This window comes from Ascidia mentula, chromosome 3, assembly GCF_947561715.1.
Source record: "Ascidia mentula chromosome 3, kaAscMent1.1, whole genome shotgun sequence".
Classification (NCBI taxonomy): Eukaryota; Metazoa; Chordata; class Ascidiacea; order Phlebobranchia; family Ascidiidae; genus Ascidia; species Ascidia mentula.
Window position 1 is genome coordinate 9,241,255 of NC_138568.1, and position 64,701 is coordinate 9,305,955.

The following is a 64,701-nucleotide window of genomic DNA, read 5'->3' on the forward strand; positions in this document are numbered from 1 at the left end:
TTGGCTATTTTTTTGACCAAAGTCATTGGTGTACAGAAAAAAACAACGGTCGTCTTAGCATGGTCATATGCAACTGTTAAAGCAGAGTCTGAATGAATTCCCATGCGTATGTGTCGCAACTTCACATCAGCAAACACGTTTACTTCAGGAAACTCCAATGTACTTTGGTTCATTGTAAACAAGTTTCACAATTTTTTTTTAAGGGTTGCTTGAAATAAACCAGTAATAACATTTCATCATGCAATGACGAAACAGACTAGCTCCGTTACTTTGTGAAACGTTGAGTAAACGTGGAGTTACTGCCGTATGTCAACAGAAAATAGAAGCGTCTGTTTGGGCAAGAACTGATTCACTGCATGGCATAAGATTACATCCGGTAAAAGTCTAATGAAAGCATCCTTTAGTTTAAGAGAAAACAAAGACCAGTGAAGACCTTTAGTATGTATTGTTTTAATCAAATAAACGTAACAACTAATCTTATTCCGCGTTGCCACTAGAATTAGCGCATAGCACGTTATGTTTGTGAGCATATTTAGAAAGTTGTACTGCGTTTCGAGGTTTACCATGATGAGTAGTTTAAACACAACTTCCAATAATATTTAAATTTTAATATTTTTACTTGATGATTGATTTGCAAGAAACTTGCTGATGTGAAATATGAACATTTGTACAAAAATAAACGAAGGCAATAAACGACGTCCTTCGTTAGATTCCGTGACATACAACGTTTGTATACAGGTAACGTTCTCTAAATAAAGTGTAAGGAAGAGAAACCCTTGCATTTCGTAATCGTTTACAATTATTTCATGCCTGTCAGCCGATGTCCATCTTTGGTTAAGCTTTCTGAAATACACGCTCCAATTTGCATCTAATATAGAATTATTTATTTGCATAACTACCGCTTTCGTTTAGACCAGCGACGCGTCTGCAGAAGCAGGTACCCAGTCCACCGTCGCGATTGAACTGATCGGCGAGGACGGTTCGTCAACCGATTGGCACAACCTTGACAATTGTTGTACACAAAACTTCGAGCGCGGTCAGGAAGACAACTTCAAAATCACCTCTTCCGACATCGGCCTTCCCATAATAGTTCGACTCAGTAAGGAAGGGTTGGAAAAAATAACTGTGATTTGTTTTGATACCCGCAAAAAGTTATACATATACAAATACCATTTGTGTGACAGAGCTCGACCACAGGAGGGGTTTAGACCAATGGTTGTGCGACCGAATCGTTGTTGAGACTAAAAGTAGTCGCGTCGAGTTTCCCGTTTACGATTGGATCGAGGATTTAGTGGAAGTAACGAGGGGCGAAGGTTAGTTGTGATAAGCAATTATTTTTCCTATTCAAGTCGTGTGTCAGTATTGGTTTGGTTTTTGCCCAACCAGTATTTTGCACCAATTTCGTATAAACTACAGGTTTAATGTTTGTCTCGAAACCATACTGAACTATTTTTTTTGTTATGAAGTAGGGTTTGAGTTTCAAAAGTAAATTCTATTTCGCTTTTTTCACACATACTGTGAGGTTTCGTATACTGAAAAGGTATAAAACATTTGCGCAAAAGTGTTCCATACTGTAGTGTCACAAAGACAAAGTCACCTATACTGCTTACCGTCTTAACGGTTTTCAACAGCTCAACTACCCCAGAAGGTAACAAACGCCTACGTTAAGTCCCTTCGGCGAAACGAAGTTAACCAAAATAAGGCGACCTTTGCGTGGTCACTGCGACCCACAAAGAATAACCTCGCTTGGGGGATGAATAGAGTGCTTGAGGCGACTACATATGACGATCTTCCAAAGTTATTCAAGAGGGAAGAGATACGGGAGAGCGGGTTGAAGAAAATACGCGTGAATGCACTTATTCATACGCACACAGAATTTCTTGTGAGTAACCCTTGCAGTAACCTTTAGTCCACTTTATTTGTTTTTTTTTTCAATAATAATGTATTAAAATCCAAACACAGCGATCTTCAAACAGCTCAGATCGATTTATTTAGAGAAAAATATATTTCGCCTAAAACGGCATCATCAGTTTCTCCATTTACCAAAACTGCCAAAAAGGAAAAACAGAAAGAAAAAAGTCAAGAATCTAACGCAAAAAGGTTACGCAAGCTAAAAATAAATAAAAATTAATAAAAACTATAAAAATATTCAGGTTTCAAGCATTAACTAAAAAATAATAAAAGTATGAATTAACTGCATGTGGTCAGACCTGTCTGTACTACTTTGCTTTCAAAAAACCACTGGCGCTGACACCGAGTGAGCACACAAACATACAGAAGCAACTGAATGTAAAAACAGAACAAAAGTGGAAGGGACGTCACGAACTGCAGACAGGTAGGCCTGTGGGCGAACAGGTGTGACCGATAAGACTCGGTGAATGATAAGACGATAAAAACAGGTTAACAACACAGGAAAAGTCATCAACCCGTTACAGCGAAAACAAGCGCAAACAAAAACATAGTCCTACGGGCGGGGAATAGCAAAACAAACTATTTGCATGATGGTGTTACCATGGTTTGCACATTTATTTGTGCCCGTATTCTGTGCAACCATAAGTCCTCATATAGATCCAAACTCCCTGCAGGTGGTTTTTGCACGAACGTCACGTCATAGCAACTTGGCAATATGGGTCTTTGCTGGAATGTCTCGCTATGCTTCTTCAGGTAGTGGTTACCCAGCGCCGTAGCATCGCTATCTAGCGAGCACTCGAAGTGGTACCAAGTAGACCTGTGAGCATTCCAGCGAGTGGAGAACTTGTTTTTCGTCTGCCCAACATACTGGGCTCCGCAGGTTTTGCACGAGGCCACATATATCCCATAGTCGCGACATGTTAGTCGCTGACGCAACATTATTCTGCCTTTGGGGGTACACAGGAAGGTAGTTGTGGGCACCATGGGCTCGTGGTTACCATGGTGCCCGCACAGCGCACAGTGGCCGCAAGGGGCCGATTGGCCAGTGTCCCGAGGCTCGGTGTGATGGGCAAGCTGCTTGTAGTGGCATAGTTTGTTAAACATCGTTGGTCCTCTCCGATAAACGATGGAAGCATTTGCCTGGAGGCTCAATTCCTTGGGCGAAAGACGCAGTATATGAGGGAATGCTGTTGCCCAGATAAGTTTGTGCAGGCTTGGAAGCGAGTCTACCGACTTGTTGTGGAAGAATCTAGACTTCCAAGCGCTGGCTGTTGCTAACACATCGCATGTCATCCTCACCGGGAAATTGGATTTCACAGCTTTATCTTTGAGCCACAATAGGGCCTTTTTGTAGTCGCTTTCATTCTCGTTTAAGCGCCGCATCCGTATGGCTTCGGAAAACACAATTGATTTAAACACATGGATTGGGTGGTGGGAACGCCCATTAAGAAAACAACGGTCAAGTGCTGTGGGCTTAGTGTGATTGGTGGTTTTGAAGCCCGCCAGTGACATGGGGTCGATAATGTGGCACACATCAAGAAATTCAACTCCAGTGCATGGCTTTGCCGTTGTGGCTTGGCGGAAAGTTAGTTCCAAGCCTGCGTTACGAAAGCATTCCACCAACTTCTGTTGTATGACATTGGTTGTTTTAACCCCAAGCGACACCCATATAATGTCATCAATGAACCTCTTAAATATGTACGCCTTGTTTATTGCTGTGGCAGCTTTGCAAACAATGAAGTGAACAGCAATGTTAGCCACCGATACTGAGTTATTGTCACCTGTGACAATGCCTTCTTTTTGGCAATAAAAAGAATCTGCATTCCTCAATATGGCGTTGTCAATGCAAAACATTGTCAATTCGATGATGGTGTTTCTTGCCTGCGCGGTGAATGTTGAGTGACCATTCAAAGCCGCCTTCAAAGCCTGGCGTATAATGGATCTGGGAAGGTTGGGATATAATGATTTTACATCCCCTGCCACAATGCATAGTTCCTGGCGCCGCATTTTCTTGGAGAGGTGTTGCGCATTTTCCATTTTCCACTTGTGGAGTTCTTCTAAATAATCTTTACTGTCCCGGCAATATTCATTTACGTTTGCCTTGCAATAGAGTACACTGATCGGCTGCAAAATGCTTTCCAGGAAAATCGTAGTTCGGGACGTCGTGGTGTTTCCAGATGCTTGCACCAGTCTCACTGGCATCTCTCCAATACTGCAATGCAGCAGCTCTTCAGGTGCGAGCTTGTGGGTTTTGAACAACGGATACGCATATCCGGGTTCGTTGCACGCAAAGAATTTTGCTGTAGGACCAGAGATATGTCGATAGGTGCAACCATGGAGTTTGATGCCAGCCGTGTTATATAGGATGGTATCGCTTACGACTCCAAACTTGTGCAGCTTAATGAGCTTATCATCACAGGTGTCTTTAATCTTTTGCATCTCCGAACCTACTGTGGAACGCGTCAAGGGTAATTGGTGATACGCGGAGAATTGTTTTAACATTGTGGTGTTGTAGTCTTGTAAGTTCAGAATGATGATTTTCCCATCCATGTCCGCCCTGCATATTACTATTTGTTTCTCCCTGGTCAATTTCGTTAATCTGTGCAAACTCTCTCTGAGATTTGAAGTCAGATTATTCCGATTAACGAATAGGCGTCTGGCGGATGTCTCCATATTCCTGACTTTGGCAAAAACCATTTCTGTGTAGGCTAGAACTTCTGCGCTTAGTTCACTTTTGTTAGGCCTGTTAAGCTTCGGTATTTTAAGCTTTTCAGGGATCGGCTCTTTGATCTCGTCTTCTTCACCATAGAGACTCTGCCATTCTACACGGCGAACATGTCTAATGGCGTTAACCCATTCTGAATGTTGTGTTGTTTCATTCCACTGCGGCGTTGGCACAAAATTCAGGCCATACATTAAGAGAATTTTATCGTCTGAATTGAGAACGTAGTCTGATTTATTTAATATCATGTGTTCCGCTCGATCCAAAAGTTGTTCGTCCAAACGTTTTTGTGTTCGCAAATTGTACCGCATTTTGCTTTTCCTGTTCCTCGATGTCGAAGGCTTCAAAGTACTTCTGGGTGCGGTGCTATACCTCGTTACTTGTTTTGCCGCAAGCCAATTGTATCGTTCAATGAATTTGGACGTAACCATTCGTTTGTATTTAAGTAGATAACATCGAGAGGCTTCAGGTAATGCCAACCAATTGTGAAGTAGATTGTTACACCGTTTATTATGCAGACATAACTGTTTGTTAATCTTGCGTGATTGTTGGATCAAAAGTAGGTCCAAATCAATGCCTTTGCGGTAGTTAGAGGGAAGCAGCAGATGGCATCGCAAGCTTCGCCTTAAAAACTTAACCTTGGCTTCCATGTACACATCTTTTTGGTAGTTTTCAATTGCCGGGTCCATGGTGATCCAGGCCGTATCTTTCCAATGTGATTAGTAAATCAAATCTGGATCCAAAAAAACCAAAGGCCCCTGGCAGGCTGTCGATCGCACACCGTATCAATAATAATGTATTAAAATCCAAACACAGCGATCTTCAAACAGCTCAGATCGATTTATTTAGAGAAAAATATATTTCGCCTAAAACGGCATCATCAGTTTCTCCATTTACCAAAACTGCCAAAAAGGAAAAACAGAAAGAAAAAAGTCAAGAATCTAACGCAAAAAGGTTACGCAAGCTAAAAATAAATAAAAATTAATAAAAACTATAAAAATATTCAGGTTTCAAGCATTAACTAAAAAATAATAAAAGTATGAATTAACTGCATGTGGTCAGACCTGTCTGTACTACTTTGCTTTCAAAAAACCACTGGCGCTGACACCGAGTGAGCACACAAACATACAGAAGCAACTGAATGTAAAAACAGAACAAAAGTGGAAGGGGAATGGACGTCACGAACTGCAGACAGGTAGGCCTGTGGGCGAACAGGTGTGACCGATAAGACTCGGTGAATGATAAGACGATAAAAACAGGTTAACAACACAGGAAAAGTCATCAACCCGTTACAGCGAAAACAAGCGCAAACAAAAACATAGTCCTACGGGCGGGGAATAGCAAAACAAACTATTTGCATGATGGTGTTACCATGGTTTGCACATTTATTTGTGCCCGTATTCTGTGCAACCATAAGTCCTCATATAGATCCAAACTCCCTGCAGGTGGTTTTTGCACGAACGTCACGTCATAGCAACTTGGCAATATGGGTCTTTGCTGGAATGTCTCGCTATGCTTCTTCAGGTAGTGGTTACCCAGCGCCGTAGCATCGCTATCTAGCGAGCACTCGAAGTGGTACCAAGTAGACCTGTGAGCATTCCAGCGAGTGGAGAACTTGTTTTTCGTCTGCCCAACATACTGGGCTCCGCAGGTTTTGCACGAGGCCACATATATCCCATAGTCGCGACATGTTAGTCGCTGACGCAACATTATTCTGCCTTTGGGGGTACACAGGAAGGTAGTTGTGGGCACCATGGGCTCGTGGTTACCATGGTGCCCGCACAGCGCACAGTGGCCGCAAGGGGCCGATTGGCCAGTGTCCCGAGGCTCGGTGTGATGGGCAAGCTGCTTGTAGTGGCATAGTTTGTTAAACATCGTTGGTCCTCTCCGATAAACGATGGAAGCATTTGCCTGGAGGCTCAATTCCTTGGGCGAAAGACGCAGTATATGAGGCAATGCTGTTGCCCAGATAAGTTTGTGCAGGCTTGGAAGCGAGTCTACCGACTTGTTGTGGAAGAATCTAGACTTCCAAGCGCTGGCTGTTGCTAACACATCGCATGTCATCCTCACCGGGAAATTGGATTTCACAGCTTTATCTTTGAGCCACAATAGGGCCTTTTTGTAGTCGCTTTCATTCTCGTTTAAGCGCCGCATCCGTATGGCTTCGGAAAACACAATTGATTTAAACACATGGATTGGGTGGTGGGAACGCCCATTAAGAAAACAACGGTCAAGTGCTGTGGGCTTAGTGTGATTGGTGGTTTTGAAGCCCGCCAGTGACATGGGGTCGATAATGTGGCACACATCAAGAAATTCAACTCCAGTGCATGGCTTTGCCGTTGTGGCTTGGCGGAAAGTTAGTTCCAAGCCTGCGTTACGAAAGCATTCCACCAACTTCTGTTGTATGACATTGGTTGTTTTAACCCCAAGCGACACCCATATAATGTCATCAATGAACCTCTTAAATATGTACGCCTTGTTTATTGCTGTGGCAGCTTTGCAAACAATGAAGTGAACAGCAATGTTAGCCACCGATACTGAGTTATTGTCACCTGTGACAATGCCTTCTTTTTGGCAATAAAAAGAATCTGCATTCCTCAATATGGCGTTGTCAATGCAAAACATTGTCAATTCGATGATGGTGTTTCTTGCCTGCGCGGTGAATGTTGAGTGACCATTCAAAGCCGCCTTCAAAGCCTGGCGTATAATGGATCTGGGAAGGTTGGGATATAATGATTTTACATCCCCTGCCACAATGCATAGTTCCTGGCGCCGCATTTTCTTGGAGAGGTGTTGCGCATTTTCCATTTTCCACTTGTGGAGTTCTTCTAAATAATCTTTACTGTCCCGGCAATATTCATTTACGTTTGCCTTGCAATAGAGTACACTGATCGGCTGCAAAATGCTTTCCAGGAAAATCGTAGTTCGGGACGTCGTGGTGTTTCCAGATGCTTGCACCAGTCTCACTGGCATCTCTCCAATACTGCAATGCAGCAGCTCTTCAGGTGCGAGCTTGTGGGTTTTGAACAACGGATACGCATATCCGGGTTCGTTGCACGCAAAGAATTTTGCTGTAGGACCAGAGATATGTCGATAGGTGCAACCATGGAGTTTGATGCCAGCCGTGTTATATAGGATGGTATCGCTTACGACTCCAAACTTGTGCAGCTTAATGAGCTTATCATCACAGGTGTCTTTAATCTTTTGCATCTCCGAACCTACTGTGGAACGCGTCAAGGGTAATTGGTGATACGCGGAGAATTGTTTTAACATTGTGGTGTTGTAGTCTTGTAAGTTCAGAATGATGATTTTCCCATCCTTGTCCGCCCTGCATATTACTATTTGTTTCTCCCTGGTCAATTTCGTTAATCTGTGCAAACTCTCTCTGAGATTTGAAGTCAGATTATTCCGATTAACGAATAGGCGTCTGGCGGATGTCTCCATATTCCTGACTTTGGCAAAAACCATTTCTGTGTAGGCTAGAACTTCTGCGCTTAGTTCACTTTTGTTAGGCCTGTTAAGCTTCGGTATTTTAAGCTTTTCAGGGATCGGCTCTTTGATCTCGTCTTCTTCACCATAGAGACTCTGCCATTCTACACGGCGAACATGTCTAATGGCGTTAACCCATTCTGAATGTTGTGTTGTTTCATTCCACTGCGGCGTTGGCACAAAATTCAGGCCATACATTAAGAGAATTTTATCGTCTGAATTGAGAACGTAGTCTGATTTATTTAATATCATGTGTTCCGCTCGATCCAAAAGTTGTTCGTCCAAACGTTTTTGTGTTCGCAAATTGTACCGCATTTTGCTTTTCCTGTTCCTCGATGTCGAAGGCTTCAAAGTACTTCTGGGTGCGGTGCTATACCTCGTTACTTGTTTTGCCGCAAGCCAATTGTATCGTTCAATGAATTTGGACGTAACCATTCGTTTGTATTTAAGTAGATAACATCGAGAGGCTTCAGGTAATGCCAACCAATTGTGAAGTAGATTGTTACACCGTTTATTATGCAGACATAACTGTTTGTTAATCTTGCGTGATTGTTGGATCAAAAGTAGGTCCAAATCAATGCCTTTGCGGTAGTTAGAGGGAAGCAGCAGATGGCATCGCAAGCTTCGCCTTAAAAACTTAACCTTGGCTTCCATGTACACATCTTTTTGGTAGTTTTCAATTGCCGGGTCCATGGTGATCCAGGCCGTATCTTTCCAATGTGATTAGTAAATCAAATCTGGATCCAAAAAAACCAAAGGCCCCTGGCAGGCTGTCGATCGCACACCGTATCAATAATAATGTATTAAAATCCAAACACAGCGATCTTCAAACAGCTCAGATCGATTTATTTAGAGAAAAATATATTTCGCCTAAAACGGCATCATCAGTTTCTCCATTTACCAAAACTGCCAAAAAGGAAAAACAGAAAGAAAAAAGTCAAGAATCTAACGCAAAAAGGTTACGCAAGCTAAAAATAAATAAAAATTAATAAAAACTATAAAAATATTCAGGTTTCAAGCATTAACTAAAAAATAATAAAAGTATGAATTAACTGCATGTGGTCAGACCTGTCTGTACTACTTTGCTTTCAAAAAACCACTGGCGCTGACACCGAGTGAGCACACAAACATACAGAAGCAACTGAATGTAAAAACAGAACAAAAGTGGAAGGGGAATGGACGTCACGAACTGCAGACAGGTAGGCCTGTGGGCGAACAGGTGTGACCGATAAAACTCGGTGAATGATAAGACGATAAAAACAGGTTAACAACACAGGAAAAGTCATCAACCCGTTACAGCGAAAACAAGCGCAAACAAAAACATAGTCCTACGGGCGGGGAATAGCAAAACAAACTATTTGCATGATGGTGTTACCATGGTTTGCACATTTATTTGTGCCCGTATTCTGTGCAACCATAAGTCCTCATATAGATCCAAACTCCCTGCAGGTGGTTTTTGCACGAACGTCACGTCATAGCAACTTGGCAATATGGGTCTTTGCTGGAATGTCTCGCTATGCTTCTTCAGGTAGTGGTTACCCAGCGCCGTAGCATCGCTATCTAGCGAGCACTCGAAGTGGTACCAAGTAGACCTGTGAGCATTCCAGCGAGTGGAGAACTTGTTTTTCGTCTGCCCAACATACTGGGCTCCGCAGGTTTTGCACGAGGCCACATATATCCCATAGTCGCGACATGTTAGTCGCTGACGCAACATTATTCTGCCTTTGGGGGTACACAGGAAGGTAGTTGTGGGCACCATGGGCTCGTGGTTACCATGGTGCCCGCACAGCGCACAGTGGCCGCAAGGGGCCGATTGGCCAGTGTCCCGAGGCTCGGTGTGATGGGCAAGCTGCTTGTAGTGGCATAGTTTGTTAAACATCGTTGGTCCTCTCCGATAAACGATGGAAGCATTTGCCTGGAGGCTCAATTCCTTGGGCGAAAGACGCAGTATATGAGGGAATGCTGTTGCCCAGATAAGTTTGTGCAGGCTTGGAAGCGAGTCTACCGACTTGTTGTGGAAGAATCTAGACTTCCAAGCGCTGGCTGTTGCTAACACATCGCATGTCATCCTCACCGGGAAATTGGATTTCACAGCTTTATCTTTGAGCCACAATAGGGCCTTTTTGTAGTCGCTTTCATTCTCGTTTAAGCGCCGCATCCGTATGGCTTCGGAAAACACAATTGATTTAAACACATGGATTGGGTGGTGGGAACGCCCATTAAGAAAACAACGGTCAAGTGCTGTGGGCTTTGTGTGATTGGTGGTTTTGAAGCCCGCCAGTGACATGGGGTCGATAATGTGGCACACATCAAGAAATTCAACTCCAGTGCATGGCTTTGCCGTTGTGGCTTGGCGGAAAGTTAGTTCCAAGCCTGCGTTACGAAAGCATTCCACCAACTTCTGTTGTATGACATTGGTTGTTTTAACCCCAAGCGACACCCATATAATGAACAACCAATGTCATACAACAGAAGTTGGTGGAATGCTTTCGTAACGCAGGCTTGGAACTAACTTTCCGCCAAGCCACAACGGCAAAGCCATGCACTGGAGTTGAATTTCTTGATGTGTGCCACATTATCGACCCCATGTCACTGGCGGGCTTCAAAACCACCAATCACACTAAGCCCACAGCACTTGACCGTTGTTTTCTTAATGGGCGTTCCCACCACCCAATCCATGTGTTTAAATCAATTGTGTTTTCCGAAGCCATACGGATGCGGCGCTTAAACGAGAATGAAAGCGACTACAAAAAGGCCCTATTGTGGCTCAAAGATAAAGCTGTGAAATCCAATTTCCCGGTGAGGATGACATGCGATGTGTTAGCAACAGCCAGCGCTTGGAAGTCTAGATTCTTCCACAACAAGTCGGTAGACTCGCTTCCAAGCCTGCACAAACTTATCTGGGCAACAGCATTCCCTCATATACTGCGTCTTTCGCCCAAGGAATTGAGCCTCCAGGCAAATGCTTCCATCGTTTATCGGAGAGGACCAACGATGTTTAACAAACTATGCCACTACAAGCAGCTTGCCCATCACACCGAGCCTCGGGACACTGGCCAATCGGCCCCTTGCGGCCACTGTGCGCTGTGCGGGCACCATGGTAACCACGAGCCCATGGTGCCCACAACTACCTTCCTGTGTACCCCCAAAGGCAGAATAATGTTGCGTCAGCGACTAACATGTCGCGACTATGGGATATATGTGGCCTCGTGCAAAACCTGCGGAGCCCAGTATGTTGGGCAGACGAAAAACAAGTTCTCCACTCGCTGGAATGCTCACAGGTCTACTTGGTACCACTTCGAGTGCTCGCTAGATAGCGATGCTACGGCGCTGGGTAACCACTACCTGAAGAAGCATAGCGAGACATTCCAGCAAAGACCCATATTGCCAAGTTGCTATGACGTGACGTTCGTGCAAAAACCACCTGCAGGGAGTTTGGATCTATATGAGGACTTATGGTTGCACAGAATACGGGCACAAATAAATGTGCAAACCATGGTAACACCATCATGCAAATAGTTTGTTTTGCTATTCCCCGCCCGTAGGACTATGTTTTTGTTTGCGCTTGTTTTCGCTGTAACGGGTTGATGACTTTTCCTGTGTTGTTAACCTGTTTTTATCGTCTTATCATTCACCGAGTCTTATCGGTCACACCTGTTCGCCCACAGGCCTACCTGTCTGCAGTTCGTGACGTCCATTCCCCTTCCACTTTTGTTCTGTTTTTACATTCAGTTGCTTCTGTATGTTTGTGTGCTCACTCGGTGTCAGCGCCAGTGGTTTTTTGAAAGCAAAGTAGTACAGACAGGTCTGACCACATGCAGTTAATTCATACTTTTATTATTTTTTAGTTAATGCTTGAAACCTGAATATTTTTATAGTTTTTATTAATTTTTATTTATTTTTAGCTTGCGTAACCTTTTTGCGTTAGATTCTTGACTTTTTTCTTTCTGTTTTTCCTTTTTGGCAGTTTTGGTAAATGGAGAAACTGATGATGCCGTTTTAGGCGAAATATATTTTTCTCTAAATAAATCGATCTGAGCTGTTTGAAGATCGCTGTGTTTGGATTTTAATACATTATTATTGATACGGTGTGCGATCGACAGCCTGCCAGGGGCCTTTGGTTTTTTTGGATCCAGATTTGATTTACTAATCACATTGGAAAGATACGGCCTGGATCACCATGGACCCGGCAATTGAAAACTACCAAAAAGATGTGTACATGGAAGCCAAGGTTAAGTTTTTAAGGCGAAGCTTGCGATGCCATCTGCTGCTTCCCTCTAACTACCGCAAAGGCATTGATTTGGACCTACTTTTGATCCAACAATCACGCAAGATTAACAAACAGTTATGTCTGCATAATAAACGGTGTAACAATCTACTTCACAATTGGTTGGCATTACCTGAAGCCTCTCGATGTTATCTACTTAAATACAAACGAATGGTTACGTCCAAATTCATTGAACGATACAATTGGCTTGCGGCAAAACAAGTAACGAGGTATAGCACCGCACCCAGAAGTACTTTGAAGCCTTCGACATCGAGGAACAGGAAAAGCAAAATGCGGTACAATTTGCGAACACAAAAACGTTTGGACGAACAACTTTTGGATCGAGCGGAACACATGATATTAAATAAATCAGACTACGTTCTCAATTCAGACGATAAAATTCTCTTAATGTATGGCCTGAATTTTGTGCCAACGCCGCAGTGGAATGAAACAACACAACATTCAGAATGGGTTAACGCCATTAGACATGTTCGCCGTGTAGAATGGCAGAGTCTCTATGGTGAAGAAGACGAGATCAAAGAGCCGATCCCTGAAAAGCTTAAAATACCGAAGCTTAACAGGCCTAACAAAAGTGAACTAAGCGCAGAAGTTCTAGCCTACACAGAAATGGTTTTTGCCAAAGTCAGGAATATGGAGACATCCGCCAGACGCCTATTCGTTAATCGGAATAATCTGACTTCAAATCTCAGAGAGAGTTTGCACAGATTAACGAAATTGACCAGGGAGAAACAAATAGTAATATGCAGGGCGGACAAGGATGGGAAAATCATCATTCTGAACTTACAAGACTACAACACCACAATGTTAAAACAATTCTCCGCGTATCACCAATTACCCTTGACGCGTTCCACAGTAGGTTCGGAGATGCAAAAGATTAAAGACACCTGTGATGATAAGCTCATTAAGCTGCACAAGTTTGGAGTCGTAAGCGATACCATCCTATATAACACGGCTGGCATCAAACTCCATGGTTGCACCTATCGACATATCTCTGGTCCTACAGCAAAATTCTTTGCGTGCAACGAACCCGGATATGCGTATCCGTTGTTCAAAACCCACAAGCTCGCACCTGAAGAGCTGCTGCATTGCAGTATTGGAGAGATGCCAGTGAGACTGGTGCAAGCATCTGGAAACACCACGACGTCCCGAACTACGATTTTCCTGGAAAGCATTTTGCAGCCGATCAGTGTACTCTATTGCAAGGCAAACGTAAATGAATATTGCCGGGACAGTAAAGATTATTTAGAAGAACTCCACAAGTGGAAAATGGAAAATGCGCAACACCTCTCCAAGAAAATGCGGCGCCAGGAACTATGCATTGTGGCAGGGGATGTAAAATCATTATATCCCAACCTTCCCAGATCCATTGTACGCCAGGCTTTGAAGGCGGCTTTGAATGGTCACTCAACATTCACCGCGCAGGCAAGAAACACCATCATCGAATTGACAATGTTTTGCATTGACAACGCCATATTGAGGAATGCAGATTCTTTTTATTGCCAAAAAGAAGGCATTGTCACAGGTGACAATAACTCAGTATCGGTGGCTAACATTGCTGTTCACTTCATTGTTTGCAAAGCTGCCACAGCAATAAACAAGGCGTACATATTTAAGAGGTTCATTGATGACATTATATGGGTGTCGCTTGGGGTTAAAACAACCAATGTCATACAACAGAAGTTGGTGGAATGCTTTCGTAACGCAGGCTTGGAACTAACTTTCCGCCAAGCCACAACGGCAAAGCCATGCACTGGAGTTGAATTTCTTGATGTGTGCCACATTATCGACCCCATGTCACTGGCGGGCTTCAAAACCACCAATCACACTAAGCCCACAGCACTTGACCGTTGTTTTCTTAATGGGCGTTCCCACCACCCAATCCATGTGTTTAAATCAATTGTGTTTTCCGAAGCCATACGGATGCGGCGCTTAAACGAGAATGAAAGCGACTACAAAAAGGCCCTATTGTGGCTCAAAGATAAAGCTGTGAAATCCAATTTCCCGGTGAGGATGACATGCGATGTGTTAGCAACAGCCAGCGCTTGGAAGTCTAGATTCTTCCACAACAAGTCGGTAGACTCGCTTCCAAGCCTGCACAAACTTATCTGGGCAACAGCATTCCCTCATATACTGCGTCTTTCGCCCAAGGAATTGAGCCTCCAGGCAAATGCTTCCATCGTTTATCGGAGAGGACCAACGATGTTTAACAAACTATGCCACTACAAGCAGCTTGCCCATCACACCGAGCCTCGGGACACTGGCCAATCGGCCCCTTGCGGCCACTGTGCGCTGTGTGGGCACCATGGTAACCACGAGCCCATGGTGCCCACAACTACCTTCCTGTGTACCCCCAAAGGCAGAATAATGTTGCGTCAGCGACTAACATGTCGCGACTATGGGATATATGTGGCCTCGTGCAAAACCTGCGGAGCCCAGTATGTTGGGCAGACGAAAAACAAGTTCTCCACTCGCTGGAATGCTCACAGGTCTACTTGGTACCACTTCGAGTGCTCGCTAGATAGCGATGCTACGGCGCTGGGTAACCACTACCTGAAGAAGCATAGCGAGACATTCCAGCAAAGACCCATATTGCCAAGTTGCTATGACGTGACGTTCGTGCAAAAACCACCTGCAGGGAGTTTGGATCTATATGAGGACTTATGGTTGCACAGAATACGGGCACAAATAAATGTGCAAACCATGGTAACACCATCATGCAAATAGTTTGTTTTGCTATTCCCCGCCCGTAGGACTATGTTTTTGTTTGCGCTTGTTTTCGCTGTAACGGGTTGATGACTTTTCCTGTGTTGTTAACCTGTTTTTATCGTCTTATCATTCACCGAGTCTTATCGGTCACACCTGTTCGCCCACAGGCCTACCTGTCTGCAGTTCGTGACGTCCATTCCCCTTCCACTTTTGTTCTGTTTTTACATTCAGTTGCTTCTGTATGTTTGTGTGCTCACTCGGTGTCAGCGCCAGTGGTTTTTTGAAAGCAAAGTAGTACAGACAGGTCTGACCACATGCAGTTAATTCATACTTTTATTATTTTTTAGTTAATGCTTGAAACCTGAATATTTTTATAGTTTTTATTAATTTTTATTTATTTTTAGCTTGCGTAACCTTTTTGCGTTAGATTCTTGACTTTTTTCTTTCTGTTTTTCCTTTTTGGCAGTTTTGGTAAATGGAGAAACTGATGATGCCGTTTTAGGCGAAATATATTTTTCTCTAAATAAATCGATCTGAGCTGTTTGAAGATCGCTGTGTTTGGATTTTAATACATTATTATTGATACGGTGTGCGATCGACAGCCTGCCAGGGGCCTTTGGTTTTTTTGGATCCAGATTTGATTTACTAATCACATTGGAAAGATACGGCCTGGATCACCATGGACCCGGCAATTGAAAACTACCAAAAAGATGTGTACATGGAAGCCAAGGTTAAGTTTTTAAGGCGAAGCTTGCGATGCCATCTGCTGCTTCCCTCTAACTACCGCAAAGGCATTGATTTGGACCTACTTTTGATCCAACAATCACGCAAGATTAACAAACAGTTATGTCTGCATAATAAACGGTGTAACAATCTACTTCACAATTGGTTGGCATTACCTGAAGCCTCTCGATGTTATCTACTTAAATACAAACGAATGGTTACGTCCAAATTCATTGAACGATACAATTGGCTTGCGGCAAAACAAGTAACGAGGTATAGCACCGCACCCAGAAGTACTTTGAAGCCTTCGACATCGAGGAACAGGAAAAGCAAAATGCGGTACAATTTGCGAACACAAAAACGTTTGGACGAACAACTTTTGGATCGAGCGGAACACATGATATTAAATAAATCAGACTACGTTCTCAATTCAGACGATAAAATTCTCTTAATGTATGGCCTGAATTTTGTGCCAACGCCGCAGTGGAATGAAACAACACAACATTCAGAATGGGTTAACGCCATTAGACATGTTCGCCGTGTAGAATGGCAGAGTCTCTATGGTGAAGAAGACGAGATCAAAGAGCCGATCCCTGAAAAGCTTAAAATACCGAAGCTTAACAGGCCTAACAAAAGTGAACTAAGCGCAGAAGTTCTAGCCTACACAGAAATGGTTTTTGCCAAAGTCAGGAATATGGAGACATCCGCCAGACGCCTATTCGTTAATCGGAATAATCTGACTTCAAATCTCAGAGAGAGTTTGCACAGATTAACGAAATTGACCAGGGAGAAACAAATAGTAATATGCAGGGCGGACAAGGATGGGAAAATCATCATTCTGAACTTACAAGACTACAACACCACAATGTTAAAACAATTCTCCGCGTATCACCAATTACCCTTGACGCGTTCCACAGTAGGTTCGGAGATGCAAAAGATTAAAGACACCTGTGATGATAAGCTCATTAAGCTGCACAAGTTTGAAGTCGTAAGCGATACCATCCTATATAACACGGCTGGCATCAAACTCCATGGTTGCACCTATCGACATATCTCTGGTCCTACAGCAAAATTCTTTGCGTGCAACGAACCCGGATATGCGTATCCGTTGTTCAAAACCCACAAGCTCGCACCTGAAGAGCTGCTGCATTGCAGTATTGGAGAGATGCCAGTGAGACTGGTGCAAGCATCTGGAAACACCACGACGTCCCGAACTACGATTTTCCTGGAAAGCATTTTGCAGCCGATCAGTGTACTCTATTGCAAGGCAAACGTAAATGAATATTGCCGGGACAGTAAAGATTATTTAGAAGAACTCCACAAGTGGAAAATGGAAAATGCGCAACACCTCTCCAAGAAAATGCGGCGCCAGGAACTATGCATTGTGGCAGGGGATGTAAAATCATTATATCCCAACCTTCCCAGATCCATTATACGCCAGGCTTTGAAGGCGGCTTTGAATGGTCACTCAACATTCACCGCGCAGGCAAGAAACACCATCATCGAATTGACAATGTTTTGCATTGACAACGCCATATTGAGGAATGCAGATTCTTTTTATTGCCAAAAAGAAGGCATTGTCACAGGTGACAATAACTCAGTATCGGTGGCTAACATTGCTGTTCACTTCATTGTTTGCAAAGCTGCCACAGCAATAAACAAGGCGTACATATTTAAGAGGTTCATTGATGACATTATATGGGTGTCGCTTGGGGTTAAAACAACCAATGTCATACAACAGAAGTTGGTGGAATGCTTTCGTAACGCAGGCTTGGAACTAACTTTCCGCCAAGCCACAACGGCAAAGCCATGCACTGGAGTTGAATTTCTTGATGTGTGCCACATTATCGACCCCATGTCACTGGCGGGCTTCAAAACCACCAATCACACTAAGCCCACAGCACTTGACCGTTGTTTTCTTAATGGGCGTTCCCACCACCCAATCCATGTGTTTAAATCAATTGTGTTTTCCGAAGCCATACGGATGCGGCGCTTAAACGAGAATGAAAGCGACTACAAAAAGGCCCTATTGTGGCTCAAAGATAAAGCTGTGAAATCCAATTTCCCGGTGAGGATGACATGCGATGTGTTAGCAACAGCCAGCGCTTGGAAGTCTAGATTCTTCCACAACAAGTCGGTAGACTCGCTTCCAAGCCTGCACAAACTTATCTGGGCAACAGCATTCCCTCATATACTGCGTCTTTCGCCCAAGGAATTGAGCCTCCAGGCAAATGCTTCCATCGTTTATCGGAGAGGACCAACGATGTTTAACAAACTATGCCACTACAAGCAGCTTGCCCATCACACCGAGCCTCGGGACACTGGCCAATCGGCCCCTTGCGGCCACTGTGCGCTGTGCGGGCACCATGGTAACCACGAGCCCATGGTGCCCACAACTACCTTCCTGTGTACCCCCAAAGGCAGAATAATGTTGCGTCAGCGACTAACATGTCGCGACTATGGGATATATGTGGCCTCGTGCAAAACCTGCGGAGCCCAGTATGTTGGGCAGACGAAAAACAAGTTCTCCACTCGCTGGAATGCTCACAGGTCTACTTGGTACCACTTCGAGTGCTCGCTAGATAGCGATGCTACGGCGCTGGGTAACCACTACCTGAAGAAGCATAGCGAGACATTCCAGCAAAGACCCATATTGCCAAGTTGCTATGACGTGACGTTCGTGCAAAAACCACCTGCAGGGAGTTTGGATCTATATGAGGACTTATGGTTGCACAGAATACGGGCACAAATAAATGTGCAAACCATGGTAACACCATCATGCAAATAGTTTGTTTTGCTATTCCCCGCCCGTAGGACTATGTTTTTGTTTGCGCTTGTTTTCGCTGTAACGGGTTGATGACTTTTCCTGTGTTGTTAACCTGTTTTTATCGTCTTATCATTCACCGAGTCTTATCGGTCACACCTGTTCGCCCACAGGCCTACCTGTCTGCAGTTCGTGACGTCCATTCCCCTTCCACTTTTGTTCTGTTTTTACATTCAGTTGCTTCTGTATGTTTGTGTGCTCACTCGGTGTCAGCGCCAGTGGTTTTTTGAAAGCAAAGTAGTACAGACAGGTCTGACCACATGCAGTTAATTCATACTTTTATTATTTTTTAGTTAATGCTTGAAACCTGAATATTTTTATAGTTTTTATTAATTTTTATTTATTTTTAGCTTGCGTAACCTTTTTGCGTTAGATTCTTGACTTTTTTCTTTCTGTTTTTCCTTTTTGGCAGTTTTGGCAAATGGAGAAACTGATGATGCCGTTTTAGGCGAAATATATTTTTCTCTAAATAAATCGATCTGAGCTGTTTGAAGATCGCTGTGTTTGGATTTTAATACATTATTATTGATACGGTGTGCGATCGACAGCCTGCCAGGGGCCTTTGGTTTTTTTGGATCCAGATTTGATTTACTAATCACATTTTTTTTTTCAATTGACAATTTTCTTCCAGAGCAAAAGTTTCATAAAAAAAAGAATACACAACATTAAACATGGTTCCAAACCATTGTCTTCCAGACATTAACTTAAATGTTTTGACAAAGTGAAGTTCCGAAACAGATTGTGGCAATTTATAAACTTTTTAACTAAAATGGAGTTAAATGCGCAAAAGAGCAATAGTAATCAATGAGAGCTGCACTGATGAGACTTTACCCAGATCGAAACAGTGTGTACACCTGTTGCAGTTCTCATTACAATGGAATTGTTTTTGTAGCTGTTGGCCTAGAATTGAACAAGCTGGAAGATTATCACAGACTTTACAAATGTCACTTCGTTAAACAGTCTGATCACGACGCATTAGAAGGGTATGCATTTCTCACTCTATTTTTGGTCTTTAGGTAAAACAATAGCCAAGATACGAGAGATTCAAAATCTCATTCTTTCCAGGTGGGATACGGATGAATTTATGGGGCGCAACACTTTGAACGGGATCAGTCCTTCTTCCTTTTATCGATGCAGGGAGTTACCCTCCGGTTTCAGTGTCACTAATGACGATTTGTGCGGATTGCTTAGAAACGGAAGGACTTTAGAAGACGAAATGAAGGTGTGACTCGAAGTCGTTAAACATGACCTTGGTAGATTGCATTAGTCACAAATAACCTCAAATAGCAAAACATAAAATCTGAAAGTTTCTAATGCTTGGATTTAAAATTAATTCCAATCAGGCCGGTCGCGTTTATGTTGCCGACTATCGGAAGTACCTCGAGGGAATTTCCCGCAATCACGATTTCGATGGGCGTCCCATATACTGTGCTGATGCCCAGTGTCTGTTCTACGTACGTGCCGACAAGCTCTTCGTTCCAATTGCTATTCAGTTGGTGCCAAATGACCGCAGCCATCTTTTTACCGCATCTGACAGCAAATACGACTGGCTTTCTGCGAAGATGTATTTCAAATGCGCCGAAACCTTGTATCATCAGGTACAATGTTGCATAGTGCTGTTACTATACCGTGATTTAAAATCATGCAAAGTTAATGCAAAAAATATGTTGTTTGTTTTCTTGGCGCGACAGTAAGGAGACAGTAAATGCATGTTTTCAAAAATGTTTTCCTAGCTGTGTTTAGTATCATTTCATTGCATCAAAAATTAATTTATATTTGGTTAGACCTTCCATTCATGTTGAAATTTAGGATTCATTATGAATATCCCTGTTACGGTAACAAAATATTCTGAATATGTATACAACGACATAATTTTTTGTCTAGACACAAGTAAAACATGTTTATGCGACGAGACTCGAATAACGTGCTCCATGTTTGCAGTGGATAGTGCACTTTTTGAAAACACACGGCGTCATGGAGACTGTGGGCATCGCTCTGTTTCGTTGCCTGCCAAAAGCCCACCCCATCTACAAATTGCTGAGAAACCTTGTTACCAACACAGCCGTAATCAATCTGGAAGGTCGGCAGAATCTAATTCCACCGTCAGGCAGGGCACAAAAAGCTTCTGGAATATGTAAGTACAAGGTTAATGTAGGCCACTTTCAAAGTTAAATGCTGCAATGAATTAAAAAGGCATTGTTGACAAATGGTATAAGATATAAGGTTGACTATTGGAGAATAGTTCTGGCTCTATAAACAATTCTGCATGGTTTTTAAAAACTTTCCTTTATTTTTAAACACATGTATTTAGCCTAAGTATAGTGTATTTAATTTGGGTCAAGTTTTTGAAAAGCAATCAGCTAAAAACCAATCAAATTTATGAAAAAAGGTTGAGAAAATAACTTAATTGTGTGCATCAAACAGCGGCGTCGGAAATGCTGCGAAAGATTTACAAAGAGTTTTTTAACTTCGAGGATTTGGTTATTCCCAAGTTGTTGAAGAAATTGGGTAAGACTTAAAACAGCGTAACAACTACGAAAACTTGATTTATTCTTCAACTGGGACAAAACTTAGGTTTGGATGATTCAGAACTTCTTCCAAACTATCATTACCGCGATGACACATTGGAACTGTGGGAAATCACGAGAAAGTTCGTCAATGGTGTTCTGAGTAATTATTACAAGTGCGACAAGGTAGGCAAAAGAAACGTTAGATATTACGTTATACGGCTATGTCAAAGACGTGGTCTAAACAAACCAATGCTTTAAGGATGTGGAAGAAGACTATGAACTGCAGGACTGGTGGAGGGATGTTGTTGATGAGGGTATTGCTTGGCAAGATGGTAACAGGAGAGGATTTCCAGAGCGAATTGGGACGTATGACGAGTTGGTAATGGAAAAGAGTCTTTGTTTCAAATGATATTCCGTACACTAACAAGCTGCATCAATTTAACAAATAAATGTGTGAAATGTTAGCGTCACAACCAAGTATAACTTACATCTTTTGTGAGTTAACATTTATTGAAAAGACGTTTTAAAGATTTTCAAATTAAAATTGTGTTTCCAAAGCTTGATGTCTGTCTTACCCTAATGTATACAAGCACGGCACAACACGCTGCAGTCAACTTCGGCCAGTTCGACACTTACAAATTCATTCCCAGCGCAACAGGAGGTATGATGCTGCCACCGCCCAAAAAAGGCGAGGTAACATGAATTTATACGTGCACACAAACAACACCTACGTTACTATTTTCAAAGTATACAATGGAAAATTTTAACGACCTTTACATTGTAACGATAAATATAACTGTTGCAGACTAGAAGGGTAATAATATGTTCAATTTCCTTTCGATTAGGGTTCGTTGCAGAGGATTATGCTGGCCCTTCCAGGAGTAAGAGTAAGCGGGGTACTGATTGCCTTTGCTTACGTCCTTTCCACATATCCCGATAATGAGGTGAGTTACCTTTCACAAAAATTAAACATTTTATTAGTTCGTTATAAAAGGCGTCAATGTAAGACAAACTTCTTCAGTCGACAAATTTGTTTAGAACACAAACAATTACATGGCAAAAAAGTACAGGAAATGTTGCAATCATGTCAAGCAATGGTGCCGATAATATGTCTTGAGTGAGCTACATTCAGAGACCTAATAAGTCGAAAGAATGGCGCTGTATGGCTTATTTAAAATGTGCTGCTTCTTTACTAATTCAGCGCGCCTGGTGTTTAAATTTTTTGCGTTTATTCTGATAAACTTGCTGAAATATAGCGAATTTGTGCAGGTATACCTCGGTGAATTTCCCCAGCGTCAGTTTATTGATAATGAAACTCTTCGGCATCAGAGTGAATTCAAAGCCGACCTTGAAAAGTTCTCGGAAAAGATCAAGGAGCGTAATTCCAAACTAGATCACCCTTACACTTACCTCCTGCCAGAAAGAATTCCCTTTGGCATCAACATATGACATACCTCCAACTTTATTGCACGCATTTTTGAAAGTTATGATTCTTGTTTATCAGTTGCATTTTGTGTGTGGAAATAGTAGACCTATATGCAGAATTCCATTTTGCTTGGGCGTAATTTTTAATATACCCTAATAAGTATTTCGTTGATTTGTCTGTTTAAAAACTTCACTTTTCAGTTGCATTTTGTGTGTGGAAATAGTAGACCTATATGCAGAATTCCATTTTGCTTGGGCGTAATTTTTAATATACCCTAATATGTATTTCGTTGATTTGTCTGATTAAAAACTTCACTTTTCAAAAAGCGGTAAACATCGTGTGGCATTTCATGTACAGGCTAGTACATCAATTTATTACAGACTATACAATAAATTTGTGAATATATAACATATTTGACCATTACTCAAGCAATTATTCATGTAAACGCACATCCATTTTGCGAATAATATTTCCGCTCCATCGTAACTGGTGATAGGGCTCAGCGTTTGTATTGATATTTTGCACGATAATTTGCACAACCGGCAATTGGACGTTGAGAACCGAGCACATTATATACCTGAAGAAGTGTGTGGGTTTTGTTGTCTGGCTTGTGAAGGTTGCTAATGTCAGTGGGTTGATACTCACGTCGTATTGCGTTTTAGTGGTTAAAGTGTAAACTTCTGGTTTAAGTGGTGATCTAGGACATAGGGTATTTACAATAAATATAGTACGTGTTAAACACCGACGTGACCAAATGGCTGTATTAACACGTAGCCAACATTTAAGTCAGTAAAGAGATGCTTTTTAATGCTGCTTCAGCCTTGGCGCGAAATACAGTTTTTTTCGTGCAGATCCTTTAAACTAAACACTTTAGCTAAACACAAGTGTTCAAGAAAATCCCCCCACAAATGCACAAACAGAAAATCGACCGAAGCGCCACGGCTGTATTATGAACCTAAACAGCATGGTTTTATGAACAATTATAAAACGACACTCGTTGTTGCAATGTTAGCGAGCGTTGAGCGCCATGTAAGCACACTATTGGAAAGGTGATTGTTAACAATTAATCCAGCCAGCGCAGTGTAGCCTCATGCTTGTTTTGACTATAGTGACTGATTAAATGCTTGTGTATCTTTGTCATTGTCGTGTTAAAATGCAGTATTTCTACAAACTTGATTTTATTTTAGTGTGTTTGTTTCGTGTTTGTCTGGTTCTTGCTAAATTACATTCCTGGGACTACAAAGTTACTTACAAACCAAAGTCGTGTGCTTTTGGGTAGAAACGTGTTGCTATGAATGGGAAAGTCAAAGCTAATGCTCACCATTGTTAAGCAAACGATTCGAACACTACTGTGCTCATCATCAGTGCTGTGAACCAACTGAGTTGCTTAGCAACTATATAAAAGTGTTGAGAGAGAAGGTAGGCTACATCACAGTACAATTTTCACATGGCAGACAAATGATGATAAAACTTCAATTGCAATATGACACAAGAGGTCTTGTTTAACGCTGTAATCTTCCTACAATATGCTATATTTTGTACATATTGCAAGTTTTAAGACATGGGCCGAACATGCTTGTTTCTATTTTGTGGTGTTGTATGATGTTGTTTTAAAATGTGTGGATCAAAATGTAGCACCATACGACTTCAGTTTCGAGCAAAATAGGTACTTAACTCAAATGGCCAACCATGTTTGCTTCGCTTTATTAAGCCCGGCATTAATTACGGGAGACCAGGTTCTCAGATCTGGGCAAAAAACATGAATTAACCGTGACCGGATTACGACTTCCACGGCAATAATCTGCGACTGAACAATAATGGACGAAGTATTCGAGCGCTTTGTAGGGTATGAATGAGCACAATATAAACCAAATTCAACTGTACGATATGGTCACGAAAATAGAAACGTTGTATTGCTATCAATTATGGACCGCCTCGTGAAAGGCAGCTTTATGTGGAATTTGTCGGCTTTACTGTTCACATACGTTTGACTTACTAATAGCAGAGTGTTACAAATCGTTTATCTTCCTGCTGGGTGTTTTTGTAATGAGGGTTATAGTGAAAAATAAAGGAACCCCATATTAGTTGCACTGTTTCAAATACTTTTATCATATTAGCGTTTTTCTTTTCTTGTATCAGCGACATTTTTGTGCTTTTATCAACTTGGGCTCTCTACTTGTAGCTATAGATATTATGCTGGTTAAAACATTTTTTATTGCAACAAGCACCCTTCTTAAAATCTGAGACATACATGGTTTACTTTGCATGTGGTTTGTGATGAAATTAAATCTGTATACGCGCTGGATCAAATACTGTGAGTTGCGCACAGATCCCCAATGTTTCGACTGCACTTATGAGACCTAATACGTCCAAACAGTTCTGTGTGCAGCTTACAGAATTCACATGCTTATATATATGTATATAATTTGCTCAAATAGTGTTTCCGTTGTAAGTGTGCCAGTTGTGCATGTTTTAAGCTTAACGTACTGCATGTCCTGCTGACATATTTGTGAACTCGATTTTTCGTGTCATGCTTGATAAACGACCACAATCACTCATCTTCACTCGGCCCGTGATTCAGCGTGCACAAATAAGTAAAGGACCACAAAAATAGCAACGATTTTCCATGTCCATCGGCACGTAGGCACAATCTTCGGCCACGTATGTAAGACATGGGATTTAGGTCTCTTATTGCCGTCAATGTAGTATTATTTTGCTCCCTGTATGATTCTCGATTTGTGACTAATCTTTCGCTTGGGCGAGGTTTTGACTCAGTTGAACCTCTGTCGATCGTTTGTGTTACTGTCTCAAGAATACCAACTTAAACTATAGAAATACTAACTTTGATTGTAACCTAAGGAATATGAAACTGTGACTTGTTTTTGTGCGGTAAGGCAATATCAATGCACTTCACGTTTTTCTATCAGTCGTGACTTCATACTTTTGTTGTGGTCAATTTAAGTTTACATCGTATAACAGTAACCCGTGTGTTATAACTATGCAATTAGTGTGTGTTACTTATGTAGCGACCTAGATTTCATATCAATAAACACTAAAATATTGAGCCCCAAAACTAGTTTTGGATATTTTTACTGCATTGAGGACACCAACCCACCACTAACAAATGACTTCCCTTTTTAACAGTAAACAAATACACCAACGAAGGACAAGACATGTCCTATTTATTAACGTAGTTCAATTCGAATTAAGAGATACCGATCAAAGAAAGGTCAGTTACTGAAAGACGACAAAGGAAAGTCACATGGCGACCAAACCAAACACTTTCAAACTAGCTACTAAATCACTTAAGAATAATAAGACCCAAAATAGCTGGAAAACCATATAACACAAAGGATATTAATCACGTTAATATACACCTGTTGCTATCGCTACACTTTGAAATGAAACACACTTGACAAGACGGCCTAAGAATGCCTTTACCCCTAACCCAGTGAAGAGAGATTCCGAACAATGACAAACTGATCATGCAACCTAAGTCCATCAATTCAAACGTTGACATGTAGCATAAATTACGCTACACGCCAGTTAGGTAGCTGCATGATTTTTTTTTCACACGTCCTATATTATAGGCTAACCCAGTATTTCTCAAACTTTTTTTCTGCACCGCCCCTCAAAACACCTTAGTCATTCAACAACGCCCAACAGAACAGACAAAAACATAACGAATTTATTTGTTGCTTGTCAATTAATGCGATGGGCGACGTTGGTGGAATGACACCAATTTCGTCTGATTCCTGATAATTCACTACCAAACTCTAGTTAAAAACAAGTAAACTGTGGTGAAAAAGACACATGACACACAGCACTAATTCTTTGTCTTTATGCTTTTTTTGTTCACCTGCGTTGTTTATTTAAATCACTGTTCATTACATATACATTTCATTACATCACATCGCACTTTTGTTTATGTTTTCATCTTTCTCACACTTTATTCGTTTTTCTATGTTTGCCACGTCGTCCCGTAACGCCCCATTGATTTCATAAAAAACCGTTGATTGGTTAATTTACCGGTGCGAGGAGGTGCTTAGGTACGATCGGTTAGTTTCGAAATGGGCGTCGTGCTGTACGGAGAGTGAGTGTGGCCAAACGAAAAGAGTATCAATGGTATTGGTTTCTACTGAGTATATGCACGTTTTACCGTCGTTTTAGCCTGTTCATTAAAGAGAAGCCCATTTAGCGAACCAGCGTGAGAGACTTTGGCTTTAGTGGTGAGCCGTTACTGCAGGGTCCGGACCGAAGTAGGAAATAATTCCGTGACAAAACCATACTACCGAAAATCATCATTTTCGAATAGCGATTGTTTAGCGTTAATTGATGACACATTGTGACACACATAAAATTCGTTGTGATGTCAGAATCAATAACTTCTAGTTCAGCATGCGAGAAAACCCTTTTTTGAAGTAGCATAAATTATGAAAAGATTGGACTGAATCATTTGGGCCAGTGATTCCCAACCTTTTTGTGATTGCGTACCACTTGGAGGTAAAACAATATCGTCGTACAAAGTAATTATCGAAAATTTTTAAATCAGTTACGATTTTTTTTTGGTGATTTTGATTTTTTAATTTAAAAAAAAATCATTTTTTTATTGATTTTTTTAAATTTAAACTATACCCGCAAATTACAGAAAGGTGCTCACGTACAACCTGGAATGCGGTCGCGTACTACTAGTGGTAAACGTACCACCGGTTGGAAAACACTGACTTACGCTAAGAGAAAATTTGCCCTGTCACCAATTGGTCATTTATTTCCTAGTGCCCCCCCTATTGCCAATTTGGTCTCCAGCGCCCCCGTACAATTGCAAACGCCCCCAGGGGGGCGCTGGCGCCCACTTTTGGGAACCACTGGGCTAACGTTTCTAAGGATGCCAAAATTATTTAAAAAAAACATATTCATTATCGGTTATGAATATGATATATATACTATGTTATAACTATGAGTAAACATCGATTACCGCTGAAATCCTTGGGACACATATTCTTTAACGTCCATCGTATCTAACAATATTAAACTTTTCAGGAAAACAAACGAGAGCAGTACAAAATTTGCGGAACAAAAACTATGCCCACATACTTTTCTATGTTTTGTGCTCGCCACGAACAAGTTATGATTTTAGACTATACCACAATGAAAATAAATGTCACGTTATCTTGGTATGTGTTTTCATAAAACCTCTTGCAGAAGACATTGAGACCGCGAACGTCTCAAATTTGCTTTTAATATCAATACAGGAATTACGCATTGACTTTCAAAACCAGTTGCGTACAAATAAAAAAACTAGTATTCATCGCAATGTGTAAAACGTCGAGCCAGCGTTTTTTGTGTTCCGGTGTTTTTTGGGTGCGTAAAAGAGGGTGGTAACAGTGCATTCGATTGAGAGTTGCTGAATTTATATTTAGCGGTGCGACATTTCAGATACTTACTTGAAGGTTACGTGTACGTTTACGGTTTTCACTGATCACAAACCGCTCACATTTGCTTTCACAGAATGTTCCGATCCTTGGTCGCGTCGTCAACAGCGCCATCTTTCTTACATATCAGAATTTACCACAGATGTGCGGCATGTCTCAGGCAAGCAGAATCATGTCGATGACGCGCTTTCCCGATCTTTAGTATCGGAGGTCCAACCTTCTGCAACACAGTTTGATCCCAAATCTCTTTCTTCAGCACAACGAGCAAATGAGCAAGAAATGGCAAATTATCGGACATTCATAACCAATCTCCACTTTAAAGTGCCTAATTTTGAAAAGGATGGTTGCGAAATTCCTTGCGACATCTCCACCGGAGTACCGCGACCAGTTGTGCCGACAGCATGACGCAAACACGTCTCTCATGCACTGCCTGACATTTCTCATCCATCGGTAAGGAGGACTAAAAAGCTCATTACGCAACTTTACGTGTGGCATGGAATGCAGAAAGATGTAGGAAATTGGGCATAGCAGTGTCTTTCTTGCCAACGCTCCAAAGTACAACGCCATGTACCAGCTACGATTGAAGACTACCCTTTTGTTCATGCACGATTCGCTCACTTGAAAGTTGACATAGTGGGTCTCTTGATAGATTGCCAAGGTTTCACAAACCTTTTGACTGTCGTGGAACGTGTCACACGGTGGCCAGAAGCCACGCCCAACAGCTTTGAACTGTACCAAAGTTATCATCAGCGCTTGGATTGCCAGCTTTGGCATTCCTTCCCATTTAACGTCGGATCGAGGACCTCAGTTTTCTTCCGAACTCTGGTCAGCTGTTAACAAGCTCCTCGGCATTAAACTGCACCTGACAACGGCTTTTCATCCCCAGGTCAATGGCCTCGTGGAACGATTACACAGGCATTTGAAAAGCACTCTTATGGTGCGCACAACGGCTAACTTAGTTGACAATTTACCGTGGGTGCTTCTGGGCATCAGAACAACTCCTAAAGAAGATTTACAAACTTCGTCGGCCGAACTGGTTTACGGTGCACCGCTCGCAGTGCCGGGAGACATCACACCCAACATTGCTACAACACCAAATGTTGCAAATTTGCTTTCACAACTCCGACCGTCAGTGAGAAGCCAGATTCCGATATTAATGTCTCGCCACAATGCTAAAAAAGAGCACTTCCGAGGAAGCTGTTAAATGCTAGGTACGTATTCGTACGGAGGATAGTCATCGGCCACCATTAACAGCACCTTAAGGGGGTCCCTACAAGGTTGTGGAGACTTCTCAAAAAACTTTTGTTTTGGATTTTGGCGGCTGACATGCAACATCTATTGATCTGCTTAAACCCGCAGAAGTTGACCTGGCGGAACCCGTCGCAATTGCGCGACCACCGCGTAGAGACAGACCGCATAGTCCTCCTGCGCTCACTTGATAATAATGTGTAATTGTCTGCGTATTTTCCGCATTCTACGTTTTTCTGAGAGGGGGTGGTGTAGCAACTATTACGTATTTACCAAACCGTAACATGCACCGATGGCCTTTTTCCTTAATGTGTCTCGTTTTATGCTGCTCGTTGAAGTGCCTGGCAGTCTGATTTCTTGGCGCCTGAATAAACATCGCCACAATATAACAATTATGCAAAAGTGCACGAAAATATTATGGTTGCGTAACAGATCATGAGAATGTACAAGTTTATGGTTAGCATTGTGAAACAACAGTAACCAGACAACCAAGCGACTAAATTGACGTGTCGTTTTGTATTCCAAAGTTTTGTGACATAAAGTGACCATTCACGAAATTCTGTATTTGCTTGACGACTTAGCTATCTTTGTAAACGATAAACTAACTTTAATTGTTTAAATAAATATTGCTGGGAGAAAACATTTCAGTTAAGGAAGTGGCCATTCGTGTCAGTATGTCTAAAGAACTGGAGCAAAGTAATAGTTGGTTTGCTGGGCCATGCCACCTACTCGAGTTTTACGTGAATGGAAAAAAGGTGATTGCTTTCTGTTGCATTTAGAACATAAAAATACATTATACGTTAGCTTCCTTAGTTTACGTTTGTAACTTTCTTAAATCCAGGACGTCTGTATGTTCCAAAAAACTCAAAATTACTTTTAATGATAAGTGAAAATAAACGGCATGTTGAAGGATTTTATGAAAGTGAATAACTTCGTGTTTCAGATTACGGAACCAAACGCTGATCCAGAAGTCACGCTACTCACATACCTGCGCAGGAAGTGTAAGAGAAATATTCTTTAACGCAATTTTACAAATTGACAAATCACTCATTTTTTGCGCAGTTGTGCAGTAAGTCCAGTACAGGGTTTCAAAACCTGGGCTGCGTAACTCCCCATGGGCTTGTGAAGGTAGTTTAATTGGTCCGGACACCGAAGTCTAATTAAGAGATTCACTAGATTTTGTCTGCTTTTGTAGACCATTAATGTGCTTGGAATCTTGCGTTAGATTTCGTTAGATGTCCTTAGCTTAAAGCACAAAGTATTTTAATTATTTTGAAGTGTGTTTAACCGGCTCGAAGTTGGGGTGCGGGGAGGGTGGATATGGAGCTTGTACTGTCATGATTTCTAAATGGGATCCACTCTATAACAAGATAATGTGAGAAAACAAGATAATGGTTGTTAGGTTTGAAACTTACAGGTTAACTTATCTGTTTCAGCCATTATTCAGCAAACGCATGTTTGGCTCCAGTAGTTTCTGTTCATGGATGCGCTGTTACAACTGTAGAAGGAATTGGAAGCACAAATACTAAGTTGCACGCAGTGCAGGTATTGGATAAAGGTTGCTTATTAATAGCAACGTCAGGTTAACACACAATACCAGTTCGCTGTTTGTTACACTTTAGGAACGTCTCGCAAATTTTCACGGATCTCAGTGCGGTTTCTGCACACCTGGTATGGTGATGTCAATGTATGCATTGTTACGTAACAAAGTGGTACCGAGCGCTGAGCACATAGAGGAATGTTTGCAGGGAAACCTGTGTCGTTGTACAGGATACAGACCTATACTAAGCGGTAATACCTGTTTAAACAAACTTGCCCTTACTGTTTGCTTTAATAGAGAACTACGCTTTGTAGCTTTTTATACATTTCTCAACGAAGAGGAAGGGTGTCATATGGGTGCAAACTGCTGCAAAAAGAGATTAACAACTAACAACGGTATATTTCTTAAGTGCGATATATGACATTAACACATGGTGTAAAGAAGTGTAATTAAAAGTAGGATCGAAGTAACCAAGGTATACTGACAGACTCTTTAGCACTTTTGTCAAAAGTTCAGACAGCGATTGTAACAGACCGCTCAATTTATATTAGCAGACATGTAATGCTTTTACAGTGAAATATGTTTTTCTTTTAATACAATTTACAGATGTTTGTTACGATCGCTGTTTAAACTTTTGACAAGAATTAACAATTTGGAAAAGGTGAATACCGAATGGAAAATCAGTGTGTTTTTACGATAGGTTTTCAAAATGGTGAAACCAATCACGAACAATCCGTGTGCTTTTCAAAATACGATCCATCACAGGAGATCGTGTTCCCCCCTGAACTGCTGGTACCGTTTTTAACTCGATAATGTCCTTTCTACAACATTTTGCCACAAAAAAACGCTTTTGTGCAGATCAAATCAAAAAACTTTTGTCCCAAACCTCTTAAGTTCATCGGAGAGCGGACCACGTGGTTCCGTCCAACGTCACTAGATCAGCTGATTGAGCTGAAGCGGATTTACCCGGAAGCGCAGCTTGTTAACGGAAATACAGAAATTGGTGTGGACGCGGCTACAAAAGGCCGGGTTTCGAAGTACACAGTTACGCCCTTGAGTATAAATGAGCTGAGGCAAATTGAGATAAACGAAGGAGGTAAACCCAGCGTCGTAATAATCCATTAAAAAAAATTTGATTCCATTCCTTTTGATGCAAGAATGTTTTCAAAATAAAAGTCTTGGAAAGTTACACAAAGTCAAATTGTTTGCAATTTAGGCATAAACATTGGGTCTTCGTGTACCATAAGTCAAATTCAAGACGAACTCAAAATTATCATTGCCTCTGGAAATTACGCTAAGTGTCAAATCCAATGTCTTCAATCTATGGTTGAAATGATTCACTGGTTTGCTGGAAATCAGATAAGAAACGTTGCTGTGAGTCAAATGAAATTGTTGCAATTGAACAAAAATTTAGTTTAAGTTGTTCATAGGCAATCGGAGGCAACATAATGACTGCTAGTCCAATCTCTGATCTCAATCCAATTCTGATGGCAAATGAAAGTCTTGCAACTTTGAGATCGCATTCTCGCGATGTTGATCGACAAGTTTTAATGGATCAAAATTTCTTCCCCAAGTACAGGACGACGTGTGCGGAGAAGGATGAAGTTTTGCTTTCGGTTTATCTTCCGTTTAATGGAAAGGTAGGAATATAAAAATTAAGTACAAAAACATAATTAGGTTTTCATCGTATCTCTAATTTGTGATTTTAACATTATTTTATGTTTCTTGTTGACAAAATGTCATCATTTAAAAAAATAAAATTATTGTCAGGACGAATACACGAAATCATACAAACAATTAAAACGCAGAGAAGACGACATTGCTATCGTAAACGCAGCCATGCGCGTCGTCTTCCAACCGTTAACCTGCAAAGTAAAGAAATTTGTAGCAGCATTTGGTGGAATGGCGCCAACAACAGTAATGCCGAAGAAAACAATGAAAAACATGATCGGAAGGTACGTTTTGTATCTGGAAAAACTTTTTGATCGGCCTTGTTTTATTATCTAGGAACTGGGATGACCAACTTTTGCAAGATGTGACAACATGGTTAAGACAAGATCTACCTCTTGCCAAGGCTGCTCCGGGAGGAATGGTGAAATACAGAGAAACACTTGCAGCAAGTTTTTTCTTCAAGTTTTTTCTTCACGTTAAGATGTGTCTTGTGGATAGTGGAATGACTACAGTGAGTATTGGTGCCAGAAATTGTACAAATTTATTCAAGTATTTGTCTGACTTTGACAGGAAGGAATTGAATCAAGAGACAAAACGGCAACTGAATCTTCAACTGCGTTGCACAAGCAAATTAGCGTTAGAACTTGGCAAGATGTGAGTATGGATATTTTTATTGAAAACAGCGTTTTCTGTCAAACGAAAAGCGCTTCATGGGCGTCATACCAATCTACAAGTATACAGCGCCGTCTCTTTATCTCATGGGCACGTGCTTATGCAGGAGGTGCAATATCGCAAATGTAATCTGTAATCTGTACTTTATGTTTGGGATAAAGTGATTTCGTTTTGTAAGTGTGTATATACTTGTGTTTCCAAGACCACTGGCAAACAAAGTGTGGATGATGAGGTTGGGCGTCCAGTTAAACATTTGTCGGGAGACAAACACATTACGGGAGAAGCAGTGTACATAGACGATATACCGACGTTTAGTGGTAAAGTATCGGGTTTTCTTGCTATTCCAGATTACAATATTGAAGGTTTACTATATAGATGAACTTTACTTGTGCTTAGTCACAAGCACGCAGCCACATGCCTACATAAAAAACGTCGACATTACAGCAGCAATGGCTAGTAGTGGGTTTAAAACGTATGTCGACCATCGTGACGTACCTGGCTCAAACCTTCTACCAATAGCTGATCCACAAACAGAAATTTTCGCCTCCAAACAGGTTTTTAACAATGTTGTGTGTTAGTAGTGTGTCAACAATAATCATTGCATTTACTGTTCCAGGTAACATGCTTTGGTCAAGTAATTGGAGCAGTTGTCGCTGACACTCAAGCTCATGCTCAAAGAGCTACTCAGTTAGTGAAAATTGAATACGAGAACAAAACGCCTGTGATCGTTACGATAGAGGTAATATCATAAGGTCGTGTTTAACAAAGGTAGATAATTCTTTAACGTACAGGAAGCTATTGAACACCAATCTTTCTTCGAACCTTCAATAAAAATTGTCTACATGCTGAAGCAGCTTTGTTTTCGTGTGACCATGCTATCAAAGGGAGTGTTAGGTAAGCTAAAAGGGGTGAAAAACTAATATCTGCAAAAACGGAAATGTAACTACAACATTGTTTAAAAAACAGGACAGGGGGACAAGAGCATTTTTATTTGGAGACACAGTCTTGCGTTGCTTTTCCTAAAGGGGAAGATGGCGAAACAGAAATTTTCAGTTCGTGCCAGGATCCAACTGCCCTTCAAACTTTAGTAAGTAATGATTGGTCAGTGTATGCTACAAACACCATGGCTATAATCACTTTGTAAATTGACATATGTTTAGACTGCCTCCGCTCTGGGAGTTGAGAGAAACAAGATCGTGGCACGTGTAAAGAGACTGGGAGGGGGATTTGGTGGAAAAGACACAAGATATCACTTGATCAGCAATCCGGTTGCAGTAGCTGCGCACAAGTAAGATCGGTATAAAGATGAAGTCATCATACATTATAATTTCATCCTACTGTCAATACAGATGTGGTCGAGCGGTAAGATGTATGTTAAGTAGAAAGGAGGACATGACTATTACCGGAGGGCGTCATCCATTTCTAGCCAAGTACAAGGTTGGTAATTCTTTCTCTGATATTCTATCTGGTTTATTGCAGAATGAATTCCTCAACCGTTCATGTTTTTACCAAACATGTAGAACTCGGTTAATCCGGAGTCGAGTTCAACAGGTGGATTGAGTTCAAAATTAGTTGTTTCAATCCTAACTCTGTGTAGTTAATTGGATATCGGTATAAATCGTCCTATTTAAACACAACCAAGACATAATTACAATTTAAAATCATGGCAACACGTGTGTCTAATCATTGATTACTCAAAATGTACTCGGCGAATTGACTGTTCGTTGTGGTAATTCCGTTTTAGTTCCACGGTTACAAGAAACTTATTCTCGGAATAATCATTTTTCCTTTAGCTGAGTACGTATCAGGCGACATTTGAATTCCATTGTAAAGTTACTAGAGAATTTGCATATCAAGTTTGACAGGTGGGATTTATGAAGAATGGAAAAGTGGTGGCATTAGTTTTGGACCTCTACAGCAATGGTGGAAATACAATCGACAGTTCTACATCAGTTATGAAGAAAGCTTTGAGGCACAGCGACAATTGTTACAAGTAAGACTGTTTGACATCTATCAATGTTGTCATACATTATGGAAAACGAAGTTGTTTCACACTCTTAGAGTTTCCATATACAATCATATTGCTTGCTTGTGTAATCATATCCAGTTTGCATTTTTCAATAAATTCAATGTGTTGAAAACTCCAAATTAATTCCGCACTGGTTGCTGTCAGGCATATTATTTGTTTTTGTGGGACTGACCTGGATGTCTCGCTGTATCGAACTTAAACTATCGGTTATTTAGATCTATATTAGAGTTGTTTCATATGTTCAGTTCCTACTATATTACAACAGACTACCGAATGTTTTAATGCGTGGCAAAGTGTGCAAGACCAACATATCGTCGAACACCGCATATCGAGGTTTCGGCGCTCCACAAGGGTTGATGGTTGTTGAGAGCTGGATGACCAGGGTTGCTGACTTTCTTAATATGTCACAAGAAACGGTTTAGTATGAATGATGGAGTTATCGCATTAGGATTAACACCAAGTACTCTATAGATAAGAGATATCAACATGTATCAGGAAAACGACGTAACACATTTTAAACAAAAACTTCAGTCATTTCAAGCAAGAAAGTGTTGGGAAGAATGTATAACAAAATCAAACATGAAAAAACGGAAGCAAAATATGGAATTGTTTAACCAACAAAACCGGTATCTTTTATTTTAAATTGCGCTGTTAGTAGCACTAACACAATGTTTATGTCTCAGGTGGCGCAAACGAGGCATATCCTGCATTCCAAGCAAGAGTGCAAACGGTATTCCCTGCGATTGGTGTTACGGTGGTGCGTTGGTTCACATTTATGCCGACGGTTCGGTGCATCTCTCACATGGTGGCACTGAGATGGGACAAGGTCTACACACCAAAATGTTCAGGTGCATTTATCGAGTTTTGGCAATATTATGACAAAAAACCGAATCCCAAAATATTCTGTACGTATACCAACAACAAAGCATTTCAGACACTGGGTACATCAGGTCAAATGAAAACGTAGACTATGTTTTGTGTACGAACAACCAGCATGACGTAGGCAATATGTAGCATAATTTATGAACAAAATAAAACTCTGTTCACTTATTTTTGCTACGAAACGTAACATTCCACTGCAGATTGCTGGGCGGTGTTTAGGAATTCCCACATCGCGCATCCACATCCATGAGACGAGCACAAACACTGTCGTGAACACGAGAGGAACCATAGCAAGTTTAAGCACCGATCTCAACGGAATGGCAGTCAAAGTGTGTGCTGCTATTCGACTAAATTTAAGATCACCAAAAGCCAGAAACTACAGATTTTTAAGTATTCAGAAACAAGCGAAACGATTATGGAACGGCTTCTACCCCTCCGCAAACAATGCCCAGACACGGAATGGAACGATTTAATTAAGAAAGCTCATTCAGAACGGATCTGTCTCTCCGCTACCGGATGGCACAAGTAGATACAAATTTGTGATGGCAGTTTGGAAAATAGTCGCAATGTTAACTCCCGTCTAGGTATCGTTGATTGTTGACTAATTGCCTTGAGTAGGCATGGTTAAAGGCATCAGGGACCATGTCATACACTGTTTTGTGAGTGGCAGACTCCGATAACTTTTCATGGGAAAAAACATTTGGTTCTCTCTTTTAACTGCATTTGGGGAAATAGTTGTTGTTTTCTTAATAGAACGATAGTTAAGATGATTTATTTAAACCTACATTAAATCGTCGTACAGAACACCTGGAATGTTTTCTAATTGGAACATTGAAACCGGATTAGTGGAAGGTCGCACTTCTTGTTACTTCTCGTACGGAGCAGCCGTGTTCGAAGTTGAGATGGATTGCTTGACCGGTGATCACGTGGTGTTGAGAACGGACATTGTAATGGATGTTGGTAGAAGTATTAACCCTGCTATCGATGTTGGCCAGGTAAAATAACAAATACTTTCAAAAACATATTTTTGCATGCAGCAATACAGCAATCAAACGAAGAGTAATTTCGGTAAACTTGTGTTTCGGTACATTAGATCGAAGGAGCGTTCATTCAAGGTTATGGCATGCTAACAATGGAAGAAACATTGCATACTCCTACTGGACAACCCTTGACCACTGGTCCCGGTTTTTACAAGATTCCTGGTTTCGGGGATTACCCACGCCAGTTTAATGTCCATCTGCTAAAGAATTCAGAAAATAGTCGTGGAATATATTCATCCAAGGTAAAGACAAATATCCTTGTATCATACGTTAATTTTCCACACATTCTAACGTTTGTGCGGTCTGTCAGTTCCTATGCTGTTGTTTATAAATAGGGAGTCGGGGAACCACCTATTTTTCTGTCTTCTTCTGTGTTTTTTGCGATAAAAGATGCGATCGGATACGCTCGTAGCGATTCGGGTTTGTCCGGATGGTTTCGTTTTGATTCACCTGCAACATCCGAATGGCATGTGGTGACGAACTAACCAAACAGGTTTGTACATCAGTTTTAGTCTACTCCTTTCATTAGGTTTTGGTGCCAACACAAATTTTGGTACGAATCATGCATTTTACCTTAACAACTTGGTTGTATAGCACGAACATCACACTCCTGGAGACGAAGAGAAGGACCTTAAACCATGGAGCATTCGTGCATAGCGTGGCTGAAGTGAACAAAAATTAAATCGTGATCGAAATAAATTTATCATAATATTTCCAAAATACTTGCGTCATAGTATCCGAAATAATTCTTCACGCAAAACACTTTGGGCAATTCCTTGAAGCAATTTACGAAGTATTAGAAAAACGAAAACTGCGTCCAATATAATTCCCTGTGAAGCTTTGTGTATAATTATGACTCAATAATGCTCCGAGAAGTTCAACGGGCTTAAAACAAGTCGCATTTGTGAAAAATGTAAATAATTTTGGTTTATGTTATGGTGTGTGTGATTTCGTTGTTGGCATTGCATTTTAGTATTCGCCCGCTGTAGTGATGAGTCGTTGTGTGACTTTAGTGATGTTTTTCTTCCTATATCCAAAATTATCCGTGCATCGATACTATATTTTGTGTTTAAATTTTTTGCCCAATGGTTGCAACAATAAGATAACGATAGACCAGTGTGTAAATAAAACTAAAGCTGCAATAGTTTATTACAGGGTTGTACAAAAATGTGTTTGCTGACAAAAATATGGTTGCGATACTGATGATATTACTCTATAATTCAATGCTCCTGTGACAAGAAAGAAGTATTAAACATTAACTAAAAATGATAACAAAATCTGGTCCGCGGGACAAATGTGGCCCGCCACCGCATTTTATTACATTCGTTGCAAATTTTCTCTGTGCTTGTACAAGATGATGTTAATAGTTCATTCCGCCTTTTTCAGGAAAAGTGGTCACAGCTATAATACTTTTTTGCTGAAAGTCAAAGCAATTGTATGCGCTCAATTTGTCACTGATGGTACACCTGTCATGACTGGCATACGAAGTGGATCTTTAGAAAAGTCAACGAAGAAGGGGGCAGCTGTATTAAATTGCACTACATTATCCGCCAACAGGCTTTCTGTGCAAAAATTTTTAAATTTGTTCACGTCAAAAAAACAGTGGTAAAAGCAATCAATGTCATTCGTTCATTAGCTTTGCGACGCCGCCAGTTTCAACAGTTGTTGCTTGGCAGATATCATTTATTACAGCGATGTGAGGTGGCTTAGTCCAGGCTGGGCACTTCTCTTTCTTAGAAAGGAGGTTGCACATTTGTTTTGTAAAAAGGAGGAACCAATGAAAGAACAATCAGAACCTGCTTGGCTCGCAGATTTTCCTTTTTGTAGACATAACGAAACATTTAAATTCACTGAATGTCAAACTTCAAGAACGAGATAAAACTGTGAGTCACCTTTGTACTCGCATCGAGGCCTTTCCAACTAAGTTGCGGATTTTTAGAAGGTTTAAAAGAAATTTTTGATTATTTTCCGCACGACAACTTGCGTGCACAAGTTACTGTATGGTCTCTTTCGAGAGAGTTTTCCAATCGCTTTCGAGATTTTGCAGCACTAAACAAGGAATTGTTGCTCTTGTAGGGAATTCGGCCCGTCATAGCTCAAAAGGAATTCTTGCGTTAAGTGCCCATTTCCTTTTGTTGAATGTTGTTCTTTTGTCCGGCCCATTTTACTGACCGTCAATGCCTTCATAAGTTTTTTTCTCAGAAAGAGTTGTTTTCTGTCCTGTTTCCTGTAGCTTATATATCGTGTCTTCTTTATATCGCATGTATAACAATTGGTATGTATGTCTAATTCGCTAACAGATTTGTAAAAATAAATAGTGCTGTAGTTTTACATTAGATTTTATCTGAATAAGAACTCGCTTGTGACCTGATGTCAATATACTTATCAGTCGGATTTTCTTGTCAAATGTTAATTAAAAGTTGTTGAGAGGCATATAGATCGCAACAGTTCTTGAATATTGATTTATGCATTGCAGGTAAAATCTAGTTGCCAAGTGGAAATAGACTGCTGGGGCTGATCGTGTGTGGTCTGGAAAAACGAATACGTTCTAGCATCTAGTAATACAAAACGGTAAAATTTATTCAAGCAGCCAATCCACAATTAAGAAAAATCTGAAACTTACAGCCAATTGTTATCGCTGTGATGTTTGTAAAAAGTTTTTTTCGTATTGCATATTACCTGAGGAGGCATATTCAATCCCACACTAAAGAAACATCATTCCGTTGCAAAGTATGTGAAAAAACCTTTACTACATCAAGCAAAAAAACGCACTTTCGGGCACATACTGAGAGACCGTACCAATGCACAATTTGTTCAAAGCGATTTTTCCTCAGAGGTGATCTAAAGTAACACAATCTAACTCATACAGGAGAAAAGCCGTTCAACACATAAGTGCAACATATGTGAAAAATCTTTTTCTGAAAAAGGCAGTCCAAGAAAGCACTTTCCAGTTCATACAGGGGAAGAATCTTTCAAGTGCAAGGTATGTGGCAAATGTTTTTCTGGACAGGGTGACCTAAAAATTCATGTACAAATCCACACTGGAGAAAAGCCATTTAGATGTGATACATGCGAAAAAAACTTTCGATAGAAAACCCACAGAGATTGTCACCTTATAGAACGTAATACCTTCGGAATCATACAAGGAAAAAATCGGCAAACTGAGGTAGAAACATTTCGTCACAGACAAAGCATTGCGTGTGTTACGTCATAGTGGCGCATTGTAGTTTATGTTGCTTGTTTCGTTTAGATGTGCGACAGTAACTGCTTGGACCGTCTTTGTGGTCCAGAGTTTCCCGGTTCCCAAATAGTTGGTGAGCCTTATGCTGTAATTAACTACGCGTGAAGTGTATTTGTTTGACACGTTGCCTTCTGTGTAGAAACCGTGTTCTAAGGGTCCACGTGTCCTACGTGTCTTTCCGTCTCCTCCCGACGTCTGTAGCGTCTACACTTCGAATACATTCTATCTTGCGTACGAGTGCGTACTGCACATTCGATAACAAGAATAACATCAACTGAGTGAGCGAGTTTGAGGCCCATTAAAGATACGCGTTTTAACTGCGGGAATTCCGCCTCGTGTGACGTTCCGCGCCGAGAACCGGGGCGCGTTCAACGGACGTTACATGAAAGTTTCAACTATTTATTGAAAGCAAGTTTCAACTATTTATTGAAAGCAAGTTTCAACTGTTTGTTGAAAGCAAGTTTCAACTGTTTGTTGAAAGCAAGTTTCAACTGTTTGTGAAAGCAAGTTTGACTATTTGGTAAAGGCAATCTTGCCAAGTTCGCCTTTCAATATGGCAGAACCAAGCGTTTCTCCACCGACACTTCCTGATGCTGTCGTTGATCGTCTTCGACGACTCACTGGACAATACATCATCGCTGAGTGTCTGATGAATTTTCGCAATTTCGATTCTCGTATCGACGACAAGGTCGATGACGAGGGAGCCAAACTATCGTACTTGGTTCAGCATTGCGAAGGAAAGGCCCGAAAGCTGATAGAGTACTGCCACAGACTGAGGGAAAACGGGTACCGGCAAGCGAGGCAGTTGTTGTACGATCAATATGGCAAGTCACACATAATTGCCCATGCATGCGTAAGGTGTGTTGTCAACGGCCCAGAATTACGGCCAAATGGTGCTGCTGGTTTAAGCGAAATGGCGCAGTCGCTGCGCGATTGTCTACTTACTCTTTCAGACATTGACGAGCATTCTGAGATGAATAACTATCCAACGCTAATTGCTGTTGCAAATCGTCTTCCGTTCAAGATGCAGGAAGCTTGGAAACGACGTGTTGCAAAAATAATCAAAGAGACTGGCCGTGAACCTCTGTTCGAGCATCTCGTTGACTTCGTGGAATCTGAGAATCAGATTGCGAATTCGCTCTTTAGTCGTATATTGGACGAGCATCGCAACGAAGCAAAGAAAGCTAAAGGTAAAGCTAGTCACGTAAAGGCCTCTAGTCATGTTGTTGTAAAGGAAGAAGAGTCTAAGCCCAAGGCTCGCGCTGGACTTTCCCACGTTCCAGCAGTCCCTCTGTGTCCGTGCTGTTCAGGAAGGCACGGCCTTGTAAAGTGCGAGGAATTTAAATTCCGGTCGTACCGTGATCGTTTGCGCGTTACTCGACGCCGCAGACTATGTGACAACTGTTCGATTTTCGATTTGGGCATTTTGCTACAAAGTGCAACAGCCCCAGGGCGTGCACAGTGAAGGATTGCAAAGAAGCTCATCATACATTGTTGCATCCACCGGAGAAGAGAGAAAACGAATCCTCCCCTGTTATAGGAACCGCACCGGAACGGACTGTCTGTTCGGTTGTGTCGGCAAGTGAAAGGGACTGTCATGCTTCTTCTGGTCGCCAGAATGTCAATCTAATGATGGTTGCCGTCAAGGTCAGTGCCAGCGGAAGGTGCGTAAACACGTACGCTCTTTTGGATACTGGTTCTGGTGTCACTTTATGTGACAGGAAGTTAACTGAAAGACTTGGGCTGAAAGGTGAACCGAGCAACGTGACGCTAAAAACGGTCAATGGAGACAGTCGCAGACGCGAGGGCAAGAGGGTCGACTTAACCGTTGCTTCGCTTGATGGTGCTGCAACTGTGGAACTCCCGGAAGTGTTTGCCGTTGATTGTTTGCCCATTTCCGCCAACAAGTTTCCGACAAAGATAGAATTGAACGAACTGCCTTATATCAAGGATCTGTCATTCCCGCGTGTTGACTGCAGTGAAGCCTTGCTGCTGATTGGTTTGAATGTGCCAGAAGCCTTTATCGTGCAAGAAGTACGGAAGGGAAAACCCAAGCAGCCTATTGCATTACTTTTTTCCACTTGGATGGGCCTTAGCAGGACCTGTCTGCAAGAAATCAAACGATTGGTTTGCAGCAAACTTTACCAAAGTTGCCGATGATTCTCTACAGGATAAGCTAGAGCGAATGTGGAAGACCGACTTTCAGGATACCAACTGCACCGAAATGCCTATGACCCGTGAAGACCGGTATGTTTTAGATAAAATGAAGAACGGTGTGAAATTCCAGCAAGGACATTGTGAGTTGCCGTTGCCGTGGCGTCCGAATGCGCAGCCGCTGCGCAACGACAGGAACATGGCACTAAATCGTCTGAGATCTTTGGAACGCCGCCTGATGCGTGATGACTTTCTGCGGGACGCTTACACCAAGACGGTCCAGGGTTACATAGCTAAAGGCTATGCAGAGGAGATTCCTAATGAGAAACAGACCAAAGACGTTGTGTGGTATCTGCCCCATCATCCTGTCACAAATCCGCACAAGCCGGGAAAGGTGCGGGTGGTTTTCGACTGCGCCGCCAAGTATCGCGGGCAGTCGCTGAATGAAGCTCTACTTCAGGGCCCGGACCTGGCCAACTCGTTGGTACGTGTCCTTTCAAGATTCCGGATGGGACAGGTGGCTCTCGTGGCCGACGTGGAAGCCATGTTCCATCAGATTCGTGTACAACCGAATGATTGCGATGCACTTCGATTCCTGTGGTGGCCCGGAGGCGATATGTCGAAGAAGCTCACGGCACACCGGATGCTGGTTCACCTGTTCGGGGCAGCTTCCTCCCCCTCATGTGCGAGCTTTTGCCTGAAGCAGGCTGCTGAAGATTTACGAAACGAGTTTCCAAGTGAGGTCGTCGAGACCATAAAGAAGAACTTCTACGTCGACGACTGTCTGAAGTCTGTATCAACTGAAGCAGACGCTATAAATCTTGTCCAGAGTATTTGCACACTTCTTAAGAGGAAGGGATTTCGTTTGACCAAGTGGGTCCATTGACGAAGAGGAACGAGCAAAATCAGTCAAAGAGCTGAGTCTGGATGGATCGTCGTGCGAGAGAGTTCTCGGAGTTCGATGGAACATTTGCTCAGACGAGTTCGGGTTCTCCGTTGACGTAAAGCAGCCGAAATCCTTTACCAGAAGAGCCATCCTGTCAGTGGTGAGTTCGTTGTATGATCCTCTTGGTTTTGCAGCGCCCGTGATCGTGGTGGCAAAGACGATGCTAAGAGACCTCTGCAGGAAACAACTTGGTTGGGACGACGTGCTTTCCGATGAGGATTCCGAAAATGGTTGCAGCAACTACCGCGGTTAAAGGATGTCGTTCTACCTAGATGCGTGAAGCGGAGCCGAGCGTATCCTGCACGAAGAACTGAAGAAGTGGAACCAACAGCAGATTCACCAATATCTGCAACAACGCGAAATTGCATGGAGCTTTAAACCCCCTCACTGCCAGCCACATGGGTGGGGTATGGGAGCGCATGATACGCTCTGTGCGCAAAATTCTCAACGCCCTGCTCTCGGAGCAGACGTTGTCTGATGAGCGGTTGTGAACTCTGATGGTAGAGGTCGAGGCAATCCTAAACTCCTGTCCCTTGGTCCCAGTGACGTTCGATCCGAAGGATGAGGAGCCCCTTACTCCCAATCATTTACTGCTGCAACGTGCAGCGCCGAATATGCCCCCAGGACTGTTCACGGGGAAGGACTGTTGCCATCGAAACCACGTACCTAATATATCGTCGAAAGTACATCCACAATGGATTTAGAGAGCCTTGGGATTTATAAAGCTGCTTTATGCCGTGGTACGTCACGAGTAAACCGCTAAGAAAGAAGAAAGTATCGACTGCGAAGAAACCGTTTGCCAAAACCATAACGGATGCGTTGCTCCTAATTGAATTTTCAGCTAAGAATTTGTTGTCTGAAAAAGTGCGGTTTGAATGAATCGATCTTTAACGGCAACATTATCGGAGGATATTGGTTTCAATATCATCACAAACACAAGCTAGAAACAGTTATCAATATTGTAGGGCATAAATTGGTAGACATGAAGAATAATGATCCAAGTGGTGCTAAAAAAGCGGAGTCCGTCCAATACGGGAATGCCGCCTTTTCATATCTTCAAGTACAAGATTTCTTCGCCATTCGAAATAGCGGACCAACAACGAATAAATTTTCCTGGTGCAAAATAAAAGTGCAGTTTTGAATTGGAGTTACCGTTAACCATGAAACAAAATGTTTGTTTTATAATGGGTCGTTCTTCTAAGTTACTGTGGAAAAAATATGCAAGCTTCGTTGATGGCAATGTGTAGAAACCACGTACATTCCTGGAGGTTTGGAGCATCTGGTGAATCCGATTGTGTTGTACTTGAATTCTCAACCTTTTGTAGAACCCTACACAACAATTCCGACAACGCTTTGGCACATTAAACGAAGAAACATGTTCCTTATTTAAGAAAAAATATGTACAAAAAAAATCTTTATAAGAAGTAAAAAAAACATTATTCTTTAAAATGTCATTTCACGCAAATCGCATTACCATTCTGATGCAAGAAGAAAATTTGTCATGCCGGACTTAGCTGGAGAGGGAATTGCTGCCAAGGCATCGTACAACTGGTTTATGTCTTTCGTGTTCTTTGTGCCATCATTCCTCTCCCTCAGTGTGCCTCTTGTTTCAACTAGTTTTACCCCGATAATTAATTACGCCGAAGACGCCAACAACAAGAAACATAAACATGATTTTAAATTCATACTTTGCTCCAGTTTGTGACGATATCCAAATAAATTTCCACTGGAAGCAAATAAACAAAAATGTAAACTTTATACAATTTTCTTTTTGCCTGTAAACTAATATGCAGTCCGTTTGAAGCCATCCGAAAAGATGTATTCAGTTGTCTAGACTGTTGAACCAGCAAATCTTGTTTGGCCTACCATTAACACCAATTTACAAGCGCTACTGTAACTAAAATGTCAACTTGTTTATATAAACGAAAGAAATGTTAAAAATTATCCCCACTCTGCTTGTATTATCGTATTTTCCTATTTCTACTTTCCATTTATTATCATTTCAACCGCTGACTCCAACACTGCAGCGCTCTTGTCCCATCATAATTACAACTTGTGCCCAACAAAGAATTGTGCAATGTAAGCCAAGTTTACTATTTTTTACGTTGGCAAGTTAATCATTGACTGTAGCGTGGTTTTCTTGTTACGCATCTTTCTGTTATATTGTTGCAGTACAAAGGTGCTTGGATTTACTGCATCTGTTTGTCGACCGTTTCACAATCAAGGTCGCGCGAAATAGTTTGAAGCTGTAAAACGCTGTTGTTGAAAGTTGTAACCATTGCTTTTAAAGCAAGCACACAAAATACCTTGGCATTTCTGCTTTGAACTCGTTTGAATGAAGAAAAGAAACTGACAGGCGGATTAATCACGTAAGCGTACAATGAATTGCAAAGCAAACGCATGAGAATGATGGATATTTATTCGAAAAAACGAATCTCGAACACTTACGAAACGTAGCAAACATGTAGTTTGACAAGAATGTGGTCGTTTTGTTGCAAGTCGGGGTGACTGATGGTTAATTAGAGCTCGGTGGTAATACTCGCCCAGCCGAGGGACTTGATATTTTTTTTCGTTTCCATTAAAATCTTCTGCTTGTTGATTCTCAGCATCAGAAAAATTCTTGTAACCATGTTTTATGTTGGTTTATATTTTTGATTCAAGTGAGTTTGTCGGTCGCGGAAAGGCGACTTTTGCCAAACCGATCATCGGCCATTCGAGAAAAAGGGTCAAAATTAAAGCACAGCTTAACGTGATGACCAGGTTACCTGTAAATGTTGTGTTATTTTTACTCCTTTTATCGAATGTTGTGTTATTTTTTCTTCACCAATTTAGTATTAAAAAACATTTTGATTATGAAATATCTATTTGCAAATACGTTAGGACCTGGAAATAATTGCTAATAAATTATATTGGTTTGGTAAAAATTTTAATGAAAGTGATAGGTCGTATCGGTGCACATATCAGATTAACTTGACTGATAAGTCGTCATACAGTTGAAAACCCCTCCGTAATTAACAATAGAGATATCCGCACTTACCTAAGTACATATACACCAAGTTGATAGTAAGAAAATAAAAGTACGTTTCCTGGGATGTCATGTACCAAAACAACACAGGAATATGAACCAAATAAGCGTTGTAGGTGAGGCGAGACAGAGGTGTAAAGATTGACCAATCCAAAAACACTTTAATTGGACCTGCAAAAAGATATAGCATAAGACTACTATGTTTAGTATTGGCCTACCACAAATCTTGCTTTACACAGGTTTGCAACTACCGCCTATTTTACCACTTGTGATCGCAATGCAGTATTTAGCCGAAACAAAGTGTTTACACCTATATTCGTTTCTACATCAACACTTGCATGCGCAAAACTCACCTCCTTATCCGCTACAGCAGGCGATGACCAACCAAGCAAGGGAGACACCCCAAGTTGAACGAGCGAATGTTTCGTAAAACGTTAAAAGTTCCCTGCTTAGTGGCTCGAGGTTGCACACTTTTGCAAATGAACCGAAAACCACTGCGCATGCTGCAGTGGCGGCAAGCAACCAACCTGAGAAGACGTGCAAATTGTTTTTTACAATGATAATAAAATTCTTAATTGGCAAAATTTCAATCATGTCAATTTACAGTGTGCATGCAAATCGTTTATCCTCTTTTGCTTGCTTCTGTGATAAACCCACACATTCATGTGAAACCATTGACCACATCGAGTGCACTCAACCCAAAGAGTGTTTTTGTGATAAGTATGACAAAACACACACGAAAGCTAAATATTGCCACTTACTTGTTGGGAAAACCCCCTGCCTCTGCCCTGCAACACAAAACCATAAGCAACTACAAATACTTCAACATTAGTTACATTACAACATAATTGCAACTTACCCTTCCTCTCATGTTTGCGTTCTATAAAATTATTACTAATGTCATGTAATAGCCGATTGTATAAAGTAGTTTGAATGAGGAATGGCGCAACAAGTATATTTAAATATTATACTTATTTTATTTTCAAGCTACACTACGTTTTAATTTGTTCCTGTGAAAAATATTACTAAATAAGAATCCAGCAATAAAAATTTAATTTACCCTTTGAAAAAATTCTTTCTTATTCAGCCATGTGCAAAATCAATATTTTGGGTATGCACTGCAAGTTTTGTAGCTATACTATGTAAATAATGCATTATTTACTTACATAGCCTCTGACCTTATCTTCTTTTCTCTGCACAAGAAACAACAATAATTATCATATTCATTGTAACCATCCAGACTTTCAGAACATTTGACTAGAATTCATCCAGATAAAACTAACAAAGATAAAGCACATTTTCAATCACTTTGGGACACATTGAAAAAGCAAAAAAACGCGGTCTCTATGTTTACAAACACTTCTCACAAAAGTGACGATGGATTACTGGCTTCTTATAACTTATCTCTGATGATTGCTAAAAAGGGCAAACCTCATACAATTGGTGAGGAACTCATTCTACCGTCGGTAAAGGAGGTTTTGGACACAGTTGTGCACCACAAAGCGTCTTCAAAGATTATTAAGTCAATTCCACTGAGCAACAACACTGTACAGACGTATTGATGAAAATGGCTGGCGATATAGAAGGCAGATTATGCAGCATACTTAAACGCACAGAATTTAGCCTTCAATTAGATGAGTCTACTTTACCAGGAAATGAGTCACTACTTCTGGGATATGTTCGTTTTGCTAACAATGGATCTCTACACGAGGAGCTGGCAATAGCCAAACTGCTAGAAACCGATACTCGGTGTAAAACAGTTTATCACGAAGTAAAGGATTTTTTTGAACATAATAAAATTCCATTGACCAATGTGATAGCTTGTGCAACAGATGGCGCACCATCATCTATGATGGGTCGTCATAAAGGTTTCGTTGCATTTCTCAAAGAAGCAAATCCACGTGTGCTTACAATTCATTGCGTGATTCATCGACAGCATTTGGTGGCAAAAGCTATGAGCGTGCGACTCGATCTATCTTTGAAGACTGTCATTAAAGCAGTTAATAAAATTAAAGCCCATGCTCTTAATTCACGCTTATTTAAACAACTATGCAATCAAAATGATAAGACATTCGAGCGTTTACTACTGCACACCGAAGTAAGATGGCTTTCCATGGGAAACTGCCTTGCGCGTTTTTACTCTCTCTTTGCCTGTGTCGTGGAATTCATGTCAAATTGTGACCCTGATCTTGCGAAAGAAATAGTAAAAGCAAAAAATGACATCGCGTACTTGTCAGATATATTTTCCAAGTTTAATGAATTAAATTTATCTTTGCAAGGAAATGATATGAATCTCATCAAAGTCAAATCGGCCCTTTCTGGATTTAAAAGTAAGCTTCTATTGTATCAACGAAATTTATAAAGACGAGAATTTTTCCAATTTTTAAACTTGCACCAACTTGCTGGAAGTGACAACGGCGTATCGGATGGTGATGTTGACACGTATCACAACCACCTTTTGGCACTCCAAAAGGACATGCAAGTGAGATTCAAGGATATATTTGAATTAGAAATTCCGGATTGGTATCTGAATGTGGAATCCTCGAGGAAGAATTAGTGACGTTGCAAAACGACTTAAACCGAAGTTTACTACTTCCTATCAAGCATTCTGGCTGCAAAATGAAATTGTAGAAAGATACCCTCATGTATGGGAAAGGGCAAAACTTTATTTTATTGATTTTCCCAGCTCTAACTTGGTGGAACGTGCGTTCAGCGCAGTCACCACTCTTTTAGATGGAAAAGGAAAAAATCTTGATATCATCAATAGAGGAGACTTACGTTTGTTTTTGACCGACATGAAACCGGATGTTGAGAAATTGGTGATATTGCACCAACCTCACCCATCGCATTAATTGACGATAGCAACAAATAAATTCGTTGTGTTTTCTGTTGGGCGCTGTCAAATGACTAAGGTGTTTGGGGAGCGGTACAGAAAAAAAGTTTGGGAAACACTGCGCTATGTAGTGTAGGGAGACCGGGGATACCTCGGACACGGGGATACTTCGGACCAGGTATTTTACGTCACAATTAGGTATTGTTAAGACACTGATACAAAAGCTTTATGTCTCCATCAAACGTTAACAGGAACTTTGGAATTAAATCATGTCTGCTTAAAAAATTATAATCGAAAAAGTCAATTTATCAGTGAAACCAAGTTTTTCAATTTGCATGTGTAAGGCTATATATCAGTCACAGTTAATCAAAATGCAGTATTTTTTGGTTAATTGCATATTCAAATGTGTATTCTTGGATAGGCCAATGGAGATTTTGTGTTATCTTTAAAAATAAGGCCATATTTTAATAATTTCTGTGTCGTCACGTGGTCGGGGATACTTCGGACATCATGGCAAGAAATCGCCAGAAGACCACACTTTTTGAGTTTTTTGAAAAATTATCAGGTCATAGAAGAGAATATACAGAGGCTATATGAAATCATCGAATTTTGGCAGCAAAAAAAAGACCCGAAAATCTATATATTCGTGCTGCGTAAAAGTACATGAGTTACCCAAAGTATGAACGTATGGAAGGGTCGAAACGATAAGTAGCCACGCCCCGATTCCTGAAAGCTTGAATGATATTATATGCGCTAATGCCCCAATGGTGATATTGCGCCAAGTTTGATTTCAGATATTTGTTAATAAACAAAAAAACGTCAGTTTAAAACTTGCTGTGGACATTTGAGACCTGTTTAATTGGCTGAATGAGCATTTTTAGTGAGCTAAAACGAACCAAAACCCTTTTGTTTTTTGAGCAATGCTTTACTACTTACAACAAAGTAAAATTTAAGAATGTAGTTCATAATTTTAAAAAAATATGAGCAATTTTCCCAAAACCGTCCGAGCTATCCCCGGTCTCCCCTACACGTGTAGGATTGTAAAGCCCTTTTTGCTTACGTGCTTGTTTTTCAGGATTTGTTTATTCGCTTTTACTTTATGTGCTAGCGACGAACCTCACAAATTTATATATTTTTCAGAAATGGAAAACAACATAAGCAATTGTCCGTTTATTTTCCACGGCGTTATTATAGTTGGCTGCCCAGGCACTCCTTTGAGGAGTTAAAAAGGTATGTAGTGTGTTTTTGTGCCATAAAGGAAAATTGGGACCCTGTAGTAGGAGTAGCAATTTGGTAAATTGCAGTATATAAGGTCGCCTGGTTACAATGAATATGATAATAATTGTTGTTTCTTGTGCAGAGAAAAGAAGGTAAGGCCAGAGTCTGTGTAAGTAAATAATGCATTATAGCCACAAAACTTGATTTTGCAGATGGCTGAATAAGAAAAAAATTTATCATAGGGTAAATCAAATTTTTATTGCTGGATTCTTATTTAGTAACATTTTTCACAGGAACAAATTAAAACGTAGTGTAGCTTGAAAATAAAATAAGGATAATATTAAAATATACTTGTTGCACCATTCCTGATTTAAACTACTTTATACAATCGGCTATTACATGACATTAGCAATAATTTTATAGAACGCAAACATGAGAGGAAGGGTAATTTGTCATACTTATCACAAAAATGTTTTAGGGTCGAAGCTCCCAACTACGTGTAAGTATTGATATGCTTAGGGTCTTTTACAACCCATTAGTATTATTTTTTTTAATTTATTGAACGCATTTCTTATTTCCATTTGAAACTCTAAATCTGTTTTATTTTTGCATATTTTTACAGCAGAGAAGCCCGTCTGTTAAAGTAAGTGTCAATAAACTACATTAAATTATTTCCATTTCATTAACATAGTGGTTTAAGACACCTTTCTGTGACTTTAATTGTTGTGATTCTTAAGCTTCACTTAGCTCGTCCTAGCGTAAAAAAGAGTTTGCGAAAAAATCAATAGCACTATTGTGAAAACAAGCACCGACAAACAACAACGTTGCGAAATCAGTTATTGACATGTAACCTTGAGAATTTTGTATTGGATTTACTCGAACTGCATCATTGAAATTGCATTTTTTATTGCGAGTATTCGAATGCTTTACTAATTTCCACACAACCCAATAATTATGAAGTCTTTCCCATTGCGAAATCACATTCACAAGCTGCCTTAATCAGATGCCGGGAAAACTTCCAAATGTAACACAGTTATCAGACGTAAACACTAGCCACGCCTTATTTAAGTAGAATCCTTATTCAAACGGAATCCTGTTTGTTAAAACACATGACAAAAAACTGACAACACAAGAACAAGCAAACATAACCACGCGGTCTGCACGCGCACAACTACTGCGCAGCCTTCACTATGAGTGTTGCGCCAAACATAGAAATCACAACAATAACGAAAAGAACTATTAAATTTTGGTTTGGGAATCTACAATCTTGTTGCAGATGGTTGCACAAATCCATTATCAAAAAATAATTCTAATTCCGACATTTCCAGGGGATTTTGTCTTACCTTTTTTCGTTTGTATGAGCATTGAGCGGCAAAATAAACAGCCATTATTACTTGCTGACGCAGCTGTGCGGCTTTGTCCGGAATAAATCACTACTTAGCGAGGTCACCCAATACTAGCTAATTGGCAACCACACAAAGCGTTCAGGCACAATGCAAAGTAATGGCCTAACGGTCAACCACATTCACACACAAATGACGTTCAATTTTGTCATGAAACTCATCCCTGTGCAGAACGTTTAGCCTTTTCAGACTTATTTGGTTGGTTGACCACACTTGCGTTCAACTAGGCTCACCTCCAGTATTTCAATTATAATCATTAATTTACAGTGCACAAACAAAATATTTGTCCCGATTTGTATTTTGAAGTAAAATACCAACACATTTGATATGAAACCACTGTTTGCATCGAGTGCATTCAATCCAGTCCATTTGTAAGCGGTCAGTAACATCATCATTGCATGATTTGCATATTTTTTTGGCCATTGTGTCAAGCCTTTTTCCAGCAATCAATCTAAAGATTTCAAGCCTATAGCTGTGCACAAAAGTGTTTTGTTGGAGACTTTTTCTAGTTGCTAGCCATTTGGCATGCATACAAATGATTACTCCACAACTTGATCAATCAGGTTGTTTTGTTCTTTGTGGACTTTCCAAAGTAGTAATTTTCCAAGCAAATTTTGTTGTTAACAAATAGTTTCCCACGACTCTTGCAGTTTTAGCATTGTTGTAAGTTTGCAAACAAGGCATTGTCATTGGGTCTATGTAAAACATTTTTTGGCTAACAATGTCAACAAGCAAAACCCAGCAGAAACTGGAGGGGCATAAAAATTGCTAGTTTTGCTTGCAAATTTACTCCTTCCCAAACTTTTTTGATTGAAGCCTTCCTCTGCAATGTTTGAGCCACATCAGAACAAACATAAAAGGTATGCGGGTAAATGCTTGTTAATTGCCATAGGTAACTGTTGATAACTTCGACATAAAGTCAAGCAACTTTAATCTGCTGTCACATTTTTCAATTTACAAACTTCCTGTGGCGGTAATGAGTCGATTTTTACTCCAACAAAGAAGTGACATGAGGGCCATTTTGTAAAACCTTACTTGAACCTTTGTAAGCTGTAATTTGTTGTTGTACCCCTGATTTTTTGCTCCTACCATCGGCTTTTCACTTGTTTGAAGATGCTTACATGGTGCTTTCAAGTAGTTGGTCGACAAGTGCCTCAAGACCCTTTTTCCTACACTTGTAAATGTTTTCTGTACAAATCATATATTAAAGGATGTCGAATGGTGGATTAAAAAGCATGGTGGTGAAAAAGATGACGAAAAGGTCTTAAAAAATTAAATTACGCGTTTGCAGCGTGACCAACAATATTGCGGAGAACAAGAACCACATGCTAAAGGCAGTAACAGAACACAAACTTTTTTTTCAATAGACCTGATATCATAATTTTGAAATAAGTTCAGTATATGTAGCACTACGACATTTTGCGGGCAGTAACTGGTTTTGGAAGATATCAAGTAAAGCTGCCGAATTTCAGCCTTTTCCATGACTTAACTATAATTCGGAAATCAAAATTGACGAAGGATGGAGCAAAACCTATCTATGTTTGGATGGAACCCGATGGTTGACAGAGGAAACACTGGAATTTTCAATACAGTGCCTTATAAACGATACCGCAAGTCAAAGATTTATTTTATTCGATTCATTTCATTGAGAGTGTGCGGAACCTAACGTGCACGATGCGATCATTTGCCTGCGAGAAAGAAGCAATCAACTTTGACCAATTTTGCTTTGTATGTAACACTGTAGGTCATTGGTTTGCCGTAGTGGCAAAAAAAGAAAAAAATATTGCTTTGATTACCGCCTTGGAAACGTTAACATCATCACTTTACAGTCACCGCTTGTTACGCCGTTGCCGGTATAAAACTTACGCAGAATGGAAATTTTTAAAGTGCGAAGATCCACAACAGTTTTAGCACCGTTTGTAGCGAAATGTGGTTAAGGAGTGCAATGTTTGTGCCCAAAGAAAGTTCATTCAAATTTGCAATGCCTGGAAGTGGCAGAGAAACAGTTTTTTGCATCACAATTAGCCCACACAAAACAAGATTTATAACACAAATGCTGTTTAACATAAGATTAGTGTGTTTTATAAACATTTCAACTTTGCAAAAAATATGTTTGGAAATTTTTATCTGGTTTCTTGCGGCTTATTCAGGGTGGCTTCCATCTTTGCAGAATCTGCAGTGTTAAAGTTTTGTAACAATTTTGTTTTATCAATCAAGAATCATACATGATTATCCATTTTTCTTAAATCCAATATAAACAATCACCCGATCCGTCGGACTTTCTTACGCTTAGAACGGGCCGGCATAAATGTTTATAACGCATTGTCAGATTATGCTCTCCCATGCACTGGCATAACTTTCCTGCGATAATAACGGACTGAAATTTCGTTCCCTGCACACGATGCGACTGACGAAGCGTGTCTATTTTATCGTCTGTAGACTGTTTAATTCCGTGTGTCAACATTTGCCAGCAAATCACAGCTTATATTTTGTTTTGTGGAAAATTGAACGTGCAAGGTGCAAACGCAAGTGTCAAAAATGCCTAGATACCAGCAGGTAGCCTATTTCTTACGTATTTTCTAGACCTACTACTCACGGTATACAGAAATACAATTTGTAGTTTATGTATGTTAAAAGAATCTTTAAATTCTTTGCAGCCACTTCACAAAAAGAAAATTACCAGCCTGTATAAAGTTGTAGACGTGAGAGAAAAAAGCAAGAAAAAGAAGCAAACATTTTTTGAGGCGTTTAAGTGTGTGAAAACACAGTTGCAAGTGGATAAAAGCAATAGTTCGTCCTCCGCCTATGCCCCACCTGTAAGTTCTTCTTTCGAACAAGCATCTGTGGAAGAAAAACAGAGCAAACAACTAAAAAATTAGTTGTGACGAAAGAAGGGCACTCTTAATCAAAAGATGGAGAAATATTGAAAATGACCTGTTAAATGTTGCCATACAATCTTTCACAATAAGTACTGAAGTTTGCATGGCATGCCATGAATTGTGTCTGGACAAAATTACACGTTGTCAAGATTGTGGCACAAATGCTTTCTACTGCGTGCAATGTTGGAAGAAGTGTCACAGGCAGATGTATTATAATAAACCAGATTTGTGGCAGGTACCCGATAAATTATTTAGTTTTTCTTTTCTTCAAGCTATGGCCATATAGTGTTTATAAACACATATATGCCTGCCATGTAATTTTGCTTGAGCATTGGTGCATAAACTATTACATTTTTACAAAAATGTGCACACAGAATGGAAGATTTCAACATATAGACCTTGGTCCCAAGCTCTTAAAAAGAACTGACCATAAATGCTGCACCAAATACCAACGTCCCTGATCTGTTGTTGATCACAAAGTTTTGTTGCTTAATTTAAGAGCCAAAATTATAAGACTCCTTTTACATGTAGTAACAAGTTTTACTCGAAGTATAATAAGGATTTCAACATCAAATTGACATTGAGTTTTGTAACTGTGAGTCCGAATGTGCGACATTATATTGTAAGTCTAGAATTAATGGAGTAGTTAGGAGTTTTAAATTTAGAATAGCAAGTTTCGACAGAAGGTTTTTGTAGTGCCCTGTCACTTAGATACAAGAATATTCCGGGAAATTTTCAGTTTGAGTTTTGCTTGACAAGTATTAAAAATCATCACTGATCATTTGTTTTCAACTTTCATAGGTAAAAGATCTTTCAAAAATCCTTCTTATAGAGGCATTGGAATCATATCACTTCCATGTATTTCAACTTAACAATACCCTGCCTGATAGACTTGACCAGGTTGATGATGGAACATCCAGTCCATCATGCAAAGGAGCAAGTACTCTCGTTAAATTATGGTGCAGATTGGGATATGCTAATATATTAACAAAAATAGGACCCATCATGTGAAGATATGTATTGCTAAAAGATAAGGAGGTGGGTGAGCTTCTAAATGCATATAAGGATAACGGATTTTCGAAAGGAGTATGTTTTAATGTTATTTTTGTGCTCAGGATGATTGTTATGGGGCGCCGTTTTGAAAAAAATTAAGTTGCCGCAAGATAGCTAAATTGCCAAAACATAGAGTTAAGTTGCAGCAAGATAACTAAGTTGCTCTAAAATCTTTTTTTTATTCTTTACTCATTTTAGAAGCCCAGCTCGCACCAGTCAAGCCCCTACCCGCATCCTGCAACCCATACCATATTTACAACTAACAACGGGGTCAACGGCGGTCACCTTTTCTTTTGCGTACTGTGTTTGTTCCTTGCCGTGCGTGCAACGCGATCTAAGAATACGGCGATGCCTCAGAAGTGTTGAATTTTGTCGTTGTGTCATTTTTCAAATAAACGAGGTGAATTCACCGGATAAAAAGGTGGCAACAAATGCGAAACGGACTCTTCCGGACGTTGCGGACTCCGTGGATGTTGCGGCATCGCTTCTCGGCTCTTTAGAACTTCGCGGTTGGCGCTCTGCTAGATTGTAAACTGAACTATTTTTACTGAACTATTACTAGAAACTTTATTGGATTATTTATGAAAAACTTTCATCGGATATATTCTTAGTGAGGTATTTCATCAAAAAAAAAAACGTGAGTTTTTACATTTTTATTTCTGATTTTATGCTGGTTTTAACTCCTTTTAAAGTGTGAGTAAAATCTTTTAATAGCAACCTTATAAATAGTACCCGCTTCTTCTATAAAACGGTGTTTGTAAGCACCATTTCAGAGCTTTTTGTTGCGCCTTGGAAGGGACCTTCTTTTCGGCTGTTCGCCGGTCTCTTTGTGTAATATCTTAGGTTATTTTCAAGTAAAAGTTTTTAATAAACTACGCGAAAATAATAACTCTTATTTGTCGCGAGTTCTGGGCCTCTATAGCCCGTTTTTCCTACATTTAAGCAACAAAAGTAGAATTACCTAAGGCAACGAGCCGCCATCTTGGCCACGCCCGATCAAGTCGAATTATATCACGTGACCAAAAGAGAGCGCGTGATTGGCACACTGGGTCACGTGATGTTTAAAGCCGGTTACGTAACACCACGTGATAACGCGCGGGTTTAATTGGGACGACCACGTGACAAAGACCAGAAATCGCCATTTTCTTTTATTCGAGATCACGTGGCCGGAACTTTTGTGCGGTTGGTCGTGACAAGCGAAAGAGTAAAGCGCCGACCAACGAGCGCCACTTGTTCTCTTCTTTGAATAGATTCAGGCACACAAATAACACGGGATATAAAAAGGAAACAAACCAAACACACAACTCCAGACACGTGTTTAAAAAAAAAAAGTAGTAGGGGAGATCTAACAGACCCCTTACGTAAAGGCTCGAATAGGCCGCTCGATATCAGACGGGAGTAATTCGGAGCAAAATAAACAAACAAAGGCGAGATATCGCCCATAATAGTGCACCGATACTTCGATACCGACAAAGCCAGAGCCTCTTTGCTCCTCCTATTTTTTCTACGCATATAGTGCCTAAGCACCCAACCGTGACCACACAGTATCAAGTGCCACAAACACGAACTTTTGTTTCTTTTAACATAACGCATCACTTGACCACCCGCACATATACCTCCTCTCTTCCTTATATCTTAATATTTTAAAAACCTCACTATAGAATTATATCCTTATTTCTATATTACTTTCATATTTCTTAGCGAGAAGCGATTAGGAACTAAGAGTGCCAACCGCCATATTAATAACATATCAATACCGTTTTTATACTATACGATACTGCTTATCTGTGACTTTAAGTGACTCCACACCTCGAAGCACCATAAACGGAAACTTTTTTGTAATCAGATATACACAGTTTATTGTTTCAGTATCATGTCGTCGCAACCCGAACTGCGGAGGTCTCGTCTTCGACGTACGCACGCACGCACGGAATCGCAGGATGCCACTCAACGATCGAGAGCCCCACCCCTGTTGGTATTATTTTGTGGCCCCCGCGAGACGCAATACGAGTGCAGCGTGGAGGGATGCGCTCCGGCTTGCTCCAGAGCGTCAACCGGCACATTTCCAATGTCCACCGGTTGGCGCTAGGGAGCATGACAGTGACCTGTAGCAAATGCGATCTCCAGCTCAGGTCACAGTGGTCTCTCAATAAAATGAGGCACCACTTCCGGAGTTGCACCGCTCCCTCCACGACTGCCTGCTCTATTGCGCCCCTCGGCGATTTTCGCTGTCCGTTGTGTTATAGTCGTTGGCCGTCCTTAGTTGCTGCCAGAACACATCACTACCAGCAGCATCCAGGTGGTCCGACACTTTCACCATCCAGCTTTGCGGTGGATTTAGGCCCAGAGTACGGTCAGCTCCAGCCCTCTTAACACCACCGTAGTGTACTCCGGGGCGTCCACCGTTTATAAATGCCCCGTGTCGGATTGCCTGAAAAGTAGTGATGGCTATGCCAGGGCCCAAGCCCTTAAACATCACATTCGCACTTGCCACCATCGGAGAAAACTCACTTATAATACCATCTGTGGCAAGTGCAGGTGCGCCGTAGACGCCCCCACTAGCTCCCTCCTCCAAGTCTCGGCGCACTACAAGACCTGCCGTGGCATAGCAGAGCATGTCCCGGTTTCCCTTTCCCCATCTCAATCACCACCGACTGGTTCAGACGAGTCCAGCCTCGCCGGCTCACCCCGTATTCCGTCGATGGTGTTTCACCATTCGTCGGTCTCACCCTCTTCAACCGAGAGCGGCCCTCGGGTAGGTTCCCTGTCGGTTCCGATGACCTTGGGGGTTCGTTCCTTCCCATCCCGTCCCCGACTCTGTCCTCTCCGGTAGCATTAAGCTACGCCGACATCGTTCGGCTCCCCTCTCCCCGCATTTATTTAAATCGGATCTCACCCATACCCAGTCCGGCGTTGCTGAATAAGTCCCCAGTCGGTTCTCCCTTTAGATTAATTTCCCCTGACGGCTGGCCCGAGTCGCCGTCTCCCGACCAATCCCTTTTAAGCTGGATTAGGACCCCAGTCTCCCCCGGGACCGTGCGGAAGACTATGATAACACCAGTCCTGCCTGAAAGTCTTCCGCCAGCTCTTCTGACAACATTTCGAAATTTACGCACAGGTGCCAGCGTGGGGGCGTCGGAGCGTGGAAGCCGGGCAACCGGTGGAAGTGCTTCGGCGCCGCCGGTGGATCGAGGGAACGAGGCGTCGGCGCGTACGAAGGGCGAGCAGTCCCGCCAACCCGCGTGCGGCAATACACGCCGAAGCCGTGGAAGTCAGTGAATAGTAACAATAATTTTAAATTTTCCATGGACGATCTACGAGCTCGCTTCGATAACTCAGTAATTGGCCCTTTTTCTCACAACCCCCATTTTGGCGAGCTCGAGCACGCGTTGCAAGAGTGGACAGCCGCCGCTAATGCGGCGCAGAAACGACAAGTACGCAAACCCCGGTTTAACCGCGGCGCCATGCGCCGTTCCATCGTGAACCGGGAGCGTGGACACCCCAATAAGGCAAACCAAACCCCAATGACTGGGGCGTCCACGAAGGGCTTTGCCCTGCGAAAAGCGTTTTGGCGCGACCAGAAAGGCACAATCCGCAGGATCATGGATGGTAATAAGGGGGAGGTCAAATGCAAAATCGACCCTCAAGCAATTGAGGCGAAGTTTCGCGCCGACCTCCAGGTTCCACAGGTGCAGGATGTGATCGATTGCCTCCCGGACTGGATGTCGGCCCCGAAGCAGAGCGGAGCGGAGCCGCCTTCTCCTCCTGGTGAAGCTGACGGCGAGGCAATATCGCCCCAAGAGGTCGAGATGGTCCTCCAGAGCGTTAACATCTCATCTGCAGCCGGATCCGACGGTCTCTCCTATGGGTTTTGGAAGGCGTTTGACCCTAAAGGTCACCGCTTGGCGGCGCTTTTCGAAATCTGTGGGTCTGGCCGGCGGATCCCCCCGCAGTGGCGGTCGTCGAGGGTGACGTTGATCTGTAAAGATCCCGACGGCAACCTCGACGACCCAACGAACTGGAGGCCCATCTCGATCTGCCGTAATCTTTATAAGATCTACGCGGCGGTATTGTCTCGTCGGCTGCAGAGCTGGGCGTTGGAGCACGGCGTCGTCTCTGCCGAGCAGAAGGGCTTGATGCCAGTCGAGGGTACTTTCGAGCACGTATTCATGCTGGACGCTATCCTGGCCGATGCCAAGCTGGAAGGCAAAGATCTCTTTGTCGGATTGCTTGACATCAAAAATGCCTTCGGTAGTATCCGGCACGATTGCATCCGCGCCGTCATGCGAGCCCTGGCCGTACCGGAGTTCTTGGTTGGATGCATCTCGGACGTCTACGTCGGTAACACGTGTGTGGTCCGAAAGGCCACCGGGGTGACCGGCGAGATCCCGGTTGGGAGAGGGGTCCGTCAGGGCTGTCCTCTGTCCGGGATGGTGTTCAACCTCGTCACCGAGGTATTGGTCCGGGGCATCAAATCGCTGTCGGACTGCGGTTATGGATTTTCCTGTTCCGCCGGGGACTTTACCCAAGTGCTGGCATACGCAGACGACGGGTGTCTCCTTGCTAGTTCGCGAGCGCAGATGTGCAGGCAGCTGAAGGTGTGCGAACGGTTCGCCGACTGGGCCGGTATCCTTTTCAACCCACGGAAGTGCCGTGGGATGTCCCAGGTTATGCGTGGAAGACGGAGAGTTCGTGACCCCGAGCCCTTCCCGTTCGCGGGCGGGACGATGAAGGTGATCGAGCTCGACGAATTCTAGAAGTACCTGGGCGTGAGAGAGGGGTACCAACGTACGTGAGAGCTTCCAACGTCCTCAGTACGGCCGTCGAGCGGATCGAGCGGCTCTTTAAGAGCAGGTTAACACCGCACCAGAAGCTAATTGCACTGAAGCGCTTCGAACTTCCCCGTCTGAGCTTTATCCTTCGCATGCGCCAGTTCCCGATTGTCGCGCTGAGGAAGGTTGATCGTGCTGTGCGTCGCTGTCTGCGGCTTGCGTACCGCTTGCCCAACAGAACCTGTGTGACGTTCTATCACTCGTCTCCGGACAGTGGTGGGCTGGGTGTGCCGTCGATTGCCCTCGAGGGGGATATTCTGGCGGTCACCCACGCATTCAAATCGCTCACGTCACCAGACTGGCGGGTGGCAGCCATCGCACGCGGTCGACTGGAATCGGTCGTCAGGAGGGGCGAAACGCGTGGGGAGGTGAGTGCCGGTGCGCTGGCAGCTTTCTTATCAGGGGGTCCCGTCCCCGGTAACGTCGGCGGATCAAGTGAATACCTGGTGAGAGACTTGTTCACTTATGTGCGCAAGGCCTCGATCCGGTTGAAGCTCCGGTTCGTCGCGGGCGAGGACGGGCTTTTTCAAGTAACGTCTAGTGACAAGACGTTGACCTCCGGCAACCGGGGAGTACTCACCAGGACACTCCACCAATTGGCCTCGGCCAGGTGGAGGGAGGAGTGGGCCGGTCATCCCGATCAAGGGAAGACCGTTAGCGCTCACTCTCTCTACGGTTATTCCAACCACTGGTTGAAGAAACCGGGGGCTCTGACCATTCCAGAGCAAATATTCGCCGTGAAAGCTCGCCTGAACCTCCTTCCGACCAAGAAGGTTCGGTCACGATTTCGAAGACGCGCCCAACATGACTTGCGATGCTGCCGCTGCAGATATGAAGTCGAGACCCTCCCCCATGTACTGAACCACTGTCAGCCGGTCATGCCCCAAATTTTACATCGGCATGACCGGATTTTGGAGGAGGTAATGAGTCATGTACCGACAGGTATCTTCACCAGGGTTTCTGTCGACCGAGAACCTGCGGCCGGATTTGGTGCTAGAGGGTGCCGGCGGGTTCTTGGTCGTCGACTTCGTGTGCCCGTTCGAAAAAGGTCAGGATGCCCTTGCCGCTGCTGCTGCCCGGAAAGAGAGCAAATACAGGGAGCTCTTCGGGAACCTGGCCCGCGCCACCAACAAAAGGGTCAGCTTCCACACTTTTATACTCCCTAGGAAGCTATGCCAAGGGCAATAATTCCACCCTCTCCGCCCTTGGCATTACGGGCCGCCAGCAGTCGGACCTGGCCAGGGAGTGCTCCGCTCTGGCCTTGAGGGGTAGCCACCACGTGTGGCAGTCCTGGTGCAGGGGGATAGCTAGTGGGCTTGACTTTAAACCACCTTAATTTATTTTTTAGATCAATTGTGCGGGCTGGTATTTCCCCTTTTTTCGCATGGCCACACATATGATGATCGGCGAGGCGGCGGCGTCAGGGGTTAGAAAGAAAGAACCAACATTGCAAATCGACCTCCTTCATCCGAACAATATTCCACGGCTAGAGGGCGCCAGCACCACTCAACCAACACTACCCGGCGCCCTCTCCCACGCTCGAAACGAGCACGTTTACAATATGCAAGATACAAAAAAAAAAAAAAACTACAGCAAAGAAGATTTCCACCAAGCTCCCAAACACCATCCGAACCCGGAACCCCCTGCCGCCGTCGCCCGTCGAGCCGTTGCCCCCCGACCACTTTTGGGGCGTCCTTAGCACATCCTCAACCAAATAGACTGGACGCCCCCCCTCGGATAACACAGGGGGGGCACGGCGAATTCACGCACAAGTCACTGAGAGTGTTGATGAATTCATAACCAAGGAATGGATAGAAGATTTTGCATAACTAAATTCACGTCTACAGAGAAAATTGCAACTGATACACTCCATGTATGATCATGCCAAGGCGTTTGGTGTGAAATTAACCCTGTGGGAAACGCAGATAAACAACAAAAACTTAGTTTAATTGTCCTACTCTTCAGAGTCTGTAAGTTCAAAACTCCCAGAAATACTCAAAACTAACAACAGAACTAAGGGAAGATTTCGATCACAGATTCGTTGACTTTTAAAAGTCTGCTACGTATTTCAATATGTTTTCCTGCCCCTTTTCTGTAAAGATAGAAGATGTACCTGAAAACCTTGGATTTAAGGGAGAAGTTCAAAGAATTTCCAATGGTAGAATTTTGCAAAAAATATTTCTGCAAAGAAAAATACGAGGTTATTCGGCAGCACATACTTGTGCGAGCAAGTTTTTTCGCGGATGAATCATGTAAAGACTCCAGTGAGATTACTAATTTCAGCCATATGGAAAACTCGCTTCGCATTGCTACATCGTCCATTTCACCGAATGTTTCTTGCATAACTTGTTGGAGAAAAACAGTGCCAAACTTCACATTGAAATAGTAAAAACTTTCTTGACTTTACTCTTGGTATGTTTGTAAAAGGGGATAATACACATTTCTAAGTTAGAATTTTGGTGTGAGGGTTTTAACTAGAAATGATAAGACAGCTATTTCTAAGAATACAAATTAGCAGTAAAAGCGCAATGATTCGTAAACCACATGTGGCCCTTAGGCCAAAAAGGTTGGACACCCCTGCTTTAAGATATTTCACATTCTAAAAAAAAAAATTGCAGGAAACAGCATTGCATCGGCAAGGAAAGAGAGGTGGGAAGGGAGAGCAATCAATTTAACGACGGATCACCAGCAATCATACGACACATTTGGTTGATGTGCTTGTCGGAGACCAGATAAAACAAGCCGTGAAACACAAGGAGGGACGACAAAAATGCTACCTCTCAAGAAGCTGTGCAAAGCATACTTAACCTAACAGGGGCCTGCACTGGTTCCATACACTGGTCAAATTCAGGAAGTATCAAACAAATACACGTGTGTTTGTGTGTGTACTTTTTTTGCTTTGTGCATGCTACCACCATCTTACGAATAGCCACAACTTTTTCGCCTTGCTTTGTGCCAGTTGCGCAGCCAGGACCTTGCGTCCTGGGTCTGTTGACTTGTTCTTGTGCACTGAGCGAACAGAGATCCCCTTAGAGTGCGTGCCTTTTTTGGCACTACACGGAGTGGATCTATTTTTGTGAGTGAGAGAATACACGACCGCAAGAGCGCCATCTGGCGACTGCCGAGAGCGTGCTTTTTCTCACGTAAATTGTGTGTTCACTGAGTCCTAATTAGACTAATTGGCTCTTCTTCGATTGTGAGACACCCCTTTGTAGGACAAATAATTGGCCTAATAAAATGAAAGTGTCCCTTTAAAACCAATTATAGCGTACTTTTTTTGGTTGAACACTCACTAGTGACGCCCAAACCAACTAATACTGTAAAAATTACCCAGTGATACTAGCATCATATTTTTTGTGTCTTTCTTACATTGTAGAATTTGTTCTACTTTCCTCCTTACACAAAATGAGCGACTATTATTTAGAAGAAAACCAATCAGTCTATGTTCAAATCCTAAATTTCGAATGGTTCAATTTGGAAGACTTCATAAACGTGTTCACTTAAGAATTAAAAGAATACAAGGGATATTGGCAAACAATAAAAACAAATCCATATTTAAAGTAACATATTCCAAAGTAGCAACAGAATCATTATATTCCAGTTTGCGCAACATTTCAACGAGCTAACTATGATAACAATAAACGGGAACACCGAATTAGTAATTCAAGTCACAAAACCACCGAAACCCCAAACCACTCTCACCCTGTATCCGGTCCCACTCTAAATGAGTGGGAAACTATTTAAAAAGGTAGTAACAGAGCTGCAATGGGCGTAGAACACCGGTTCCTCACCTACAAAAAAATTAAACATATCCACAACGGTTAAACAAAGAAGAAAATATCAAATACCTGAACAACATATATGGCCATAATATTCAAGTAGCCAAACCGGGCGAATCCTTCGGCCCGGCATGCACCTCATGCAATCAACGAGGGCACTGGGCATCCCAATGCCAACAAAGGGGTAAATGCGCCATCTGCGGCCTGGCAGGCCACGGTCGAAGA

At 41.9% G+C, this 64,701-nt stretch overlaps 2 protein-coding genes and 2 pseudogenes across 3 annotated transcripts; all 4 read left to right on the plus strand.

Annotated features, from left to right (window-relative positions):
• Positions 1-637: 637 nt before the first annotated feature.
• Positions 638-22,622, plus strand: LOC145894904 (allene oxide synthase-lipoxygenase protein-like; annotated as a pseudogene). The gene is made up of 14 exons (XR_014401584.1): positions 638-738; positions 913-1,099; positions 1,185-1,313; positions 1,632-1,882; positions 19,556-19,646; positions 19,729-19,885; positions 20,007-20,261; positions 20,605-20,797; positions 21,088-21,171; positions 21,238-21,356; positions 21,433-21,552; positions 21,732-21,866; positions 22,019-22,117; positions 22,443-22,622. The product of XR_014401584.1 is annotated as an allene oxide synthase-lipoxygenase protein-like (transcript).
• Positions 22,623-29,953: 7,331 nt separating this feature from the next.
• Positions 29,954-37,770, plus strand: LOC145895529 (xanthine dehydrogenase/oxidase-like; annotated as a pseudogene).
• A 3,137-nt stretch (positions 37,771-40,907) lies between these two features.
• LOC145895530 (uncharacterized) lies at positions 40,908-43,707 on the plus strand. The gene is made up of 4 exons (XM_082984334.1): positions 40,908-41,678; positions 41,792-42,388; positions 42,525-43,338; positions 43,400-43,707. The coding sequence occupies exons 1-4, from the start codon at positions 40,908-40,910 to the stop codon at positions 43,705-43,707; spliced, it is 2,490 nt and encodes an 829-aa protein (XP_082840460.1).
• A 17,082-nt stretch (positions 43,708-60,789) lies between these two features.
• Positions 60,790-61,863, plus strand: LOC145895531 (uncharacterized). Its single transcript, XM_082984335.1, has one exon. The coding sequence runs from the start codon at positions 60,790-60,792 to the stop codon at positions 61,861-61,863; it is 1,074 nt and encodes a 357-aa protein (XP_082840461.1).
• The last annotated feature ends 2,838 nt before the right edge of the window (positions 61,864-64,701 follow it).

Coding starts and splice junctions, on each gene's coding strand:
- LOC145895530 (XM_082984334.1), top strand. CDS start 40,908: ATGGCAGAACCAAGCGTTTCTCCACCGACACTTCCTGATGCTGTCGTT. Junction 41,679..41,791: donor GTTCAGGAAGGCACGGCCTT/GTAAAGTGCGAG, acceptor TTTGCTACAAAG/TGCAACAGCCCCAGGGCGTG. Junction 42,389..42,524: donor AAGCCTTTATCGTGCAAGAA/GTACGGAAGGGA, acceptor GATTCTCTACAG/GATAAGCTAGAGCGAATGTG.
- LOC145895531 (XM_082984335.1), top strand. CDS start 60,790: ATGCGCCAGTTCCCGATTGTCGCGCTGAGGAAGGTTGATCGTGCTGTG.